Source organism: Hyperoodon ampullatus, assembly GCF_949752795.1.
Source record: "Hyperoodon ampullatus genome assembly, chromosome: 3".
Classification (NCBI taxonomy): domain Eukaryota; kingdom Metazoa; phylum Chordata; class Mammalia; order Artiodactyla; family Ziphiidae; genus Hyperoodon; species Hyperoodon ampullatus.
The window spans coordinates 152761668-152833756 of NC_136916.1; the positions used below are offsets into that span (position 1 = coordinate 152761668).

Consider the following 72089-nt stretch of genomic DNA (forward strand, 5'->3'; position numbering starts at 1 on the left):
CTGATTCTGGGTGGCTAGGGTCCACCTTAGGGTCAGGTCCAAGACTCTGCATCTCTAACAAGCTCCCGGGTCAAACCCATGTTGGTCCCAGGGCCACTCTGAGCAGCAAGGCTTTCAGTCTACAGCCTCTTTCTGTTTAACACACCACCGATTCCCACGCCTAAGTTTGAGTCGCTGCGCCCTCTGCCGGCCACTGAGGGGCATGGCAATCATTGACCAAGTATTAGATAAAGACTGCACGCATGAATTTTAAAACTCATGCAAAATTCTTGGGGAACAAGATCCTCTCCTAAAAGCAGATGGGCACACAGATTCCAATAGCATTAGGAAAATGTACTCTTTTTTTTTTTAACATCTTTATTGGGGTATAATTGCTTTACAGTGTTGTGTTAGTTTCTGCCATGTAACAAAGTGAATCAGCTATACGTATACATATATCCCCATATCCCCTCCCTCTCGCATCTCCCTCCCACCCTCCCTATCCCACCCCTCTAGGTGGTCACAAAGCACCGAGCTGATCTCCCTGTGCTATGCGGCTGCTTCCCACTAGCTATCTATTTTACATTTGGTAGTGTATATATGTCCATGCCACTCTCTCACTTTGTCCCAGTTTACCCTTCCCCCTCCCCGTGTCCTCAAGTGCATTCTCTACGTCTGCCGTCTTTGGAAAATGTACTCTTAAGAATACACTCTGGGGCTTCCCTGGTGGCGCAGTGGTTGAGAGTCCGCCTGCCAATGCAGGGGACACGGGTTCGTGCCCCGGTCCGGGAAGATCCCACATGCCGCGGAGCAGCTGGGCCCGTGAGCCATGGCCGCTGAGCCTGCGCGTCCGGAGCCTGTGCTCCGCAACGGGAGAGGCCACAATAGTGAGAGACCCGCGTACCGCAAAAAAAAAAAAAAAAAAAAAAAGAATACACTCTGTAGGGACTTCCCTGGCGGTCCAGTGGTTAAGACTCTGTGCTTCCACTTCAGGGGGCCTGGGTTCGATGCATGTCACATGGCCAAAAAAAAAAAAAAAAACCCACTCTGTAAAGGATCCCAGCCATGCTGAGGCAAAGAAACTCCCAGAACTGAAGGATGTTAAGACTGGGGGAGCCCATCTCTGCAGCGATTTTCTTCTTTTGCCACTGTTGGCTTTTCCCACTCTTGTTTTTTTTTTTCTTCATCAGGGCTGCATTATGACTTTCGTGGGCCCTGGGCACTTTGAAGTCCCCTTTCTCTATAAAAATTAATTAAAAATTTCATTTTATGACTGTATTGTTATAAAGATGAATAGTCGGAGGAAGATGAATATATAATATATTGTCCTTTTGGAAATAAAAGTTAATTTTTTTCTTCCGATTTTTAGACGAAATTAAAACATTTTCGTGGATTTCTAAAAGTATCATGGGTCCCTAGGCCAGTCCTCTTGTATCCGCCCTGTTCTCCACGAGGTGGCAGAGAGCGCATTCTTAATGCTATCTGAATCTGTGTACCCACCTGCTTTTAGTGGAAGATCTTGTTCCCCAAGAATTTTGTGTGTTTTAAAATTCTTGTATGCTGTCTCTCTACTTACGCCCAAGACTGTACTAGATGCTTTGAGGGCCATTGTGCTGTTCAAGTAGGTGACCAGATTGAACATGTTAAATGACTTAGACATATAATATGTGGAGTGTGTACAATGTGCTAAGCGCCTTAAGCATATCTCTCAAGTTTCAGAACAGCTACTATCCACGTTGTACCCAGGAGAGCACCAGAGGTGAGAAGGAGACATCATTTTCTCACGTCCCAGGTGAGTAGTTGGCAGATCTGGGATTTGAACCCCAGGTCTGTCTGATCCTCTCCACAGGCTGTGACAGGATATCCAGTGAGGTACCTGCTTGGATATATATTCCCAAATGTATGTTACACTATCAGGGCCACCAGGGGGCAAGATGTCAGGGAGGGCTGGAGAGTCTTAGGGAGGAGGGAGACTGAAGGCCGGCTTTGGAGCAACAGTCATTGCAGAGATGAAATGGCAGGGAAAGGCATGTGAGGTCACAGAGGTGTGGAGGTGGGCCCCTGGTTCAGGGAGGGCCATGAGGAGACTTCCCAAGTGGGAGGGAACTCAAGGTTAGGAAGCAGAGGGCGACGAGGCAGGGTGTGGCTATAGGGGGTGAGGAATTTGGGCCCAGTCTAACATTCAGTGGGAGGTTCTTTGTTCCCTTGAGTCCTAAAATTTAGTCTTGAATTATCAATAACCTAGCAAAGTTTTATCTATCCTCCCTGTCTCAGTTCCTCATCTGTCAAATGGGAGTTATGAAGCTTGCCCTACCCTCTGAGATGTCAGGAAGTTCAAATGACTGTCAACCCCACAAGGATGGGGAGCCTGTGTCTGATTCAGGCTGTATCCCCCGGAGGCTGGGTGCTCAGCAAACATCTGGTGAAGGAATGGGCATGGTATCCCACAAATCCCTTGAAAAGCAGCGGCAGGAGACAGTGTGGCTGGAGAAAGCACCCGGAGCCAGAAGAGGGCGCGCTTCTGTGAGACAAAGTTTGATATAAGAAATCACCAGAATCTTTTTGCAGGATTGCGGATTGAGAATTTGCAACCCTAGGCTTTACTTTTAGCTTTAGGATGTAGGAGGTCAAGTCATTCCATTCTAAATTCTTATATCTAAACCTACCTTAACTCTAGTATCCTAACTAGGAAAAAAGGCTAAAATGTAGTTTATCTTCTCTATTTCATGTTCTCTTAACACTTTAGGCACTTAGTACAGATGTAATATTATTTTGGGGGGGGAGCTTAAAACAGCAACCAATCTATTATATCTCATGACTTTGTGGGTCAGGAATTAAGACAGGAATTGGCTGGGAAATTCTTCTGCTCAATATGGCAAAGACTGATGTCCTCCGTGGTATTTAGCTGGGGGAGGGGCTGGTCTGGAGGGTCTGAGATGGCTTCACTCACATGACCAGATGCCATTTAACATTTTGTGTGATTATTTGATTAATAACTGTCTCCCTCACTAGTCCAGAAGCTACCAAAGGACCGGAACTGTGTTTGTTTTTGTCTATCATTTTATCCCTAGTGGCTAGCGCAGCGCCTGGCCCACTGAGGCTTAGTAAATAGTATTTGTTAAATGAATCAATGATGCAATTCTTTTTTTTTTTTTTTTGGCGTGCTGCACGTCTTGCGGTCCCCGACCAGGGATCCAACCTGGGGCCCTGGCAGTGAGAGCGCCAAGTCCTAACCACTGGACTGTCAGGGAATTCCCAATGATGTAATTCTTATATAACAAGTGTCAGGATCCTCAGAAAAAAGGCATAGATAGGAGTTAATGACGATGATGATAGTAGCTCAGTAAGTGCCAGGACTGAGCTAAATACTGTGCAACCTGGCTGATCGGCATTATTTATTTACCCCCATTTTACAGATGAGGAGCTGAGGCAGCCCTGATACGACTTCAAAGGGCAATGCAAGAGAAGCACCTTTTACGTCCCAAATCAGAGGATCTGGGGTAAACTCAGGAGCCCTGGAGGCCAAGCAAGTTATTAAAATGAGTCATTTGAGAGATAAAAACCTGATGAAATGGCAAAAGCCTGGAAGGTATGTTTTCAAATTAGTCACAAACAATGTTCCGGAGTCCTGCCTCTACATTATCCAAATAAACCATCCGCAATGATGAGGTGAAGATTCACTTGGATGTCTGTCACCACATTCACTTACACTGTTCCTCAAAATCCACATAATTGTTTCTTCTTCATCCTGGGTTTATTTATTTTTGATGCTTCTGCACAGCTGGACTGTTCTGCCAACATGTTGTAATGCTTCCTTCGTTTCATCAAAAAACAGGCTGGCCTGTCGTCATGAGAGTAGCATCCCAAAGCCAACGTGGGTTAGTAATAGTGCCCTTGATTGAAGTTGCCTGCGGGGTCAGAGTATTAGCATATTATCTGATACCCAGGCTTCTTGTGGGCTCTGCCTTGCATGAAGGGCTCTTCTAGATCGTGTTACTGTGATAGGGGAATACCCAGGGTGCCAGGAAATTCCTGCCTGGGCAGGGAGCTGACTTCCCAGCACCCCAGGGATTCCAAGCCCAGCCCCCTGCAGCCAATCAACAACGGAGCTGCCTCAAAATGACAAGCAAAACGAAGCCCAACAAAAGCAGCTGGAACCCAAACAAACAGACTTGGGTGAGGTTGGGAGGGGGGACAGGCCTGGCGTCATCCAGGCTCTGGGCCAGGCCGTTGTCTTGGCGACGGCCAGTCGGTTTACCAGCGGGCAGCAGAGCCAGTTCTCTGAGGGGGAAGCCCGAAGAGGGGGCTGTGGTGCCTGGGCGGGGTGCGGTTGGGGGATGGGGAGCTTCTCCAAGTAATAGAAACCCCCAGAGAAGGCACGGGCATTTCCAGAGACTGGTTTCTTCTCTCAGGAGCCAGGCAGGCTGCCTGGGGGTCAGTGGGCTCAGAGAGGCTGGCCAGCCTGAGAGGGAGGGAAGTGGCCACTGAACTAGCAAAGACGTCTCTGGAAAGGCTGGAAGGTGGATTTGCAGCTGTGTTAGCTTTCTGGGCAAAACATGAATTGAAGTGGATCACAGAGTTCTATAAAACAAAAACCAAAAACAATACATACACACAGCAGCCAGTGGAGGAGAGGCCTTTGGGAACCTCAGAGGTGGCACATGAAAATGTTTTATGTCCTTCTCCAGGAGCTTTTTTTCTTTTCATTTTCTTTCTTTCTTTCTTTTTTTTTTTTTTTTTTTTTTCCTGATGACCACAATTCAAGTCATTATCTGGAGAATTGAACAGCATTCAATGAAAACAAAATGTTAGAAAACCTCTGTTTTGCAGGGTAGGGCCTAAAAGGTGTTCATGTCCATGACAGCAGGTTACTTTAGGGTAAATAAGAGACTCCCTTTCTGGCTAAAGTGAGACATTAGTCAAAATAAATGCAATGGAGGAAAGAATCTTGGTACCTTCCTCCAGAAATCTTGCTGCAAAAGTGCTTGTCATACAAAAGGACAAATACTGTATGCTTCCTTCCACATGAGGTTTCTAGAACAGTCACTTCATAGAGACAGAGAGTAGAATGGTGGTAGCCAGGGGCTGTGGGAGGGGAGGATGGGGAGTTATTGTTTAATGAGGATAGAGTTGCAGTTTGGGAAGAAGAAAAGAGCTCTGGAGATGGGTGGTGGTTGGCGTTTGCCCAATGATGTGCATATACTTAATGCCATTGAACTGTACGCTTAAAAATGGTTAAAATGGTAAATTCTATGTTATGCACATTTGCCTATATATATATACATATATATATATTAAAGTGTCTGTCACTTAAAGACTGTCTTCTAGTTGTACCAGGAGACAGTGGTGTTTGCTTGGAGGCTGACCCCCAAGGCGTGTTGGCTCAGCTGTCTAAGCCTCTGCTGTGTCATCCATTAAGGAAGGATGCCGGTAAGGAAGAATGGACATGAAGGCATTTAGTGAACAGAAATACACCACAAGAACTTGCAATGTGATTAAGATATTATTTCAAAATTCATTTTTAATGTATCTAAATGCCAAGGGGCAAGTTGAAAGGGGAAGGGGGGAGCTTTGAGGAAACTAAGGAAAGGATTATATTTGGCAGTTATAGGAACTGGAAAAAGCCCAAATATTTTATGAGAGTAGAAGAGAATTTTGGGCTCATTCTCAGAGGCCAGAAGGTATGACCAACTTGGGCTGTCACAGCAATTTAAAATACTTCTCTCTTTTGCTCTGCCTAAATTGAGAAACCATTTAAGCCCACCCATCAGGAGGAAATGAAATGAAATGAAACAATGTCAAAACATCACCTCTCAAATTTCATGAAGGGAAATGGTACAGTTACAACACAATGCTGGGTCAAAGTTTATGGGATCTCGAACACAAATGCATAGTGGAACTCAGGTTACCATCAGAGTCCCATTAACTGTCAACAATCTATTCAAAGCAACTTTTTTTCCCCCGTTTTAAAGATATACACCAGTCAGGGACTTCCCTGATGGCGTAGTGGTTAAGACTCCATGCTCCCAATGCAGGGGGCCCAGGTTCGATCCCTGGTCAGGGAACTAGATCTTACGTGCATGCCGCAACTAAGAGTTTGCATGCCTCAACTAAGGAGCCGGCGATGTGCAACTAAGGAACCCGTCTGCTGCAACTAAGACCCAGTGCAACCAAATAAATAAATATTTTAAAGAAAAAGATATACTCCATTCACCACCACCACCACTTATGCAACATATGTTCCATTAGCATAAGTTAGCACGTGCCAAAGCACTAATCTAAATGTGGTACATTCCTTATCTTTTCACTCCTTAGAAGAACCATGCAAGGTGAATCTTTTTTATAGATAACAAACTGAAGCTTGTGTTTGAAACTTGTTCTTTCTGGTTCTTTATTTCCTCATCCATAAAATGAGAATAATGTTACAGCTAGAGAAGTGTAGCATCTTGCCCCAAACCACACAGCTGGGAAGTAGTGATGTCAGGATTTGAACTTATGTCCATCTGACTTCAAAGCTCTGCTCTAGAACACAACACTACACTGGAGAAGACATGATTGCTGAGAAGCTTATGAAACAAAATTGGTAATGAGTATTCTGCTCCGAGAGCAACTAGAATGAGCAATCAGTAAACTGCGTTATCGTGATGTATGATGTCACAATGACACAATGAGGAAAAGCCATGAGCATCATGTGTTAGCAGGGATCTGGCTCTGACATTGGATGAAACCACCAAGTACAGAGTATGAAATCATGTTTGGCTGTGTTATATATGTGTGTATGTTGTGTGTCTTGTATGTTTTGTTCTGTGTGTATTATATGTTGCATGTGTTGTAGATGTGTCGTGTTTAGTTGTTTGTGTTTTTATTGTGTGTGTGTGGTACGTGGGCCTCTCACTGTTGTGGCCTCTCCCGTTGCGGAGCACAGGCTCCGGACGAGCAGGCTCAGTGGCCGTGGCTCACGGGCCCAGCCGCTCCGCGGCATGTGGGATCTTCCCGGACTGGGGCACGAACCCGTGTCCCCTGCATCGGCAGGCGGACTCTCAACCATTGCGTCACCAGGGAAGCCCTAGTTGTTTGTGTTTTTTTTTGTGTGTGTGTGTTATGTGTATTAAGTGTACGTGGGTGGTTTGTGTAAGTGAGGGAAACTTGCCTGAAGACTGATTTCTTCAACAATAAAGACCAGACATTCCAACAGCCAGTACTTACTTGGTGCCCACTGTGAACCAAGCACTCCTCTCGCAGTGCTGTGCATATAGTAACTCATTCAGCTTCACAACAGTCCTGTGCAGTTGCTGGTAACAGTATCCTCATTTTATGCAGGAGGATAGGAGGCACAGAAAGATCCATCAACTTGCCCCAGACCACCCAGATAGTAAGAGGTGGAGCTGGGATTTGAACCCAGGGAGATTGGCTTCAAATTCTGTGATCCTTTATTCTTTTCTTAATTGGTGTCCCCAGATCACCATGTGAGAATTGATGGAATTAGTCTCTTCATTCTGTGGAGAGTCTGTGGACAATGTGAACACATGTGGCTAAGACAATCAGTACTCCTTAATTAAACATTAGCTGAGGTAAGCCAGCCATTGATGGCCTTGTGGTGTATGTGCGATTTCTATCAATTTAATAATTATGAAGAATTGAAAAGATTGCTGAAAAAAGCTTATGTTTCACGTTTGTGAAATGTGTATGGACAAAATGGTTTCATTGATATTTTTTCTTCTAAAACTGTGGACTGCCTACAGATGACCAGTATCTATGGATCAGATGTTCTCTAGGGCATGAGGATGGTCTTATTTCTTTGAGATAGCATAGAATTTCCCCTCTTTTCTTTCTCCGACTGCCTTCCTGGGGTCTGTCATTTTGAAGTCGAGGATAGCAGAAGGAGGTCTTTGGTAATGCCACTCAAGGTGGAGGAGGACTCTGAACCTGTTACTATAGCAACACAAAGGAGATAGTTATCCATCTACCCCTCTAACAAATGTTTATTGAGCACCTGTTATGTGGCAGGCACTGTTTTAGGCATCAAAAACTCAATGATGGGGCTTCCCTGGTGGCGCAGTGGTTGAGAGTCTGCCTGCCGTTGCAGGGGACACAGTTTCGTGCCCCGGTCCGGGAAGATCCCACATGCCGCGGAGCGGCTGGGCCCGTGGGCCATGGCCGCTGAGCCTGCGTGTCCGGAACCTGTGCTCCGCAACGGGAGAGGCCACAACAGTGAGAGGCCCGCGTACCGCAAAAAACAAAAACAAAGACAAAAAAACAAAAAACTCAGTGATGAGTGAGATAAAGTAGTTCCTCTTGTGGAGCATCTATTCCAGTGGAGAAAAGAGACATCAAACAAATAAACATAAAAACAATACAAGTCCAGATAGAGATAAGGCTATGAAGAAAGTAAAGCAGGAAAAGAGGAGAGAGAGTGACTGGAGTGGAAGTGGAGGCGTATTTTAGACAGTGTGGCCATAGAGAGGGTCATCTGAGGCTCTGCAAAGAGGTTAATCTAATTGCACAAAGAATCTGATTATCTTATACATACTCCATCCCAAGCCCAGACCCCACTCTCAGTAGGACTGCTTTCTTCTTGTTCACCTTCTCCCACAGGATCTGAGGGGGACCCATTTTCCTAAACCCTCAGCAGCAGAATGGAGGTGGATCATGGACATTTTAGGAAGGGGGTAAGGAGAAGGTGAAGCCAGACCATGGGGAGGGAAGAAAAAGGTTCAAGGGCTTGGAGACCCAAGGGATGAAAAGTGTAGTGAATGTTCATTGATTACCTACTCAATATCCATTCCTCTTCTCCCCACTTCCAAACAGCACCCAGAATCTCCTCCTGGGTTTGGATGAGATGTCAAGGGGGAGTCCTGACTGTTTTAAGCCAATCAGGAGAATATCAATCCGTTTTCCTCCGTGATTGGCTCAGATGGAAGTATGAAGTGTGATGCTTGAGTCTTCTGATGCATATGGAAGTGAAATTCTCTCCTCTCTTGGGGTAGACATGGATACAGGTGTAGGTCCACCTTGTGACCTTGATGGAAGCCATCCTGAGGACAAAGCCACCACATGGAAGAGGGCAGAGAGCAGAGAAGTGGTGCCAGACTCCCAGTTGCTTTTGAAATCCCTAACATTGGATTTTTCCGTTTGTGAACCAATTCATTCATTCAAAACATTCTATATGCTTGTTATTTGCTAGACACTTTTCCACATGCTTGAGAAAAATCCCCGTCCAGTTTTCTTTGGCTTTCCTTTTACTAGCATGGGAGGAGTGATGGGCAGATGATCATCAGAGTCAGACTGCTTGGGTTTAAATCCTGGCTCCACCACTCCCTGGCTGTGTGACATCAGGCAAGTTATTTAACCTCTCTGTGCATCAGTTAACACATGCAAAAGGAGATAATTCTAGTGTCTACCTCATAAGATTGTTGTGAGGATTAAATGAGATAAGGTAAAGGGTGTAGGACAATACCTAGGCTGTGACATGCCACCCTGATCACACCTTGGGAATAGAGGACTTATTTCTCCAGCTGCTGGGGGTCCTCAGCTGCCAGGCCTTTACAATGATTGCCGCAGTTGAAGGTGATCACAATACTCAAGGCCATGGCCTCTTTAGGAGAACAGTTTACATCCAGTGATTAATCTATGGGGAGCTATAAAGGCCTGGACCCCCTGCCTCCCCTCAGGACCACTCTGAAAGGCCACCCCAGTTCTAGAGCTCTCAAGGGTTGACGGAGGCTCTTGTTGGGCTTCCATCTCAGCTCTCTTTCTCTCTCTGCCCAGTCCTGCTTCTTTTCCCTCCCTTTCTGCAGGTGTTGATCCAAACAGCACATCCTGCATGCTGGCCTCAGAGCCTGCTTCCTGGTACTCAGCCTATGACTCAATAAATGTTAGCTGCCATCGTCATCATCCAAAAGCATCCCAGGTGAGAGAGAAAATAAGAGAAAGGGTGCAAAGGGGAGAGGTTTCCCTACTAACTGGGAGAGGTTGGCCACGTATACGGTTTTAAAGTTTCTTGGGGGCAGGATTTTGTTTTCTCGAATCTGGAGAGGTATCAGGACCCTGGTGTTCACAGTCTGAATCTGGCAAATAAAAGCTGGGATTTAGCTCTAAATCCTTGTCCAAGCTTTGCTGGAGGAGGAAGCCTGCTTCTGTCCTCTGGCTTTTTAAGTTAAGTGATGGTGATGCAGGAAAGCAGGCTGGCTGTGCTCTTTTTTAAATGTCAATAGATTCAGTTGAGCCCCACAAGCATCATTCGAGGGCCTGCCATGGGCAAGCACTGTGTTTGTGCTTGTGCGTGTGCATGTGAGGGTGGGGGTGGGGGGAGAGAGAGAGAGAGCACGAGCGTGAAATATAGAGATAAGAAAGATAAGCTCCCTACCATTTGCAGGGGAGATAAGCCATGTTCCCAAATAACATATTGCATAGCACGATGGTGTGTGCATCAAATTTAGAACCAGACGGACCAGTGCTCAAATCCTGAGTTGAATCCTAGTTCTGTTACTGAAGAATGTAGTTTTTTCTTTTCTTTTTTTTGCGGTACGCGGGCCTCTCACTGTTGTGGCCTCTCCCGTTGCGGAGCACAGGCTCTGGGCGCGCAGGCTCAGCGACCATGGCTCACAGGCCCAGCTGCTCCGCGGCATGTGGGATCTTCCCGGACCGGGGCACGAACCCGTGTCCCCTGCATCGGCAGGCAGACTCTCAACCACTGCGCCACCAGGGAAGCCCATGAAGAATGTAGTTTTATATCAGGGGTGGCTCAAAGAGTGATGGGGACCAATGCATAGGAGACAGTAATTCTGGAAAAGGGAACTGTCTTGTGTTTGCTGTGTAATTTAAGAATATTCAGCTCTACTATAGGAAACAAGAGAAGTTATGTACAGAAGGAAGTCGCTTATCAGCTATTTTAGACACAGATAGATTAAACAGAATGTGTGTGTGTTGAATATAGATAAAATGATGAAAGAAATGAGAATTTAACTTATTGACAGGGGACTACAAAGACCAAGTAAACTGCAAATATTTACAAGGCTTGGATTATGTCTTCTCCAGGTGGAAGCAATGTCACTCCCAAGATGGCCACCCAATGGTGACACTCATTATGTCCAAGAAACATAGATGAAATCCATAACTGCTCAGCAGATTAACTGGGGTGCTGCAGTACGACCTGGGCACCTGCTCCTGAATCTTCCTGACAGGGACAGTTTGTGCCTTGGCTCCAGGCGCCACCTTCCAGCTGATCCCCTTAGCTTGGCTTCACCTCTGAGCCCTGCTGCCACACCATTAGGAGGGAAGGCTGCTATGGCAGAGAGAGAATGAGATATGTGAATGTGTGTAATCCAGGATTCAGGTAGGTGACCCTTCTACCTGCTTGCACTTATCTTAAGTGCGTTTACCTGTTCCTTGCTTCTCACTGTGTTTTAAATTGATTAAATAAATTGTGTGATTCAAGTATTGGAATTTGGCCTGCAAGCCTTTCTGCTCTGTGATCTCTGGGATAGCCTGCCTGGAGGTATAGTGGGATGATACCGTTGCTTCAAGGTAGCTTCCCAGATGCCAGGGGAACGTTAGGTGAGGCTTCCTGGAAGCCAAGCCCGAGCAAGGGATTCTTGTGGGACTGATTTTCGAGGGAGTTCTCTCCAGAGAAAAAGTGTGTGACAAAGTGAGGAAAACAGGATAGGAGATGGGAAGAGGCCACACAGATATGAGGTTCTGCTGAAGTATAACCTCAGCCCGGTCCCATGCAGAGCTCTGGAGTGTAGATGGAACCACAGATTTGGCCTCCCTGAAGGCAAGAGGGCCAGTCTTTTGTACCTTGTACTTGGCGATGGTGTGCCAGCTTAGAAAAGGGGGTCTGGGTGGGCTACCAGCAGCATCTGCTACAAGTGATTAGCCCAGGTAAGTCACAGGGTCAAGGGAGGGAAGACAGAACTTAGTAGGTTGGGAAAGTAGTGGGAACAGGGATTAGAAAGACAAGGTACAGTATGACTTGGTGGGGTCTGGAAGCCAGAGAGAGAAGTTAAGACCTGATTCCACAGGTAGGGAGCCACAGGGAGCCACATGTATGCTCTTGGGCACGTGTGTGTTTTGGAGAAGAGCTTCGGAAGAGCCATATGGCCGTGGCATGTGTTAGGCAAAGAGAGAAGCTGGGCCTGGCTGGGCAGTAGTACAGGTAGCTTAGAGCATCTTCCTCCTCTGTGGCGTTTGGGTAGCTCTATACACTCAGGGTCTAGTATGCAGTCATCTCCCTGGCCTCCAGCTTACAGAGTCTCTGTTCTCTTAAGAATCAGCCTTGTCTGGAAGGAAAAGGGACTGGTACAAAATCCCAAAGAGGTAAGCCTCCCTAAGCCAGGTGTGGGGTGGGCAAGGATGGGGAGAGCTACATTGCTAAAGGCTCTCCCTCAGAGAAGGATACCTCATAAAAAACTCAGCAGCACGTCCAGGCTGGCTGCAGAGGGCTGACTAAGGCCAGAGTTGTTATGCGAGTTGCCGGCTTGCTCCAAGTGGGGTTACCTGATCTCTAAGTAATATAGAGTTGTTAAGCCTTTGGCTTTTATCCGAAGCACGGTGGCCACCTGGTCAGTGGCAGGCTGAAGATTCTTGGCCTGAGACCAAGCCACCCTCCATGAAATGATCCTTCCTCTGTGCAGAGGTTTTGACTGTCCATCAAAGCCTTAAGGACAGTGGTTCTTAAACTCCAGCATGAGAAACACTCCCTGGAGTGCTTTCTAAAAGCACAGATGTCTGGGCCCCACTTGCAGAGATTTGGACTCTGTAGGTCTGGGATGGGGGTGAGGGATTTGCATTTTAAATAATTACCCTGGGGCTTCCCTGGTTGCGCAGTGGTTGAGAACCTGCCTGCCAATGCATGGGACACGGGTTCGAGCCCTGGTCTGGGAGGATCCCACATGCCACGGAGCAACTAGGCCCGTGAGCCACAACTACTGAGCCTGCGCGTCTGGAGCCTGTGCTCCCAACAAGAGAGGCCGCGATAGTGAGAGGCCCGCGCACCGCGATGAAGGGTGGCCCCCGCTTGCCACAACTAGAGAAAGCCCTTGCACAGAAATGAAGACCCAACACAGCAAAAATAAACAAATTAATTAAATAATTACCCTGGTGACCGGGAACAGGTGGTCCAAGCAACGTAATTGGGGATAGGGAAGAAGACCCAGCATTTATTTACTTAGGAAACCCAACAGCCCTGTGAAGTAGGTAATATTATTTTCATTATTCTCAATTTACAGATGGATAAACTTAGGTTCAAAGGGTTTCACTAAACTGCTCAAGGACTCAAATAGTAAATGACAAATCTAGGATTCTGACCCACTGAACTGTGCTGCTATGTGAGATCAAGAAAAAGAACAATAGATCTAGCTGACTGCACACATATGTAGGCTTGTGTCCTAACACCCTCCAATATAAGCCCACTATAGTCAGGCCAATGGTATCAGCTAGGAACAAGCTGGGTTATGCTGCAATAACAAGTGAGCCACCAAGTTCATTTCTTGCTCACATTACATGGCCATTCAGACCAACAGGGGGGTCTGTTCATTACAGTAACTCAGGAATCCAGGCTGATGGAAGCTCTGGCTTGACATGTGCTTCCGCTAATACAGAGGTAAGGAGAGAGGACACTGGCTCTTGAGCCATGCATTTCTGTCTGGAAATGACATGGGTGTCACATCTACTCAAATTTCGTTGGCCAAGTAAGTCCCTGAGCCACGCCTGAGTTCATCAGGGTGTAAAAATGTAAACAAGAGTGTAGTTCACCAGGCCAACCTGCTCATCAGATCCTGACATGCCTTCTTTCTCATGTCTATGCTGTTGCATCTGTCTGAACCGGCCTGGCCCTGAATGTCGGCCAGCCTAACTGGACCCAGGTATCTAATTTTAGACTCACCTGCCACCAGCTCTGGGCAGCCTTTCCCAACCTACCCAGGCTGGTTTATGTGCTCCAGTGTCCAGGCCCTCAGAGGGCCCTGGGCTGATCCCCATTAGGGCATATGTCATGTTGCCTTGCAGCTGTTACTCATCTGTCCCCCATCCCACGGGCTGAGGGCTCCAGGGAGATGTGGGTGTGTAGTAGTGACAGGCCTTGCCGCTCTAGCCCCTGGAAGGCAGGAGGTCAGAGTGATGAAGAGCTGGGTTCTGGCCTTGCGGGAGCTATCCTCCTTTCCCCACAGGAACAGGATTTCAAGGGGCTTTAGGAAATGGGGAAGAGGAAGGCAAGAAATCGATGACTTCAGGATGAGCCAACTGCAGATGAGGAAGAAAACCCCCTGCAGAGGGAGTGGGCTTTTTCCAAGGCTTCACTGCCCATCATGGAAAGACTCGTCTCAAACCCAGGTTAGTCACTGCCTGGAGCTGGCTGTGTCACCACAGGGTGAACTTCAAGTCTAAGGGGAGGGTATGCTGCAGCTGGGGGAAAATCCTTGCTGTCCTCGCTCTGGGGTCCCTGATGCCCATTAAAGGCCATTGTTAGCAAAGGGCCAGATGTTAGTGGTTTCCTCGGAGAGAGCTGCCTGAGTCCTGTCACGTCACAGCCTCTGGGGCCTGGGGAAGGCTATTTGGGGTCAAGAACAGGAATCAAGGCCCCTCTAGCAGGGGCATTGACATGACTCTGATGCGGGACTCTGCAAGGCCTGGGTCACCTCTTGGGTGCTCACACCTGGAGTAACCACAGAAGAGAGGCAAAGTGCCCGGGACTGTGCATGGGAGTAAAGCACGTGGCCTTGAGCTGTACAAGGCAGGGTCCATCGCTGCCATCCTGACCTCAGACACCCTCTTCCTCCCACTTCCCACCTCACACTTTGGGCTCTGGGGGATGAACCATTTTTCAGTTCTCAGGGTACCTCATGCTCTCTCACTTCTGGGCCTATGTGTGCTTTAACCCCGACACAAATCTCGGCCTCTTCACCTCTTTTTCCATAAGAAATTAAACTCTTCAAGTGTTTTGTCTCTTTGTGGTGTGGCTTTCCCTGAAGTTTGAGGGAGGGGACTCTTCTAGGGTGTGTCCCATTGCACAGTGTCCAGCTCACCCCTTCCTTCCCACCAGTGTAGTCCCTACATATATTCTTTTTAAGATTCTTTGCCATTATAGGTTATTACAAGGTATTGAGTATGATTCCCTGTGCTATACAGTAGGACCTTGTTGTTTATCTGTTTTTATATACAGTAGTGTGTACACGTTCATCTCAAATTCCTTGGACTTCCCTGGTGACGCAGTGGTTAAGAATCCGCCTGCCAATGTAGGGGACACGGGTTTGAGCCCTGGTCTGGGAAGATCCCACATGCCGTGGAGCAACTAAGCCCATGCGCCACAACTACTGAGCCTGGGCTCTAGAGCCAGCAAGCCACAACTACTGAGCCCGTGCACCTAGAGCCCATGCTCCGCAACAAAGAGAAGCCACGGCAATGAGAAGCCCGAGCACCACAACGAAGAGTAGCCCCTCTTACTGCAACTAGAGAAAGCCCGCAACTAGAGAAAGCCTGCACACAGCAATGAAGACCCAATGCAGACAAAAATAAATAAAATTAATTAATTAATTAAAAAGTAAATTAATTAATTAATTTTTAAAAACTCAAATACCTAATTTATTCCCCACCCCTGCTATCCCCCTTGATAACCATAAGTTTGCTTTCTATGTCTGTGAATCTATTTCTGTTTTGTAAATAAGTTCATTTGTATCCTTTTTTTAGACTCCACATATAAGTGATATCATATGATATTTGTCCTTGTCTGGCTTACTTCACTTAATATGATAATCTTTAGGTCCATCCATGTTGCTGCAAATGGCATGATTTCATTCTTTTTTATGGCTGAGTAATATTCCATCACATATATGTATATCACATCTTCTTTATCCATTTATCTGTCTTGGCTTTTGTAAATAGTGCTGCTATGAACATTGGGGTGCATGTATCTTTTCAAATAAGAGTTTTCTCCAGATATATGCCCAGGAGTGAGATGGCAGGATAATATGGTATGTATATATTTTCTTATTCATGGGATTAGCTTCCCAGCCAAATGGGAAGGGTCACCTCTTCTCCAGAGGAGTAGGAAACTCCGTAACCATTGCCAGGCCACAAACACAAGTGTACCACTGGGCAAGTGGCAATGGGGAAGCTCTGATCCAGGCTGCCTCCAAGGCCAAGGGCACAGGTTCGTCTGTCACACTCAGCCTGCAGGGGTTCTATCTGGCCTGCAGATGCCTTTCTTTTATTTAAAAAATACAGCCAACATTCAGAAACTGACACATTTCACAAAACAGCTCAGCAGATCTGGCCACAGTGGGACTGTGTTCCAGCACAGCACAGTCCCCGAGCTGAGAAGCTGCCCTGTGTTAGCTCAGCTCTCCGATGTGCCATGGTCCTCACCACTCCTGCAATATTTGCTTTGGTGTCATCTGAAATAGAGCACACACATGGTAGCTCTTCCTCCTCACTGTAGCTGTGGGATTAGAGCAAAGCTCTCAACTTCCCTGAGACCCCTGTATCTGCAAGATGGAGTTCCCCATTGCTCCCCTGAGTCTGGGGTGAGGATTGGATGAGAAAGTCCTTGGGAAGCAGAAGGTACTCCGCTCCCTCCCCCAGGTACTGCTCTTCTACTTCCTCTCCCCTTCCCCCGGCTTCCCAGGCCCCACTGCTTCAGCTTCCCAGACCCAACTGCTTCCCTCTATGGAAGCTCCTCACTGCTCTCTAAAGGGCTCAGGTGGCTCCTTGCTTGACAGCTGGATCTGCCTTCCTAGGAAGGGAGGGCTGGAGGAAACTACTCGCTGCTGTTGTACCTGCATCAGTATGAGGTCTCTAGCCAGGAAGGACGCGTATGTCACAGGGAAGGGGTGACTGGGGTGGAGGAGGGCTCTGATTCTAGCTGGGCTTGGCCTCAGAACAACTGAAAATAAGGTTTGGAAAGTAGTCAACCACCTCCCTCAGGTGACCACCAGATGGGTGATTACCACTGAAAAGTCTTTCCTTTATAATCCTGAGGTCCTTGTTCGAGAACCAGGTGTGACAGCCACTGCAGGTGAAGTCAGCAAGATTTGCTCAGCTTTGCTGGGAAATAGCTTCTTCTTCCCTCCTGACGCTACTAAGCTAGTGGACCTTTTAAAAGGTTTTAAACTTTTATTATTTCTTGAAATAAAGTATCCTCCCATTCCAAAATGAATTGGGCTTCAAATGCATTTCCCCAAATTTTCTTTGTTTTGATTACAAAAGTAATCCGTTCATGTTCATTTACAGAAAACTTTGGGAAATGTATAAAGACACAGAAGGAAATTAAAACCTCTCATAATCACTTGTTAATATTTTGGTTTATGGCATTCCAGATTTTGTTCTTTGTACTCCCAATCATATATATGTATATCCATATATGTATTTTCCACATGTACATGTTGGGTCTTATTTAACATACTATTTTATAATGCACAGCATACGTCCTGGCAAAGAGTAGGCAATAAATATCACCAAGGCTAATAAATATCACTTATGGAGTGCTTACAATACGCCAGGCGTGATGTTAGGTGTTTTATATGCATTATCTCATTTAGTCCTAAAAACGATGCTATGATACAGGAACTTATTCATGTTTTACAGATGGGAAACTCAGAGAGGCTCAGAGAGGCCCAGAGAGGTTACGTCACTTGCTACAAATGTAGTCAATGAGATGGACAAATACTGCTTCTGGTATTTTGGTATGAACAAAATGCACACTTGCTGGTTTAAAGCTTTTCAAAAAATGATTTAAGCAGTGCCTTACCGCCTACTCAGGTGAGAAGTTTTACTGAGAAAGATGTGAAAACATGTTCTGGTCTTGGAGGCAGGAAGTCTGGCTCTGCAACTGACTAGTTGTATGATCTGGAGTAAGTAACTTAACCTCCCCGTCCCTCAGTTTCCTGGTCTACAAAATGGGATTTGTGTGGGGAGAAGGGTTAGTACTGTGCCTGGCATAACAGAGTGTTTGATATGATTGACAAATGTTGGTGGCAGTTGGAAAAACATCAAGAAATCAAAGGTACATAACATGAAGCTTGCTTTAAAAGGCTCACCCATGACATTTCGGGGAGATGTCAGCCAGTGTGGGGCTGATGAGGATTATGATCTTGGCTGGTGGTGAGTGTCTCCCCACCCCCCACCCCGAGGCCATGTTCACCTTCTAGGAAGGACTTCTGAGCTGCAGCAGTAAGACTACTTATCAATTTGTCTTTCAGAAACAGGTAATATCTCAATATGCCCAATTCCTAAAATAGCACATTTGCATCTCTAAACTTTTTGTGGTTTAAATAAAAGTCAATGGCTGGGGAAAATGAAAAAGCACAGGATACCTGAATTTGAATAAATTTGAATCGTATTGAAATTAAGGGTCTCCCAATTTCCCTCCTTCCTTGTGGCTATTTAACTTCTCTGAGCCTCAGTTTTTCCAAGTGTCAGTACCTCCCTCTTTAAGATAGTGTGGGGCAAAAAGCAATATGTGTGAAGGTTTTAGCTCAGGGTCTTTGTCATAATAAATAATACCCTTTATGAGGCTGTATATATAAGGTGGTTTAGAACACAGGCTTTGAGGTTAGATCTGGGTTAGAATCCTAGTTCTGCCTTTCACAAGCTCTGTCACCTTGGACAAGTTATTTTGCCTCTCTGAGCCTACCTCACGGGCTTTGTATGGCCTGAGCTCTAATGTATGTAATACCCAACCCGGAGTAGGCATCCAACATCAGATACTATGATGAGGTCCTCCTTGCTGTCTCCTGGTCACTCTTTGCCTTTTTGATCCGTGTAAAGCCTGAACTGCATAACATAGCACTTGATTATACACTGCCTTGTACTGTCCTCTTGTTTGTTTCTCATGTGCTTTAACTCTGGCTCTTTTCACGAGGCTCAGACCCTTGAAGGTGCCATTTGGGACCTAGACTTCTTTAGTATTCCTTCCAGGGACTCACATATGTGCGGGCTCAATAAATCTTTGCTGCCTTGAATTGCATCTGATTGATGGCTCTTCCCCTGTTGATTTCTCAAGGTTTCTCCCAGACTGAGCTAAAACCCTTGGGGAAAATTGCAGCAGCCTGCCAGAGTCCCCAGTGCCCTGAGCTCTTGGCTCTGCTGAAAATGACAAATGGAGAAGCTGAAGGGCCTGAGTGCCACCGCAGGCATCTGACAGCGAAGGAGAGGGTCTGCTTCGCCTCCCTCCCTGACCCTCCCAGCCACCTGACTCAGCAGCAGTGCCTGTGGCACAACTGTGGCCTTAAATGGCACTAGAGCTTAAGACGCTTCCCTTATTTACATAGCTGCTGTTTTAATGACTAGAGTAGGTCCTTCTGTGGTCCCAGCAGGTAATGGGAAGGAAAAGTTAAACAAACATGAAAAAAGTGAGGGAGGAGTAGAGTGAGGACCTGGCTGTAGATTGTCAACAGTTGTATTTCGTTTCCCCAACTGAGTATAAGTCATTAAAGAGGGGAACATCCCATCCTCACAATTCCTCGATTATTTCTAACAGTTTACCACTAGAAGAGGGACCAAAGACTCACTAAAGTAAAATAGTTGACATTTGGTGCCAGGGCAGATCTGAGGGGTGAGTATGCTAATTTGCGTATCTAAAACTGTTTGTGAGTGTAGTTTCATCATTCAAGTCTGTTTATGAGTATTGGGCTACTTTGTAGAACAAATAACTTGTCAGATTTTAGGGATTGTAAAGTCATCCGTTCATTCATTTAACAAATATTTATTGAGCTAGGGGCTAGGTTCTGTAAATACAGAGATTATTCATTGGGCAAATATTTGCTAAATCCCCTGCACAAAAGACCTCTCTCAGGTGCTGGGGATGGAGCCGTGAAGGAGACAGGCATGGGCCCTAGCTTTGCAGACCCAGTGGGGAATGAGACAAATGAGTGGCCAGTATAATATACAGTGCAAAGGGCTAAGAGGGATTTCACAGGGTGCTAAGGAAGTTCTCAGTAAGAATCCCAGACCTAGACTTGGGGGTTCAGGAGAAAGTGACAGCTAAGCTAAGCCTGATGGAAAACAGGAGTCAGCCAGGTGTGGAGGTGGGTGTAGAGAGGCAGGAGGGAAAATTGTTACAGGCAGAGGAGAGACCAAGTGCCAAGGAACTGGAGGAGATAGGCTAGGGTATGCTGCAGTTAAAAAAAACAAAAACAAAAGCCTCAGCCTCTAAGTAGCTTAACACAAGGAAAGTTTCTTTCTCACTCAATAGAAGCCTGATGTGAGATCGGGGCAACTGTCTTCCATGGGGTGACTCAGTGATCCAGGATGCTTCCATCTCAAGACTCCACCATTTCAACATATGGCTGAGGAAGAAGAGAGAGAGGGAAAGAGAGAGAAAGAGAAAGAGAGAGAGAGAGAGAGAGAGAGAGAGATGAGCTGGATATTCAATGCTTTAGTCTGGGAGTAACCACGTGACTTCTGCTCACAACCCATTGGCCAGAACTAGTCACATGGCTCCATCTAATTGCTACAGGATAAGAAATGTAGGTGAGCATATTTAACATTTGGTGAGTGACACTGTCTGTGCCGTACAGAGAGTGTAAATCGCACATTGGGAAACAGCTAGTCATTCCAAATGGCTGGAGCTTATCATGTTTGTGTGTATTGGGGGTTGGTGGGCAGGACTGGGGAGAGAAATCGTAAATAGTGAGATAAGCTAAGGCCAGTCACCAAGGGCCTTACCATCCATTTTAATGTTGAGGAATTTGGACTTTAGGGAGATATGGTAGAATTTTATTAGGATAATACTGGCATCCAGAAAGTTCATCTTAGAAAGATTAGGCTTTCTTATAGAGACTGAGAAGGAGGGGGCAAGATTGGGGAACGGTTAAGAAGTTTTTGCAGTTGATCGGGTGAGAGATGACGGTGCTTGAACAAGGAAGGATGAGATGTGAGGATGAGAGAGGTTGGTGCATCCTCAAGGGAGCGTCTGGCTGGTGGTGTTAATTGGGGAGTCATGAAGGTATAGAGGGGATTTGAAGTCAAGACTATGGAAAGTTGAATTAAAACAAAATCCCTGCTCTTGAGCAGCTCAAAGTCTAGTGTGGGGTGGGGGCCAGGCATGAAAACAAATATTAGAATTCAAGGTGAATGGTATAACACTGAGGAATGTACAAAGCTTAGTGATGGCACAAAGCCTGGAGGATCAGAGAAAGCTTGACAGCAGAGGGCAAGACTGAGTGAGAGTTAGGTAGGTGGGTCAGGGTAGGGCAATCCCTGTGGAAGGAACAGCATGTGCAAAGGCATGGGGATGTAAACGCAGCCTTGCCCAGCAAAGGCAAGGCTTGGTTTTGGAGCATTTCAGTGTGCTCATCTAAGAGGAGAGGCAGCAGCTGCCTTGAGGAAACACCTGTCCATCAACATCTCAGCGGCGCACCCTAAGTAGGAGAGCAGTTTTACATGATTGAAGAATCCAGGATAAGGTGGCATCTTTAAAATTTTTTAAACATTTAATTTTATCATGGAAGTCTTCAAACATATAAAAAAGTAGAGAAAATAATCCAGTGAATCCACATGTATTCATCACCCAGTTTCAGTAATTATTAACATTCTGCCAGTCTTTGTTCATTTACTTATTTCTCTCTCTCTTGATTACTAGAGTATTACCTTAAGCTTTCTACTATGAAGAAAGATAGTGGAGGAGAGTATAATGAACCCTCATGTACCCATTACCTAACCCCAGGAAACATCAACCCAAGGCCATGCCCCCATCCGATTTACTCCCCTATCATCATGTCATTTCACCTGTAAATACTTAAAAGAATATATCTCTAATAAGGACTTAAAAATATAACTGCAGTATCATTATCACTCCTAACAAAATGAAAACTACTTCATAAGGTAGCATTTAAAAAACTTTGGGGAGGTGTTTGGTAAAGCCAGAAAATCCTATGACTGTGCGTAAATGTGGATGCTCAGGTTGGTATAAATCTGATTCCTTCAACCAGGTCACACCGGCCGAGCCAAGATCAGATTGGGGGTGGGTGTGGGGGAGAAGGAGTTGGAGTGAATTTAGGGGAAGGTAGGGTTGTGGGTAGGAGGCTAGTTCAGAGGTCAGCAGGCTGTGGGGCAGGAGAAGCTCTGAGCACACCCAGGGAGCCCCCTCAACCCTACTGGGGGGCCTTGGCAGGCAGGAGGCATCCATCCAAAGGAGAGAAATTTGGAGAAGAAGGGATGGAGCAGGAAACAGAGAGAAGGGGGTGGGAAGAGAGAGAGGGGCTGATACAGAGAAAGAAAAAGAGGAAGGGGAGAGCAAAACTAAACAATGACGGAACGCCCACAGCATGCCAGGGGTCGGGGTCCTACCTCTGCCCCCCTCCCGGCTTCCAGGAGAGAGGCTCCCCCAAACCTGCCTGGTCTCTTGCTCATCCCTTTAGTGAGTTACTGTATCGGCGGTGGGAGGTTCGGAGCAGGTATGTATGTATCTATTAGCAAAGAGGGTTCTGTGTCTTTGGCAGAAGAGGGGAAGGGCTCCACGAGCACCAGCGGGTCAACCTGCATCAGGGCCTTGGCAGAGCCGAAGAGGTGCTGTCTGCAGGATGGCATCCGCCAAAGCAGGGAGAAGGAAGGCAGCAAAAACGAAGGGGGTGAGCCTCCCATCAGAGAGGGACCGTGAGGGTGCTGTTGAAGTCCCTCCCCTGGGCCCTGCTGAGTGTGGAGAGCGGCACACTTGGTTTTGACCTTGAGTGCCCCTACTAGGCAAAAGCAGCGCAGGGTGTGGGGAGGGTGACCTGGGTAAATAGGAGGGTCTTGGGTTTGGGTAAATCTGCTGGGAGAGTCTCCAGACCTCCTCCCTCAACGCCCACCCGCGGTGCGGGCACGGGGCAGGGGGTGGCCCCGGCTGCCGCTGTGGCTGGTGTGGTCTGGTCTGCTATCTCCCAGCTGGCATCGCTGAGGGTGATGCCACCGGGAGAGAGATGAACTTCGAGGCCAGAGTGTGCCCTCCTTGAGAACTTTGGGGGAAAGGGCAATAGGGGCTGTGCCAGTCGGTAACCTGGCTGCCCCAGGGCTCCAAGCACCCCACTGCCCCCAGTTCCTGATGAAGTCCTGGGCCTGTGCCTCCCGGAGCTTTCTAGTTCCACCTCAGTCAGGTGCCCATTTTCCAAACCTGGCGGAAGTGCCCCCAGGAGCGCAGAGACAGCAGTTCCGTAATGGCCAGTCGGCCGGTTGGCGCCACCCTGAGCGCACTTTTGCAGAGCGCTTCCTTCTGGGACGTCTGGGATGGATTGCGAGAGGCCCCTGGTCCGGTGAGGAGCCTGGCCCAGGGAAATCTCTCTCTGCCCTTTCTTACTAGGCAAGTTACAGGCTGGAGGCGAGTCGCGTTGATTAGAAACTGCACAATGGGCTGGTGGCCACATGAGGCCCAGCGGATGAAGTCACCTGTGGTGTGGCTTCCCAGATAACAATGTTGGGGAACACATAGCAAAAGGAAGTAGACCAAATCAATCCGATCTGGGGACTTGTTTTCATCTGTAAATAGTAATAATTAGCACATTGAATTCTTATTATGTGCTGGGCACTGTTCTACTAAGCATTGTTCTAATGCATCTTGTGCATGTTTTAAACACGCATTATCTAATTGCATAACATTATTCCTGATTTTACAGATAAAGAATCTGAGCCACTAAGAGATGACATCACTTGGCCAAGGTCACACAGCTTCTGGGGTCAGTGCTCTGTCTTGCCTTTGTGAAGAAGTGGGAACATGTATTGCACTTTTCTGAAGGAAAAACAAGCTGATGTCAGGAATTCTTTCAAGAAAGCAAATTTCAGGGCCGTTGCTGAGATCACCACCCATTCAGCAAATATCCCAAATGCTGAATGGTCCTCTGTGTCAAAGCACTTGGCATAACTGCTGTTCACCATGATGACCTGCAACCACCCAAGAAAGGTTAATTTATGTTCTCCAGCTCTGTTTATATGGTGGGGGAGCAAGTAACAAGCTTTGAAAAGGTCTCCATCAAAACCAACTTAACAAAGTTAAACACTTAAAGGAATAAACTCCGCTCTTTGAAAATCTTGGCTATTCTGGTAACTCATTCTAGAGGATGCTTAGTTTTAAACATTGTTCCCTCTGGAGGGGCTCTGCTCTGATGTCACCAGTGCTGCTGTTGCATCTGCATAGCAGGAACAAACAGTGTCTCTCCACTCTTTCCCCGACAAAGACTTCCGGAAGATGGCAGGACCACGTGGTGAAGTTCTTTTTCTTCCACCCATCTCAGTCTGAAATTCCCCAAAAGCTCGGAGCCCTCTGATGCAGCCGGCTGTTTCCCCAGCAGTTGCTCTGGCATCTTGCCCCCTTTACACAAAGCAATCACTGTTGCAGAAAATGAGGGTCCTGTGACCATTTGGCACCATCCACTGCCTGGCATTTGTGTGGGAGAAGGAACTTTTTCTCCCTGACAATAGATTCTGATCACAAACCAGGCCCCTTTCAGAGAAACAGCTTCTACAGAATGACTTTGCCTAGAGGTAAAGCACTAAGTGGTAGAACAGAAATGATTTCCTGCGGGAGCCTGTTCATGTCACTGAGACATGAGTGAGGGCTGGGAAGGCCCCATACAGCTTTCCACCTCCCACCCTGATGGCTAGCAACTCTCACCGAAGGTGTTCTCCCTTAACTCTGGTCCTCTCCTAGAATTTGTTTCAAACCATGGCATATCTGGTCCCTGGCCACTGTGATGGGCATCTGTAGTTAGTGGTCTAGGATTCCAGCCTTACCTCTGAATGCAGGTGTAATGATCCTTTCTTACAGGTAGCATTTCCTTGGGTTACTTTACTAAGAAATTAACATTAGTATAATACCATTAACTAAACTACAGATTTTCTTTGGATTTCCCCAGTTTTCCCACTAATGTCTTTTTTCTGTTCCAGGATACCATATTGCATGTAGTTGTCAAGTCTCTTCTGATTTGTGACAGTTTCTCAGTTGTTCCTTATTTTTCATGACCTTGACACTTTCAGGTGTTTTACTGAATTTCCCTCAATTTGGATTTATCTGAGTTTTTCTCAGGATTAGACCAGGATTATGGATTTTCTGGAAAAATACCACAGAGGTGAACTGCCCTTGCTTTTCACACCATATCAGATGGTACATGACACCAACATGACTAATCAGTGGTGAGGTTAACCTTGATCACATGGGTAAGGTGGCTTTGCCAGTTTTCTCCACTGTAAAGTTACTGTTTTTCCCTTTCTAGACTCTACTTATTGGAAGTGAATCACCATGTCCAGCCCACTTTCAAAGGGAGGGATATGAAGCTCCACTCCTTTGAGGAGGAAGAATCCACATATAAAGAAGATTTGTCTCTTCTCCATGACTTAGTTATTCAATTATTTATTTATATCAGCATGGACTCATGGATATTTACTTTATTCTTTGAGTTATAACCAATACTTTCTCAAATTGTTGCAGCTTTGGTCATTGGGAATTTTCAGGTTAGCTCCTGTGTCCTTTTGATGTATCCCCCATTTTTTTCCATTTCTTTACTTTCTGGTACTATAAGATGCTCCAGGCTCACCATGTATTTTCCCTGCTCCAGCCCTAGAATCAGTTCTTTCTCTGAGGAGCCCTTTACTGGAGAATGGTATTTAGAAAGCAAGTTCTGAGCTCCTGGTGTGCTTTTTGCTACTGGGGTGTCATTGCTTCTACACCATCTCTGTGGACAGAGTTAGGAAATATATATATGTATACTTACCCATGTATATGCACATATCTGTATTTATTTCAGTATCTGTCTATCTGCATATATATGTAAATAGAAATGACTTCATACTGATATCTCCAACTCTGATCCAGCATTGCAGGATTCATTCTAGCATTCCCTCTCTCTTCACTGTCACTTCTTTCTCTGACAGTAAGAAACCTGGCTCCCTTTTTCTGTATATTATATAGTTATTTGTTCAACACTATTATACACGTAGTTTCAGAATTACTAACCCATATCTCTTTGAAAAACAAAATTTTGACTAGAATACTGTGTTTTTGTAGAGTTCTTTTTGTCTTTAGCCTTGTGGATTCCAGTCAAAGCATCATATTCCAAAGTTACTGAGGTCAGTTCTTTTTTTCCCTTCTTGATCCCATCTTAATATTCTCAAAGCATTTCCACATCTGGCTTCGCCTTTGATCGTATCATTACTGTTGTGTGAGAGAGGACGAAACCATGACATGTGGAGGCTGGATTGGTTGCCTATGGTCACGTGATCAGTTGGGTCCATGATTAGAACTTGGTACTTTGGGCTATGCTGGACCACACTACTTTCCCTGGAGCTGCTGTTTGCAGGATGGGCCTGGGCTGCAAAGACAGCTGTTACATGGGATTTCTGGTCAAATGAGAAGGTCAAGTATGGCTGAGCCACTTGTCCTTTTGTTGATCAGGCAGAGTTGTCAGGTGTCAGGGGAAAGGAAGCTTAGAGATCTCATGGCTCAAACTACTTCCCTGACAGATGGGGAAACTGAGACCTAGAGGGGTGATGTGACTTGTCCGAGATGAACCTTCTGGTGAGAGACATAAGCGGTAACAGGAGCCAAGACTCTGCATTGCCATATCTGTGCTTTTCTCATCACTCTGTGAGAAGAGGTCTTCAGAAAAAAGCCCTTTGAAATTGTTTAAACAGCATTGGGAGAATTCACCACTGTTTCCTGAATAGAGAGGTAGATCCAGGAAGATTCCTTCATACCTTGTGCCTCCAGAGATAGGGGGAGGATTGGTTAACAAATGACTGGAGGGTCTGGAAATTTGATCCTTACATGTCACAGAGTAGTGACTACATCTAAACTTGGCAATTTGAGGGACCTTGTAAATTCCAGAGCTACCATTTTTTATTAGAGTCATATCCTCTCTTAATTGTCATCTGCCTAGTACCTCAAATGCTGAGGAGAGTAGTGTCTGTCCTGCCCAGGTCATGAGTTAGTTTAAGGTTCCCTACCTAACTGGAAGGAAGGAATCAAACGTTTTTCTTTTCTTTACTGACTGCTGATTTCCTAGTCTCCAGCACAGTACATGGAACACAGTAGGAATTCAATAAATATTTATTAAATGAGAGAATGATCATACGCAGTGCTTCAGGTAAAATACCTTGTTATCTCTAAAGCACTATACATACGTGAGGGAATGTTAATGGCATTAACTAACACTCTGATCTTGGGGAAGTTGCTCAACCTCTCTGGACATCAGGGTCCCCAGTTGCAATACAAGATGCTCCAGGCTCATCTTGTATTTTGAATTAAACTAGATGATCTCTAAGGTCCCTTTCAGATCTGTAATTCTGTAATTTCTGTGTTCACTGTTATTATAAAGAGTATTGTGAGATCTCCAGATTGCTTTGGGATACCAAAGTATCACATACTGTCATGGGCTACAGCAAGGATGACAAGTTGATTTCTTTTCTTGTGTGAATCCCATTCGATTGGTAGTGGCTGCCTGGAATGCAATGTTGAGAAAGACTCTGAAGGTCCATGATATAGCATTATAATGATTGATTAGTGACGTCTGTCAGGGGCACAGAATATAAAGCAGTAGCAAGCATGTCAAATATCTGCCATCTCCAATCTGATGTTCAAAACAACTGCCCTGGAGTTTCTGGGAGAAATGTTATTTTTCTTTGATTTTGCATGATAATGGAGAGACCACTTGGGTGAGGCCAGGGTTTCCTAGAGGTAAACCCAGAGCTCTACAGACTTATAGTAAATCACCCTTCTGCCTTTCATTGCCTTTCCTTTTTATTTATTAGGCAAATAAAGAAAATTGTCATGGTTGACTAATTCATTGTTGAGAAGTGAAATACAGACTCAAGAGTCCCTACCACCCTGAGACCCAGACAGCTGTATGGTCTCTGTTCTTAAGGAAAATGAGAATGTAGAATGACATAAAAATTCTACACATAAACATAAACCCGTTCACCCAGTAAGTATGTGTTGAACACCTACAATGTGCCAGGCAGGCCCAGGTAATGCATTATGCTGAAAACACAGATGATTTCTCCAGGAATAAGGCATTTCCCCCTTCTCTTATTTCCTTAAGAGTGGTGGCCCAACCATTGACTGGTCACTATGTGTGGGTCCATGAGTTTTCTGAATGTAACTCTTATTTCCCCCAGTCTACCCTAGTGATGAGGAAATAAGTTTTGAGTCTGACTCCCAGAATTCCTGAAGGAAATATACAAATAAAGCCCCTTAACTCTCCCATTGCACACGGGGGACCCTAGCCAGCCAAGGAGGGACCTTCACAGCTCTCAGGTACCATTCTGTTGCTCAATGTGCTTTTGAAATGCAAGGATGCTGTGAACTTGAGGCTGTTCCCATTCTTCCTTACCTACATGGAAGTGTGGAGAGGCCTCTGCATCTTGGCTTGAGGGTCATGTGTATTGATCTCCACCTGTCATCATTTCATGGCTGTGCAAAAATGCATCACATGGAGGAGTGACACGGCAATCCCTTGCCTATCTTCTCCCTCCAGGGTTGTCCAGGTTTGTTGTGGCAACAGCGGCTTCTAGTTACCCTCCCTCAAGTTTGGTCTTCCTCTACTTTCTGGGCAGTTCCTGAAAAGGCTGCATTAACTGAGTGAGTGTTACTTCAAGACTTGAAATAGCTTTTTTCCTGTCCCAGATATGACACAGTCACTTCCCCAGTAGAGCCATCACTCCAAGAGGAACAGGATGTCCTTGTAACGGAGCCAAGAGGGTCACATGATCAGACAGTCGGGGGCCTCCTGGGACCTTGTTTCCCCTTAAGCTGCTGGACAGGACTTGTCCACAAAAGCCTCTCTGCAACAGACCCTGGCAAGCCATCCTGAACCTATCCTCTTATAGGGTTTCAGTCCAGAGCATTTCTCTAGGGAATAAGTGTTTGATGAACGAACACTAGAAGGGTGATAGGGAAGAATTCTTGTGGAGCGTCTTTGGTGGCCACATGGAAATAAAACCCGAATGCATGTGTTTCTGCACTAGAAGAATTGGGAAATCCCAATTACCTGGTATCCTTGTCCCCCATGGCACCCTTCAAGGAGACCATAAAGTTTGGACAGGAGGGAATTCTTGGCTTAGTCTGGAGCCGGCTGGAGTAGAGAGTGGGAAGCAGAGGGAGGAAAGGGTTACATTAGAGTTCAGGATCAGGCAGAAGAGAAAAGGCATTTATGAAGGTTGACCTCCAACCCTAAACCCAGCTCCAGACCCCAGACCTCACAGACACATGGTCAAGTTTTATTGGGAAGTCACCAGCCACTCCAGGGGAAAATATGATTTAGGCAGCTGTGCAGGAGCAGGGGTGGGGGAGCTGAGAAAGGTCTTCAAGCGGCCCAAAAAGGGGAAAATTAGCTGAGTCAGAAGCCAACAAGAGGAACCTGAACTAGAGGAACTTGGTCTGTAGGGTCAGAGGCAGCCTCACGCTGGGAGAGAGACTTGGGTTTTTGCTTTTATTTTTTTTAAATCTTGAATTTCTGGTGCCATAAAAATCTTTATGAGACACAAAGTGATTTCATATTTATTAGTGAAACCTTCTAATCAACTAAAAGTCACCTTTGGGGTGAATGGGAAAATCCCCAGTCAGACCAGGAAGAAGTTCCAGAATGCCAGGAATCTGAGCAGATTTTCCAGGGCCACCTGGTCTTGCTGCTAAATCCCATCTCTTCTCTCCTAGAGTGAAATAGTAGATAAATCCAAAAGCTCCAGAGCTTTTGATCTCTAGAAGAATTGAGGCTGGCCGTCAGCCAGGAGAGGCCACATAACTTTGACTATTGCCTGGGATATGGGGAAAGCCACCGGGTCACACAACAGACATCAGTATTGCACTTATCAGAGCACACAGTTGCAGACAACTGAGTTCACTCTAGCTGGTTTAAACAGGAAGGAGTTTATTTGGGGACACTGGGAAGCTCGTAGAATTGTCAGAAGGGCTGGAGGAGCAGGATTTAAGCTGAACCTCTAGGAACCATTCCTGGAACCACCCTGCAGGATTGGGTTGGTAGAGAGCGGCTGCCACTGCCAACCATGGACCCATGCTTGCCTCTGCTGCAGGCAGGGCACAGCCACTGCACCTCCACTCCCAGAAACCTCCCAGAAGTATGCCCACACCCCTCCTGTTTCCTCAGCTGACTTCCAAATCAAAGTCTCTTGTGCGTGCATCTAAGTGACAAAATCTAAGCCACATGTCTGTACCCAGGAAGGTGAGAAATGTCTACACACACACACACACACACACTCAACGTAAATATCCTTAAAATGTGGAGAGATTACGCAAAGACTTGAGAAGTTGGGAATGGCAGATATCTGCTACCAGGGGTCTGTGAGCTGCAGCCTGGGATCCTCAGGAAAAGGTCGTGCCCCGCTGTGTGGGTGAAGTGATGGATTCCTTGGTCGGTCTCCCTCAGCAGCATTCCACTCAGTTGGTCTTAGGCAAAACAGAGAAGTAGTGCTTGCCTTCTAAGCTCTTCACGTGACCAACCCAAACTGTCATCCATTTATTTAGCTTTAAGACACTTTCAAAAAGATATTTGAGTCAACCTGGGTGTTGTTTTGCATAAGCAATACTAGTCCATTATGGGCATTGTGCAAGACACAGTTACACACTTGGCTTCTAGTCTTGATGGGGAGCCAGGAAAACATACTCGCACCAACAGTACAGAAATAACCACGTTATGAAAAGCATCACGTGAATGGTGCAGAGCTGTGGTTTGGGCCGGTCAGTATGGCTTTTTGGAGGAGACAGGATTGGAGCTGCTCCTTGAACAATGAGTCGGATTTAGATAGGCAGTCCTGGAGGATGGGAATGAGGTGAATGATGCTCGGAGTGGGTGGGGCTTGTATATACAAAGGAGATCCAGTCAGTTACAAGTCTGGAAGCAGTGCAGGGTATGAGTAGAAGAATTGTAAAAGATAACAATAGATACTTGAATTGGGACCATGTTTTGGAGAATCTTGATTGCCCTATGTATTAGTCAGAACTATTTTAGTTTTAATCGATAGAAATACAACTCAAGTTACAACTTAAGACAAAAGGGAATTTATTGTTCCATCTAATTAAAAAGTCCAAGGGCATGAGTTTGAGACCCGGCTAGATCCAGGTATTCAGATGATCTCATCAGGACTCAGTATCTCTCAGCTCTGGGTTAGTCTGTGTTGGTTTCATTTTCCAGCAGGCTTTCTCCTTGTGGTGGTCCCTGGCAACCCCAGGCTTACATCATCTCGGTTTAGAAATCTCTTGCCCAATATTTCTAACAGAATTCTCAGAATTCTCAGGTCTGAGGTTTGTTGACCGGCTCAGCCTGGGTCATGAGCAATCACTCCCTATCCCTACCAGAACTATAACCTTGACCAAGGGAAGGTGGGATCTCTCATTGACCAGATCTGGGACATGGCCCAAGAGGGCAAGTTCACCTTCACCCCAGCCACATGGAGGGATGGTCACTTTAGCAGATGCTATAGGGCTCCTCATCCTTTTCCCCTTGGTCCTTTCCCATTTCAGTGAATGCTGGCTCAATTTCCAGTTGTTAACATCTGACTCTCTTTACCTGAAGCTATTCTCTGACCACCAGAGACCACTTGCACACATTCAAGACGGGCCAGAGAGCCAGGAAATTAACATCTCCTAGGAGCAGTCCTCAACGAATGGCTGATGGGATTGGTGTATAAATGCCACATTAGTATTTAAATTATATTTAATAGTAAAATAATAATTCAGGGACTTCCTTGGTGGTGCAGTGGTTAAGAATCTGCCTGCCAATGCAGGGGACACGGGTTCGGGCCCTGGTCCGGGAAGATTCCACATGGCACGGAACAACTAAGCCCATGTGCCACAACTACTGAGCCTGCACTCTAGAATCCGCGAGCCACAGCTACTGAGCCAGTGCACTCCAACTACTGAAGGCTGCATGCCTAGAGCCCGTGCTCCGCAACAAAAGAAGCCATGGCAATGAGAAGCCCGCGCACCGCAACAAAGAGTAACCCCTGCTCGCCATGACTAGAGAAAGCCCACGTGCAACAATGAAGACCCAACGCAGCCAAAAATAAATAAATAATTTTAAAAATAATAAATAAAATAAAATAATAATTCACACAGTAATAGAGACATGCTAATTTTAAGGAGGAAGAAACCTGTAGGGCCTCTAATTCACATTTTCTGAGACCCAATTCAGCAGGAGAGCACATCTTTCTCCACCCCCCACAAGTCCAGGGCTGATGTGCATTGGTTTATATGGGGCCCCATCTGTCTTTAGACCAATTGCTGTGGTGCGGAGAATAGAGTGTGCCGACTGGGTGAGAAGCCAGATCCCATCCTCCACTCTGGAGCCAGGAGAGGCCTCCATCTGAGGCTCTGGCACTGAGAGTGGGGGAGCAGTTTCTCCAGGGGAAATCAGGGAACCATTCCTGAAACTAGCACGAATAGAAGCTAGGTGGCAAAAACAGTAGATTCCTGAGACTCAGTGCTCTTCCAGAAGTACGAGTGTCTCCGTCAGGTTCTCCAATATGTTTTCCTGTTCCTCTGGTACAAGAACGTACTATCAGTGGCCTTCGGTTCTCAGCTCCTTGGGTAGGGGTACAGCCACCTTGGCACCAGAGAGGTGAAGACGTCAAGAGTCTGGTATACAGTGAGATAAAGGATGAGTCCTGGGGTCTGTGAGAAACATTTTTGAGACAATTATGTGTGCCAGGCCCTGTGCTAAGTGCTTTCCTGGATTATCACATTTTATCATCCTCATGGCCACCCCAAGGTAGGTGCCATTACTAATCTCCCCATGGCAGAAGAGGAAACAGAGGCTCACAGAGGTTATGTAACTTTCCCACACAAGGACACATGGCAGTAAGTGCCAGATCAAGAGCTTGATCTGAATGGTTTGGTTTTTAGACTTCCAAAGGCTGATCATCCTGGGGAAACTGAAGCAGCACCTGGGCGACTCTGGCTGTTGGGGGCAGGAGCCACCCCTCCCCCACAACTCATAAGGGATGGTGATGCTGTTTTTTTAATTAATTTATTTATTTATTTGTGGCTGCATTGGGTCTTCGTTGCTGGGTGTGGGCCTTCTCTAGTTGCAGCGAGCGGGGGCTACTCTTTGTTGCGGTGCGTGGGCTTCTCATTGTGGTGGCTTCTCTTGTTGCCGAGCACCAGCTCTAGGAGCACGGACTCAGTAGTTGTGGCTCACGGGCTCTACGGAGCGCAGGCTCCGTAGTTGTGATGCACGGGCTTAGTTGTTCCGCGGCGTGTGGGATCTTCCCGGACCAGGGCTTGAACCCGTGTCCCCTGCATCGGCAGGTGGATTCTTAATCACTGAGCCACCAGGGAAGTCCCGGTGATGCTGGTTTGAAGTGCTGGAGACAATGTTTAATAGGCAGCGCTTCCGGACAATGGCTCCTTTGCAACAGGTGAGGGAAGGGCTTCTGGAAAGTTCATTCAAACTATACCAAGCTCTCTTTAAGGAAGAAGGATGGATAATGACAGCCCACCTCCTCTTCCCCTCCCCATCACACCCCACTTTGCATTAAGGCACAGCCACACGTCGTAGTGAATGTCCTACTCTAGACTCAGCTCGCTCACCTCTGGGAGTGCTGGTGGCTCTTGTTCTGTGGCCTCCTTCAGGGAGGCCTTACCTGACACTCCAGTTTGGATGGACGCCTCCCACCCCCTCACCTTACTTTATTTGTTTCATGGCACGTGATATATTGTTTAAGTATCGTCTGCCTCCCTCAGTGGAATGGAAGCTCCAGAGGAAGAGGATTTTATTTTGTTCAGAGTTGTCTCCCTGGTGCCTAGAACAGTACTTGGCACAGAGTAACTGTTAATAAATATTTGTTGAATGCATGCCCGTTTCCCCGGCACTGTGCTAAGCGCTGCCCATGCATTATCTCACTGAATCCTCAAAAGCCTATGAAGTTGCCCACGCTGGGCTCTAGAACCAATTTCAGCAGATAGAGAAGTAGATATGTCCCCCCACGCCCCTGCCTGCATTCTCCTGCCAGGACCTGGTGTCAGGAGCCCTCAGGATAGACCAACCAGACATAACAGGCCGTGAAATTCATAAGGCCAGCTGTCTGGGGGTTTCCACTCTGGCTGCTATTAATGGCACCATCTGATCCCAGCACCTTCACACCTCCCTTGGTGTGAAAGTCTTCGGGGGTATAGGAAAATCTCAGGTCCCAGAACCTTCTTTTCAGAAATTAGCAACAAACCAAAGAGGAGAGAGCTATCCATGGAAGAGCTGGGGGGATTGGCTGCCTGTTGACCCTGGGGAGGAAAGATCTCAAGACAATGGGGGTGGGGAGCGGGCTTGGAGTGGGAACACAAGAGGCTTTCTTGGCCTCCTCTCTCCTCCACTCTTGCTGCTACCCCACCACCACCTCAGGAGCAGCGGGAACGAGGGCTTTGGCCTGGTCAGAGTTGCCCCACGGAGGGCACAGCTCTCAGCTAACCAGGGGCTCCTTTCCAAGCCTGGGCCTTTTGAGACAAACAGCAACTTTCACCATGCCACACCCCAAGAGCTAATAGCCTCCCCCTATATGTAATGTATTTAAAGCTGGGGAGGGGGCTTCCCTGGTGGCGCAGTGGTTGAGAGTCCGCCTGCTGATGCAGGGGACACGGGTTCATGTCCCGGTCTGGGAGGATCCCACATGCCGCGGAGCGGCTGGGCCCGTGAGCCATGGCCACTGAGCCTGCGCGTCTGGAGCCTGTGCTCCGCAACGGGAGAGGCCACAGCAGTGAGAGGTCTGCGTACCGAAAAAAAAAAAAAAAAAAAAAAAAGCTGGGGAGGCAAACAGCTGCCTAGGGTGGCTCACAAGATTTCTGGGGTGCATGCTTGTGGTTCTGGAAAGGCTACAACACTGACCTGCCCTGCAAAGTGGCCCCTTTCCACGCCCTTCATTTTGACTGTAGTCGTCTCTTCTCTGGCCAGACCCTCCATTCACTATTTTTTTAAAAAAATAAACTTCCTCTCACTCAGAGGCTACCTGCTTTTTCGTTAATTGACAAGTATACAACAAATATTTATGGAAGACTTCCTGGATGCCAAGCCACGCCCACAACAGTAGGCAAGACAGACAAAAGCCTGGCCTTCCTGGGCCTTCCAATCCAGTGGCAGGATAATTAATTCAGCCCACAATGCAGGCCTAGTTCTGGGTTCTTAGCGTACCCTGGTTTAGCCTCTAGATGCGTGTGGCAGAAACACATCCATAACTTGTTAGAATTATAGAAGTGTAACTCAACCCTCCAGAGGAACCCTGCCACACAGCATTTCACCCTGCTCTCCTCTCTTCCCCTTTAGTCTTGGAGGTTGCATTTCTGTGCTAGGAATATCAGGACTTAGGAGGGGCTTTTTCTGACTGTTGTGTGGCCAAGACTGCAGCCGGTGAGCATTCTCAGGGGCCGCCCAACACTAGAGGCTCCAGGGGATTGGAAGCCAAAGGAAGAATCCATCCTCATCCTCGATCCAGACTTGCTGCCTGGGCCTCCAGGGGTCTGAGCTGGCAGGTGAGAAAAGGGAAAATCATCAGCCTCGGGATACAGCCCCACTCCTCCTACAGTGGGTGAGCAGCACGCTGTGAATGTGCTGTGTGGTTTGGACCAGCTTGCCAAGTTTTCTGCCTTTTGTTACGATACCATCAGCTGTTCCCTCGTGGTTTCAGGGTATGAACATCGCTCTGTTTATACACGGCAGCACAAAGGTCTGTGAGTTTTTGTACACAGGAGGCCACCAAATGTCTGGAGGAAGAGAAGGGAGGCGAGAGTGTACAGACATTTGCCAAAGTGACAACGAGATTCAGTTCTTACCTAGGAGGTTGGTCAGAGGTTCCCAGCTTTGGCACTGGTGCCAAAGGGCCTGTGTGGACACGACGACAGCCTGAAGTGACTTGGGGCTGGTCAAAGGGAAAAGTCCTGGACATTCAGCTTGGAAGGTTTCTTTGATGTGACTCTGGCCTAACCCTGTTCTTTCACAGCATAGCAGACCGAGATTCAGACATGTGAGATAACTTACCCAGGGTCACACAGTCAGTAGAAGAGTTGGTTTGGAATTGAGGATGCCTGTCTTTTAATTCACTGCTCTTTCACCCCCATTTTATACTAAAACCATCAATAGTAATTTAATTTCATACAGACACATGTCTATGTTTTCATGAGCAAAAGTATGAGCAATATATTTTTTTGGTAAGAGGCTTAAATATTCTCAATAGCCAGCAAGGAAAAGAATACAGCTCTTCCCAATGTCTGTATCACTTTCTTGGAGAGAAAGTGCAAAGCCTATGCTCCCAAATACAAGTCTTAATATAATAAACCTGAACATGTGGTAATTGTCAGTGTTTTAATGCCTGATGCAACTCTCACACCTCAGAAATCTTTGTGTGGTATGTGTGTATATCTGCATGGGTACGTTGTGTGGACATGTGCACACACTATCAAAGGATTTTTGTTGTAATTGTTTTTGTTGCACTGATATCTCAAATGAATTTCTGGAAGAATTCATTGCTTCCAGAAGTGACCGCTTCTGGAAGAGTCTGTCCTTCTTTAGATACTCAGGCATGATTCATTCCTAGTGCTGGTCAGTGTTCCTAATTTGTGCTTTTCATGTGTGTAGGTGACATTGGATAGGAAGTACCCAGCTTGCTATACCAGAAGTTCAATTATAAAGTGGTGATGGGAATTGGGAATACATTTTCCCATAAAACCTACGTCATATATGGCTATGTGGTTTAGTTAATCCTTGAAACTTGTTTAACTACATATATATTTGAAATATTGCCCGTTTGGAATTAGTGCAAGTATGAAACACTACTTTTTCACCAACTGTGCTTAAATAGAAGAACTATAAAACCAAATAAGAATTCATTTTTAATTATCATGAATGTTGGTGGTAAGGGTGAGCAGTATTTTTTTTTTTTTTGCTTTGCAGTACACGGGCCTCTCACGGTTGTGGCCTCTCCCATTGCGGAGCACAGGCTCCGGACGCACAGGCTCAGCGGCCATGGCTCACAGGCCTAGCCGCTCCGTGGCATGTGGGATCTTCCCGGACCGGGGCACGAACCCGTGTCCCCTGCATCGGCAGGTGGACTCTCAACCACTGTGCCACCAGGGAAGCCCTTGAGCAGTTTTATTAAAAGTGCAGGTAGATGAAGACTTTGTGAGAACTGTGGGTAGGACCTTTAGATATTCTAAGGGGTTGGTGTGTTGATGGCTCTGGTATTTGAGTATGGTTAATTCGACTTTTACACTTGTGGCTTTCTCTTTCTTCTGTAAGGCATTATTATTAGCCACATTGTTTAAGTTGATCAGATGTGATTAGGGCTTGGGCTTTTGTTGACAAATGGAATAAAGTGAAGGAAGAGAGAAAGAGGGAAACATTGTTCCTCCTGAGATCACTAGGTAAGAGTTGGAAGAAAGTGGACAAATAAACTGCCTGTGTACATCAGCAGCAACACCCACTGTGTGTGGGTCCCCTGGCACTGATTTTTTTTTTTCCGTGGGGGTAAGGGGAAGGAGCAGAAGAGAACTGATGCACAGCCCACCCACACGGCTCAACCCTAATGGTCAGTGGCGATGCCTGATAGCCCAGAGCCCTGTACTCTCCCTGTGTCTGATGTGAGTGAGTCACTCCAAATCAGAATGTCAGCACCATTCCAGAAGCCCAGTCCCATGCAATCCCGTGAAAGGAATATCTTGTTAGCCAGTAGGAGTTATCTGCTTTCACTGATGTCCTCCTGAAACCTGGACCCAACCAGAACCCCGGGACAACTCCATAGACATGAATTCTGGAACCCCTCAGGATATCTGGTCAACCCCATATATTTGGGGAGTGGGAAGAGGATAGGGTGGGCAGAGGGACTGGAGAGCACCCCAAAGAGAAGATATGGGGTCTGGGGCAAAAGAGGGGGGCATGAGCTCTACTTGTCTAAAAGCAGTACTGCATGAGAAAGCTATCCTGAGATGAGCCCCATTAGACCTTGAATGGTAAAGGGGGCAAAAGAGAGAACGTGACATTGTAACTTTCCCCTGTAAGAGGAGAAAGGGGTTGGTGGGGTTGAGGTGTGGTCACTTCCCTGCACTATCCAGCAGGGACATTGACCCTACCCCTGACTTGGCTCAAGTTAAAGCAAATAGAGTGATGTTTAACTAGCATCACAAGTGCTGGTTAGGGCGAAAGCATCCATAAACTCGTGCATACAATGCTTACAAATGCTTGGTTTAGAGAAATAAAATTTGATGAGGATGGTCTGAAGGTTATACAGTTTATGTATTCTTTCAGTTCTTAAAATCTCTCTTTGAATCACACCAGCTGTGGATCTGAACCATGTGCTTTAGGTCTCCAGTGGAAATGCTTTTTAACAAACTCAGATTTCTGAAGAAGTCATCAGCCTACATTGAGAGGTTGTAAGAGAAGGAGTTATGGAACTCCTTGTCATATCTCTGGGAAGAATGTTTTCTTTATGAGGAGCCATCCATGGAAGAAATTTCTCTTAGTTCTTCATTCCAGGAATAGTTGTTTTTCCCCCAAACACCTGGCTTTTATTTTATGGACACTATAGATCATATAACTGACCATGTCTCCCCCTTTTTCTGCTTATATTCAATTTTTTTTTTTTTTTTTTTGGCTGCCTTGAGTCATCCTTGCCGCGCACGGGCTTTCTTTGTTGTGACGAGCAGGGGCTACTCTTCGTTGCAGTGCACGGGCTTCTCACTGCGGTGGCTTCTCTTGCTGCGGAGCAGGGGCTCTGGGCATGTGGGCTTCAGTAGTTGCAACATGCGGGCTTCAGTAGTTGCAGCATGTGGGCTCAGTAGTTGCAGCTCACGGGCTTAGTCGCTCCACGGCATGGGGGATGTTCCTGGACCAGGGATCGAACCCATATCCCCTGCATTGGCAGGTGGATTCTTAACCGCTGCGCCACCGGAGAAGTCTCTGCTTATATTCAAATTTGAAGCAATCTTGAGCCAGTGTACAGATCCTCATAACCTGCAGAACTGAATTTCACCCTTAGCATGTTCATCTTCTGGTTTTTTTCTTGTTTTCCCCTTTAAAATCTTTCTTGTATATCTATTGTTTTGCTTTATTATATTGCATGTAATTTTAGAAAGTCATCTTAAATTATTCTGAGAGCAAATTGGTTAAATAAATACAAAGGTGGTGAAGGGGTGCTAGCTCACGCGAGTCCATTTGCTGACTGTGGTTGGGTGGCTTGAACAACAGGCTATTCATAAGTACAGGAAATTTGCAAGACTGATGTTAGAAACTGGAAGTACCTGCACTATTTATAGTTGCATTTTTAAACAAATTCTTGAATCTGAGCAGTGAATATGTGCTATTCTAACTGAAAAGGTAATTATCAAATTCCTTAGTAGTCACTTGGCCATGGGGTAGAAGTAACTCGACTCTCCGCCCAGGGGAGATTTCTGGTAATTTCTTTCATCTAAGCAGCACTATTTTCTTTTTAAGGTTAATTCCATTCAAAGATCAAAGTCCAAATACTTAATCAAAACCACTGATTTTGCAAATCCACAGCCAATCTTGGACTAGATTTGCAACCACCAAATATTGAAGAAAGCAAAGCAAAATGGAACCAGGCCCTTACAAAATACATAGTGTGTTGAACTTTTTTTTTTTTTTTTTTTGCTAATTATCACTAAACACTGAACCCTGCTGCTCTTCAAACTCTCTCTTTCCCTTTTTTTTAGGAATAGAAAAAGACCTTGATACCCCATCCTTTGAGTTACAGCTATTAGGACAATGGAGAGAGGGACAAGAGTAAGAGCGGGATGTAGTATTAGGAGGTGTTTGATGGCTGTAAGTCTAGTTCACTTAGTTTTTGTACTGGATGGGCCCATTGCCAGTTTCATTGAGAAGACATGTGCAGATGAGGGCTTCTGTCACCGAAAAGGGGTCATATCTGGCAGAGGAGTGATGGTATTCACAGTAACCCTTCTTCTGGCTGACGGTCCTGGGAATGCGGATGCTAGCTCCAGGGTTGGCCTCGCCGGCAGAAAAGTCATTGAAGTTGGAGGTTTCGTGGAGTCGAGTTAGGTGCCGGGCATTGTCCAGGTCCCCCTTGGGATCATAGGCTCAGATGCAGGTACTGCTTGCTCAGTGTCTCAATGGCCTCCTCAAGGTGTTTCAGACCATTGTCCTCTCTCATGGCCTTGGTGATGAAGTTAGTGTGGCAGCCTGCACCATTCCAGGTCCCAGGAATGGGCTTAGGATCAAAGATTGCTGTCATTCCAAAGTCTTCAAATACATGCCACAAGATGAAACGGGCCGCCCAGAAATGATGTCCCATATCCATTTCTTCACAGGGTCCTATCTGGAATTCCCACCAGGCAGGAATGACCTCGGCATTCCGTCCCTGAAATCTTGACACAAGTGTACAAGCAGGCCTGGTGGTGAGCCTGCACAATATCCCTGCCACAGGCTTTGTCTGCTCCCACACCACAGTCATATGGACCTTGGGGCCCAGGGAAGTGGCTGGAAGGCCAACCAAAGGGGTGTTCGTCTGTGCGCATGAGAATATATTCCTGCTCCATTCCAAACCGGAGGTGCTGGTTGCTCACCATGTCTGTGATCCATTTACAGGTGTGCCTTCAATTGGTCTCTGTGGGCTTTCGGTTGTATTTGAAGACTTCACAGAACACCGGCTTGGGGTCCTTGCAGAAAAGGTCCTGAAACACGGCAGCAAGGATGAGATACTTGTCACTGGTGGAGCTTCAGACTGAAAAGCACTAGGAACCATCAAAATGCCACTCAGGCAACTCATCTAACACCGTCAATCCAGATACACATAGCTTGGGCTTCCTCACCCTGAGACGAGGACATGCCCACCTGCTGGATGCCTTTTTTCAAGTGGGAACTCGCTGAAGTGGCCGTGGTAGGAGGCGTCCTGGGTGGCAGGGCAGGCAGGTGGTGAGAATGAGGTGCAGGAGGAGAGGCGAGGAGGCCGGGGATGCTGTGCAGACGCTCTGCTCTTCTCCCATCCTCAGCTCTGCCACAATCATTGCTTCCTTCTCATCTAGGAAAAGAAACAAGCTGAGCCTAGAAATGATTTGAATGGGACAATGGGAGGGTGTCTATTTTCTAAACCTCCCTCGCAGTCTAAGTGTTCCTTCTGTTTCTCCCTGTGTCACCTATAGTCTCAAGAGGAAATGGTGATGAGCTTACCTGTTTCCAGATGGCACGAGCATTGGGTACCATCTGGACCCAATGGTACATGGTATCCTTTGTACCACAGTGATGATGGCTCAGCGTCAGGGGGAGGGGGAGACAGAGCATAGGCATGATTTATGGATGTGACTCAGTCTTCCTGGGCCTGCTTCCCTACAGGACTAACCAGAGGCCAAATTGGGAAGAAGGAAAAGATTCATCCTGGTTCCTTTGGCCCCTTTTCCATTGGGAGTGATTCTGACTCTCACCTGCTTAGAATTGAGGATGCCAAGGAGCTTTCTGGTACAAATATTAACAGTGTGGAAAACTGGCCCAGAGTATAAAGAGGAGTTTGAAAAGGGAAGAATCAAGCCCATTGTATTCTTAAAGAAAAGACTTTGAAAAAAATAAATCACAACTTGTAGATTTCAAAAGACTATCTTCTTTCCAGTTTTCCATTTAGAAAATATGGGTATAATAAATACACATTTGTACACACTTGACTTGAGAAAAGCGCCTCAGAAACGCATAGCGGTTATCCTGAATGGTAAGATTCCAGGGGATTGTTTTGTTGTTGTTTTTTTTTCTGCTACGCGGGCCTCTCACTGTTGTGGCGTCTCCCGTTGCGGAGCACAGGCTCCGGACGCGCAGGCTCAGCGGCCGTGGCTCACGGCCCCAGCCGCTCCGCGGCATGTGGGATCTTCCCGGACTGGGGCACGAACCTGTGTCCCCTGCATCGGCAGGCAGACTCTCAACCACTGCGCCACCAGGGAAGCCCCAGGGGATTGTTTTCTTCTTGTTTGGATCTATGGTCTGATTTCCCCACAGTGAATGTGAATGGCAATATTGTTGGATGCTAAGTGAAGGTCAGCTTCTAAAGTCATATGTAAAGAAGAAAATCATGTCCCATAAAATTACCCTTTGAAGACGACTTCCCTACTAAAATGGGATATATGTGGCTTTGTGTGTCACAAAGTAGTTGCCTTGAATTTAGGGGCCAAGATATATGAAAAGATACACATCTTCATACATCAGAATCCACGCAAGGTGCTGAAAAGGTGCTAAGCTTGGTGGGAATTGAAACCAGCTGCTGAGGGAATATCTGCCATCTTGCTCTTCATTCCGTGGAGCCTCTGCTCACTGAGTGGAATGGCCTGAGGAAACATCTTTACTCTTCAGATGGCTTTCTCTCTGTTTCTCTCACTGTTTCTTTCTCTCTCCTCCCAGGATGTGGTGAGGGGTCTTGTCTTAGAGCTGGGTTTGCAAGGCAAGCCATTATATTCACTTAGATTGCATATTCTAGATCAATAAAATTAGCATTTTATTCTAAGGTGGATTAATTAATTAATTTAATTTAATTTATTGAATGCTAAGGTGAATTTATTTCCACTTCACGAAAAGTTAAGAAAGCTTTGTGTACGGTATGGGGTGGTTGGAATGGAGTAGGTCTGGGTATAAAAGCAGAAACCTTGAGGAGACCAGGAAGGGCCTGCCCACTTTTGCTTGGCAATCCAGCCTGGAAGCTCTTAGCTGCCGCAGCAAGTTGTTGGTAAAGGTGGCTCTTAACTCTGGGTCATTTTCCTATTTGGCGTCCTGCTCTGGTTAGTTTGGGGTGGTGGGCAGGAGGAGAGATCAGTTGGAGGGATGGAATAGAATTTTTTTTTTTTTTTTTTTTTTTTGCGGTACGCGGACCTCTCACTGTTGCGGCCTCTCCCGTTGCGGAGCACAGTCTCCGGACGCGCAGGCTCAGCGGCCATGGCTCACGGGTCCAGCCGCTCCGCAGCATGTGGGATCTTCCTGGACCGGGGCACGAACCCGTGTCTCCTGCATCGGCAGGTGGACTCTCAACCACTGCGCCACCAGGGAAGCCCTAGAATCATTTTTATATGTCCCTCCCCCTCACTTTTTCATCCCCAAATAGAAACAGGTCCCCACAAGACTGGTATGCCCCTGGGAGATGTCTGGAGTCTCTGGCAAAGGGAACATTCGCCCAACACTTACTTATTGAGCACCTATTATATGTGAAGCACTGGGATAAGTATTGAGTCTTCTTGGGGGCAGCCTGTATACTCTCCTTTCTCCCTGCCATGGGGGCAGGAAGAAAGTGAAAGAGAAGACACAACTATGGCTGCTCCATGCCCTCTCATTTGGTGACTTGTCCAGCCCTGTGGATCCGGTGGAGCAGGACAGTGGGGTTAAGACCTGGGTTTTAGAGTCAGGCAGGCCTGGGTTCAAATCCCACTTCTGGCACTTGTGAGCTACATGACCTTGGACAAGTTATTTGGCTTTTCTAAGTCTCAAGCAAGTTATTAAGTCGTTCTGTAAATGGAAAAGATACTTACTGAGCACCTACTATGTGCAAGGTACTGGGGATAAGTACTAAGCAACGTTCTCTGCCCAAGAGCCTTACAGCCTGTGGGGAAGACTGATGTTCATATTTGTAAGTACAAACTGTGGTAAGTTCTCCAAAGGGAGAAGGAAGAACCTTTTGAGCCTGGATAGCTGAAGCCCTCATTTGGGTCGTTTCAGGGGAGGGCTTTAAGAGAAAGGCTCTCTGAAGAGCTGCTTTAAGTCGAGAACTGTGGGATGAGAAGTTGCCAGAATACGAGTGCGGGAGAGAGAATTCCAGCAGAGAGCAAAGCATTTGTTCCACCTCCAGCCAGTGAGATCCACCCGCCAAGCCCCTTAGAGTAGAGGAAGCCCTTCTTAGCTAAAAATAAACTTGCTGAGCCTCAGAAAATCCTGTCACTGCCCAGATCCCCCCAGAGAGCCGATTCTGTGGCTCTAACCCTCCCAGCTGCACCCCACAGGATGTGTGGGGCTGGTGGTCTTCAAACTGCAGCCCCCGACTTTCCCGGCTAATTTTGCCTGGCTGAGAGTGTGTCTCCAGCAAGGCTGGGCTCCCAAGCTGGGCGCCCGCCAGTCAGTCTGGCCAGGGAAGGAACTATTTTGGGAATTTTTATGATGGAGCAATATTTTTTTGGTAAACAAATGGAAAGCTGTTAAACAGGGATGGTCACCCTCTAGCTTGAGGTTCACCTTTCTCCATGTGGAGCTGTCACAGAGGCAGCACTGTCCAGTGGGGAGAATGTCCCCAGGGCTACCCACCTTCAATGCACACCTCATCATTTCTCTTAGATTAAACAGCTATGGAAATTGAGGAGGCTGTTCCCTCCCCCTGCCCTATCTTGGATTCTTTGAAAACAAAATCTCTGGTGTGGTCTCAGGTAGTGGGGCCCGGCCAGCCTGATTGACCCCTTAGGGCTTGGAGATGGCCTGTTAGCTTTGGAAGGGACCTTAGAGAACATCTGCCATCCCCCTCAACTGGTGAAGGAACCAAGGCCCAGAGAGGGGAAACTGCTTTCCCAAGGTCACAGAGCTCATCAACTGCAAATGAGGTTGGAGTCCCAGACGCCAAACTCCTAGTCCTGTTCTCTCCCTTCAGGAACAATCAGCCAGACCAGAGGTCAATAAAAGGAAAGGGTAGACCCCAAGTTTGGTATTTTGCAGAGAGCCTACAAACTATACACACATCACAAGTCATGAATGTACTAAGTTCCTAAGCACTGACCCCACCCTCAATGTCTCCTGGGAGAGGATTCTCCCTATATCTGAGGACCAGTCCTTTATCCCAGTTCTGACCTCATCTGGCCTGGCCTGGCCTCTTCAGGCACACGCCTCTGATTGGCTGCTTGGTGGCTGGGACTTCTTTACCCAGGGCCCCTCTCCTTGATGCTGGGAGACTACCCCTGCCCAAGCGTCATTCATCCAGCAGCTCCATCAACTCTTGTTCTGCCCCAGTGGCTCCCAAGCATCCCAGCTGCCTGGGCCCCATTTTCTCAGTCTGAGCTATGGCCGCTTTTTTTTCTTTCTTTCTTTCTTTTTTTTTTTTGCTGTACATGGGCCTCTCACTGTTGTGGCCTCTCCCGTTGCGGAGCACAGGCTCCGGACGCGCAGGCTCAGCAGGCATGGCTCACGGACCCAGCCGCTCTGCGGCATGTGGGATCTTCCCGGACCGGGGCACGAACCCGTGTCCCCTGCATCGGCAGGCGGACTCTCAACCATTGTGCCACCAGGGAAGCCCTATGGCCATTTTTTAATGTCTGAGCTCAGAGAAAGATAATCAGGGCCCCCAAATGAAAACAGGATCAATGCATTGCCTTCCCCCTACTGACAGAGCTAGGAGGCCACTATATTGTTATGGCAATAATAGCTGCCTCTTACTGAGCCTCCGCCAGGACCTAATAGATATCTTTTCATTTCATACTCACAACAGCCATGCATGGTATGGATTATTTGTCCCACTTTACAGAGGAAAATGCTGAGGGCCAGAGAAGCCCAAGATCACACGAATGATGAGTAAGTAATGGAGCCGAGATTCACTCCAGGTCTGTCTGGCTCTAATCCCTCAGCTCTCCCCACCAGGCAGCCTCCAGGTATGAGACAAAGAGAGTCTGGCCAGGATGGTGGCAGAACTATGTAGTGGAAAGGACTCTGTTTCCAAGCTCCAATAGATCAAAGGTTGGAGTTGAAAGAAATTGACAAATAGAACATATCACCTAAGTTTTGAGTCTTTTTTTTTTTTTTTGCGGTACACGGGCCTCTCACTGTTGTGGCCTCTCCCGTTGCAGAGCACAGGTTCCGGACGCGCAGGCTCAGCAGCCATGGCTCACGGGCCCAGCTGCTCCACGGCATATGGGATCCTCCCGGACTGGGGCACGAACCCGTGTCCCCCGCATCGACAGGCGGACTCTCAACCACTGCGCCACCAGGGAAGCCCTTGAGTCTTGAATTGGTCAGAAGTCTTCCATTTTTGAGTGATAGAAACCCAACCCAATCAGCTTATATACAAGACAGCTTACCTTCATTTGAGTGCCTGGGAAACCTGGGATTACATCTGGCTTTATGAACAGCTTGATCCATGATAGTCTTCCTCTGCTTGGCTTATTCTTCAGACAAGCTTTCTCCACACGATGGTATCAGTCGTTGCTGGAACCCCAGAATCAGATCCTCTCAGCAGAAAGGGACCATTTCTTTGACAGCTTTGGTGGGAAAATCCCAGAAGGACTCCTACTGATTGGCTTGGGTCATATGCCCATTCTCTGAGCCAATCACTGTAGCCAGGGGGATGGAGGAAGAATGTGCTCCTCAGGGAAACCAGCTGAGCTTCGGTGTCTGACGAAGGAGAGAAAAGGTTTGGGGAGACAGAAACAACAGATAACCTTAGGCCAGGGGACTGGGAGAATGTTGGCACCCCTGCCAATCAGAGGGAAAAATCAGGAGGAAGGGTTACTTGGGAATAATAATATGAATTACAACAACAGTAATAAGTAACATTTATTACAGCTTACGAAGCCCTTTCACATACCTTGTTTAGTCCTGATCTAACCCAGAAAGGAAGGCAGAACAGGTGTTGTTACTGACCTCATTTTACAGATGAGGGGACAGGTTTGGAGCGGATAAAGGATGTGCTCGTGGCTGGCAGGTGGCAGGTCTGGAACTCTGATGGTGGACTCTCACTCAGGTTCTCTGAATCCCAGTTCAGGAGGGAAGACAGGCTGAGTGTGAAGTGCCTGGTGTCCTGAAGGCATATGCTACTCTCAAGGTGACAGGCACTCCTGACCATGTCACTTTGGGGTCATTTACTTAGTGTGAGCCCTTGCTAGGTGTTACATGCCATGCGGGCAGGGATCATATCTGTCTAGTTCACTGCTCTACCTTAGTGCCGAGCTCTGTGCTTGGCCCCCAAGAGGCACTGAATATAAAGTGATCCAGTAGAGCCCTGTTGATGACCAGAGGCTCCCTGGGAATGGAGGATGGGGACCAGAGATCCAGGCTAAGGACTGAGCCTTGGGAGTGAGCATGGGGAAAGAAAAGTAATGGGATCCTAAAGTGCAGCATGGTTGGCCCCAGCCCCAGACAACCTTCACCAAATGCACCACAAGCCTCACATCTGCTGGGCAGACCAAACTGGACATATGGGACCTACAGACTCTGAAAATCCCATTGGTACAACTGGACTGGGTTGGCAACCATGTGAGTTGTGTCTTTTGGGACTTGTCTTTGCTGTGCCTGATTGCACTTCTCTTTAAGTTCCAGTTAAGTCAATCAAACTCCATTTACTGAGCACCAACTAAAGCCAGGCATTGTGCATATATTGGGCACCAGGTGTATGGTGATAAATATGACACAATTTTAAGGGTCATTTTAAGGGCCACTCATTTGTTTAACCCTCATTATTTCCCAGATACTGTGTTAAGCACTGGGTGTACAAGATTTGCTGAAAGTCTTATTCTAGACAGGGGGGAGTGACACATTTATGCCCAACTGATCACAATACAAAGAAGTGATGTGATCTGCATATAAAAAAGTGCTTTGAGGGCTTCCCTGGTGGCGCAGTGGTTGGGAGTCCGCCTGCCGATGCAGGGGACACGGGTTCGTGCCCCGGTCCGGGAAGATCCCACATGCCGCGGAGCGGCTGGGCCCGTGAGTCATGGCCGCTGAGTCTGCGTGTCCAGAGCCTGTGCTCCGCAGCGGGAGAGGCCACAACAGTGAGAGGCCCGCGTACCGCAAAAAAAAAAAAAAAGTGCTTTGGGATTATAGAGATAAAAGTGACTAATTTTTGTTTGAGAGATTCAGGAACTCTTGCTGAGGAGATGCTTTCTGAGCTAGACTAGCAGAGCAAAGGAAAAAGGTAAGTGCAGGGTGTACTTAGAGAAGGAATGGTGAGCTGCTTAGAGTGGGGAGACTCAGTGCTCGGGGGAGGTGGCGGGAAATGGAAAGTGGGAAGGAGGCGAAGCTTGAGGACTGGTTCAGGGATTTCCACTTTATCCTTAGATGCCCTGGTCCCTTGGCAGGGAAACCCTTGCCTGGTATCTGTCTATGTTTTGCCATTCAGTCATCTATTGGTTTCATACTTTGTTCTCTGGTCAGCATGTCCTGTTTATGTTTGTTGCCTCTTAAAATGTGAGCTACTAGTGGGCAAAGCCAGTTTCCATGCATTTTTTTTTTTAGATTTTTTTAAAAAAATTATTTATTTTATTTATTTATTTTAATGCATTGGGTGCATTGGGTCTTCTTTGCTGTGCGCGGGCTTTCTCTAGTTGTGGCGAGCAGGGGCTACTCTTCATTGCGGTGCACGGGCTTCTCATTGCTGTGGCTTCTCTTGCTGCGGAGAACGGGCTCCAGGCGCACAAGCTTCAGTAGTTGTGGCTCACGGGCTTTAGAGCGCAGGCTCAGTAGTTGTGGCGCACGGGCTTAGTTGCTCCGTGGCATGTGGGATCTTCCCAGACCAGGGCTCGAACTCGTGTCCCCTGTATTGGCAGGCAGATTCTTAACAACTGCGCCACCAGGGAAGCCCCATGCATTTTTTTTGCGTGTGTGCTGAGCCCAGTATAGTATGGATCATAACCAGATCCCCTGGCCAGGACAGGCTGGCCATGAGCTCTACTGAGTGACTAGGGAGCAAACTCCAGGATAATCAGAGCTGCTGAGACTGAGCCCTCCCCGAGCTTCCCTCATCTACCACCTTTGGGGCCACCCATAGTGTACATGCTGGAGTGGACTGATTGTCCACTGATATCCGATCCCCTTTGTTCAATAATAGAACTGAGTTTGAACCAGACACGCCACCCAGCCTCCCTTGCTACTTGGTATGTCCATACACCTGTGTTGCAGCCACTGGGATGTGAGTAAGAGTGAGTTGGCCGTAAAAGGAATGCATGATCCTAAAAGGAATGCATTAGCACAGTGAGATCAGCTGGGTGCTTTGTGACCACCCAGAGGGGTGGGATAGGGAGGGTGGGAGGGAGATGCAAGAGGGAGGGGATATGGGGATATATGTATACATACAGCTGATTCACTTTGTTATACAGCAGAAACTAACACAACATTGTAAAGCAATTATACTCCAATAAAGATGTTTTAAAAAATGTTTAACATTTTCAAATGTCACAAGAGAACCTGGAACTGTAATAGCAAGCATTGCACATTTGGGATTTAATTTTGTAGTTCTTTGTAACATTAACTTTGTTAATCTTTGATATTAATCTCCTTTTTATTGGTTTGATTTGCTTTGGGTAAAACTTTAAAAAATCCTTTATTTTGTATAAAATCTATAGCTTATATCTGAAACACAGAATTTCTACTTTGGTTTCCCAGTTGTATATGTATATCAGATCACTGAGGTTTTCAAGCCTGTATTGTACATAGAATAAATTTATCTAAAATAAATTTATTGGATAAAGCCAAAATATATATATATATATACAATAGAAAACTAGAATTAACTAATTGGAATTTATTTTGCTGTGAATGACTAATGAATGTATAATAAAATTAACTGTAAAATAATAAGCTTACACTATTTACTTATTTATTTATTTTTAATAAATTTATTTATTTTATTATTTATTTATATATTTTTGGCTGTGTTAGGTCTTCGCTGCTGTGCGTGGGCTTTCTCTAGTTGAGGCGAGTGCGGGCTACTCTTCTTTGTGATGCGTGGGCTTCTGATTGCGATGGCTTCTCTTGTTGCAGAGCATGGGCTCTAGGCGCCTGGGCTTCAGTAGTTGTAGCATGAGGGCTCAGTAGTTGTGGCTCATGGGCTCTAGAGCACAGGCCCAGTAGTTGTGGTGCATGGGCTTAGTTACTCCACGGCATGTGGGATTTTCCCGGACCATGGCTCGAAGCCGTGGCCCTTGCATTGGCAGGCGGATTCTTAACCACTGTGCCACCAGGGAAGCCCCAAGCTTACACTATTTAAAAACATGTTCTTTATATTAAAAAATCAGAAATAAGGAATAAATTAATTAGTGCAAACTTTAAACATTTACCTCTAAAAATAAGAGCAATCATTTCATCGACTAAAAGTAAAAAGTAGGGTCACCACATTACGTTACTGGAAACAAAGTTGGCTATCAGACATCATTATTCTTTAATTACATGATTCTTTAAAAAATTATTTGAGTTATTTGAATTATTTCAGATTGTATGCATAAAGTAAGACTTTATTAATATCTAATATAATACTATTTAAAAGTTACATAATCACATTTCTTTGGCAAATAATTTGCAAGGAAAAATAGAGAATAGAGAAACTATACATTTAAAAAAACGGAAGAAACATATCAACTAAATGCTAGGCTTTATTGGATTCATATTCAAACAAAACAACTGTTAAAAATTTTTTGTGAGGGGCTTCCCTGGTGGCACAGTGGTTGAGAGTCCGACTGCCGATACAGGGGACACGGGTTCGTGTCCCGGTCCGGGAAGATCCCACAGGCCACGGAGCGGCTGGGCCCATGAGCCATGGCCGCTGAGCCTGCACGTCCGGAGCCTGTGTTCCGCAACGGGAGAGGCCACAACAGTGAGAGGACGCGTACCGCAAAAAAAAAAAAAAAAAAAAAAAAATTTGTGGGACAATCAGAAAAAATGAACAGTGACTATATTAAGCTATTATTTACCTAATTTTAGGTGTGGTAATTGCATTACTGTTATATTTCTAAAAAGTTGTTACATTTTAGATTTTCATAATAAAATATTTATCAATGAAATTTAAAAAAACAAAATAAAAGGAATGCGTGACCACTCCCCTGCCCTTTCCCCCTTTCTACATCGGGGATGAGGACACCTGGAGAAGCCATCTTGGACGCAGCAATGGGAGCTGTGTGTTGAGGAGGGCAGCGTCACCTAATGGCCTGGACCACCTGTCTATGTACTGGGTATTTTTAAGTGTCTTCGTTATCGCAGCTTAGTCTATACCTAGATATGTTTAGTAGAGGGAACCTTGGACAACCAGTTCTTTGTTTTGTGGTCTTACACAAGTCACCTTATCTTTCTAGGGCTCAGTTGCCACATCTGTCAGATGGGAATATTAAGAACTCTTTCCTTGTTCCATGGCAAGCATCTAAGAGCTGCAGATGTGGCTATGATTTGAAAACTGCAGGAGCAAGGGTGCGTGGGGAGCAATGTCAGGGTGAGTGAGTGATGGTCTCTGATCATGGTTTATCAGTCAGTCATTTCCTCTTAAGGAGTTTTTGAGAAACTCAGTTAAACCGTTGGTCTAGCTAAGCAGAGCTGAGGAGGACCCTGTGGGAGCTCACCATCTGCCCAGAATAATTCTCCCCCAAATTTAAAGTGCTCAGAAAACACAAAGTTTGTCTTGGCCATAGTGGGCCAGACCTAAGGAAGTGATCTGGGGAGAAAAGCTTTTACACAATTGGAAGTAATGGGACGTGTTGAACCCAGTTGAACCTCATTAAAATGCCATGGCGGGTTGAGTGTTTATGTTTCATGCTCATGATGTTTGAATGTTTAAATTCACATGAAAACTGTAAGCACTGAGATGAAATAACTGGCAGGGCCTGGGCCACTATTTCAGGACGAAGGGTACTTGATGGCGACAGCAGTGTTGACAGAACACGCTGCCTCTGAAGTACATGGAGGGCCCAGGGCTCCCCACTCTGCTAACCTACCCATTAACATGATTTGCTTTTCCTCATGTAACCCACTGCCAGGTACTGGTGCTTGTTCCACACACCCAGGTTGACTTATGATAAATGAAGGACAGAGTCTGTGTGATTTGGGAGAGGCCAGCAAAGAGCAGAGTGTAAGGGTTTGTTGGGGAAATTGATTGGAAAAAAAGAAGGCTGTCCAGGAGAGAGAAATAAGACAATGTGTTTGAAAAACTGGAAACAAATTCCTTAAATACCTCACAGTAAGAGAATAATAAGACAGATTATGGCCTGATCATGCATTCTGTTCATTAAAAAAATGTATGAATTGTCTACTGTGCACCAGGGACCTGTGTTATTAGATTCTGGGACAAAATCCCTGGCCTCATTTTATACAGTTATTTAAGATGATAGTTATGAAGCTTAGGTAACACCATGGATAATGCTTATGATATAAATTTAGCAAGAGATACAAGCATCCAAATTTATGCACAGTGTGATGACCACTAGATTAAAAAAAAAAAGATGGATGTAGAGGAGAATGAAGTGAGAGAAAATATGGCAAGGAAGTAATGACTGAGTTGGGGGGGCGTATGGAGTTATGGCTAACCTGCCTTTATTTTCCTAACTTCCTGTACAGTCGTTTTATTCCATTAGTAAAATTTTTTAAAAGTTTTTAAAAAAATAAGGGACATCATCTGACCAAGCGATCGTCCCACATTAACCACTGGTCCAGCCATCCTTCAAGGAGTACTTCACACTGGCCCAGCCGGTCTTCCCATGCCAACCGACTGCTGACCTTCTCCAGGTGTCAGGTTCTGCTCCTCGGATTTTGAATCATAGATGTGAAAGTTTGGGAGGGGCCCGGATATGCAAAAGGGCACCCCTCTTCTCGGTGATGGCAAATTCAGCAGTTCTCCAGTGGAAATGGAGAGGGCCCCAATCCAGCACAACGCGGGGGCTGGTATTTCCCGCACTCTCAGGGCCCGGGCACCCGTCCACTTAGGGCATGAGATGAAGGACTTGGCCACCTTCCCACCTTGGGAATGGATGGGCCAGGTACCGCCTGCCAAGCCACAGCCAGACACTCACAGCTGTGCCTGTGCCCCCAGAGAAAGCGAAGGTTCTGTGTGCTCACTCCGAATAGGCCTGCCTGGGGCATGACTCTGGGATGTAGTGTGGAATCAGACAACCCCAAATTTTTTTTTTTAATTTGCAAATATTTAATTGAAGAACTACATGCACATGGTTAGGAAAATAAAATAGTACAGAAGGCTTATATTTAAAGCAGACCTCCGTTGCACTGCTCCTTGGATTCAGTCTTGTCTCCCAGAGGCAACGGCTTCTAACTGTTGCCGTTCTTGGTTCTGCCAGTTTCTTTCTAAGTAATATAATATACTAATCCTGCTGTGTCCTGGTGGTTCCTTAGGGAACTTCATCTATTGTCTCCCTGCTTGAATAAAGCAGGATTTAGTTCATCTGTATACGCTTGGGTAGACGCGGAAAAAAGCCATCCAGGTGCTCCCTTCAAAAACCAACGTGCGTGGGCTTCCCTGGTGGCGCAGTGGTTGAGAATCTACCTGCCAATGCAGGGGACACGGGTTTGAGCCCTGGTCTGGGAGGATCCCACATGCCATGGAGCAACTAGGCCCATGAGCCACAACTACTGAGCCTGCGAGTCTGGAGCCTGTGCTCCGCAACAAGAGAGGCCACGATAGTGAGAGGCCCGCGCACTGCGACGAAGAGTGGCCCCCGCTTGCCACAGCTAGAGATAGCCCTCACACAGAAACGAAGACCCAACACAGCAAAAATTAATTAATTAATTAATTAATAAACTCCTACCCCCAACATCTTCTTAAAAAAAAAAACAAAAAACCCAACGTGTGGACCAGCCGTGTGAATAGTTGTTAGCAGACAGCCACCAGCTGCCAGCTCCTTTAGGGTCAGCCTCAGAGGTACACAGCGCCCTCGTCCAGGCCATGCCCTTGCTGGGGCAGCCTGCATCTGGTGCATCACATGAGGGAATAAAGTCAGGCCATTCCCACTCAATGCAGGACTCAAATGGTGAATGCTCACTTCAGGGTTCCTGGCTGGTGGGAGGAGGCTTTGTAGAGCCTGCATCGTAGTTTGACTTGTCCCTCTGTCCAACCTGCTTCCTTCCCATTTGGTTAGCAGACATTCGGTCCACACCAAAATGTCCTTCATATTTGATCCTGTCTAAAACATCCACGGAGACATTTGGTCTATGCCAAAAAGTCCTTGAAATTTGGTCCTGTCAAAAGCCCTGTGACATGGACCAAATATGTTCATGGATTATTTTGGCTAGGACCAAATTTCAAGGACCTTTTGTCATGGACCAAATGTCTGTGGACCAAATATCCAATGGACGTTTTGGAGAAGACCAAAGTCCTGCAAGGTCCCACTCTTCACAGGTGCCAATCCTAACAAACATCATGTGTCCCTAACTAGCTCAATGTCTGCTTTCAGGGACCCAATCCTGTAGCCATTGTCCTTGTCCCTCTCCCAATTTTTCAGAGTATATCAACTTGTATATACATTGTCAACTTAACAGGAACTATATTTCCCAAAATCCCCTCCCCATCATGGTTCCAAGTTAGGGTTAGTCATGAAGGATGTTTGTGCAAAATTTGGAAGGTGGAAGTGAGGCAACAGCTTTTTTTACTCTCTAAAGGTTGGCACAGGGCCAGGTGCCATTGCAGCTCACATCTGTCCCTGACAAGTGGCTCACCTTGTCGGCCTGCTGCCCGAGGCTCCTCCACTCCTTCCAGCTTTCCTTCAGCTCTTCTGTGTCCTGGGCTGGACACATGTGCAGCTCCATGATGAAAGTCATTCACATCATGGCGATTGGAGATGGAGACAGATACAGGTTTCAGGTTTTCCTTGTGGGTTCCAGGTTGTCCTTCCTCTTCCTTGCTCGCATCTTTTCTTCTCCACTGCTGGTCCCGCTGACCACAGGTCCGACACCAGACACAGAGGCAATAGGCTTACATAGACTATTTAATCAGGTCCCATGACTGTGTACTCCCCATAACAGTTCCTTTTTTCTTGAATTCTAACTGATACAGTCACTATTTCTAGTTCCTCTATTGGTAACTTTGTTTCATTAGCTCTCAATTGTATTTGACACCTTACCCTGTAAGGTAGGATATTAGCATCACCATCCTAGTCTTCCCCTCTCACCTCTTCTATCAGCTATTTTAAAATTTCTACATTGTTAAGTGTGGTAACATTATATCCTGTCCTAAAATCATAGTGATCCTTTCCCTTTTTTGTTCACGGTCTGTTCTAAAAGTGGAAGACCAATAAACAGCAACTGGAATAGTGTATTTTGTGTGGGTAAATGGGCGCAGGGCCTGGTGACGGTCAATGATCACATTTCTTTTCCTGCATATCCAAAGGCAGACACCAGTGCCACTCCAAGGACAATATTCTTAGCCCCAAGATCCAATAGATTTTCTTACTTTATGTGCCACCATTTGCTCAAATGCATCTTACCTCTTATGTTAGCTCATTTTTGGACCATAACTTTCTTGTTCAGTGGTTTGTTTTTCCCTGAGTTTTTGATTGCTTCCTTTTTTCTCTTTGGGCAAAGAAAGCTAGGTCTTTGCCATCATGTCCCAATTTTATCATCTAGATTTTTACTTATTTTATGTGTGTCTTGGATCCATTATGTTCTTCTAGAAGTCTTTCTCCTTGGGACTCACTGACGTTTTATTGGACACCATTTTCTTTTGAGGCTTGCTAAACAGCTGACTTCTGGGTTAATTCCACCATTTCTTGTATCCTCACATTACCCTTTTATTGCCTTGATGTTCACTCCACTTTTCTTGGAGTACATTCTCATTTAGTTTATTCATAAAGCATGTACAAGAAGGAAATATCAAGTATAGTTGACCCTTGAACAACATGGGGAATAGGGGCGCCAACTTTCCCTGTGGTTATAAAGCTAACTTTATAGCCAGCCCCCCGCATCCAGATTCAACCAACAATTGTGTAGTACTGTAGTACGCATTCAGTGAAAGAAATCTGCATTTAAGTGGACCTGCACAGTTAGAATCTGTGTTGCTCAAGGGTCAACTGTACCTATGTGAGGATTTAACTGTGTGACTTGGACAAGTTTCTAACCTCTTTGTACTTCAATTTCCTCAACTACAACATGAGGATTATGTCACGTACCTCATGGGATCACTGTGGGATTATATATGATAACATTTGTAGAGTGCCTGATCCTTGGTGCTGAGCAACTTTTGGTTTATTTCCTTAATTAAGCCACTTGTTGGCTAAGATCTTAAAATGCCCCCACTGCCTATGGAATACAGTCCAAATATTTTAGCATGGCCCAAGGCCCTCCTTCCATAACTGGATCCTAACTGACCTTTTCAAACTTATTTCTTATTACTCCCTTCATGTACCTTGTGCCCTGCCAGACTCTTCTCCCAGCACCTGTGTCTTCCAGCCATCGAACCTTGACCCTCTGTGTTCCCTCTGCCTGAAAAGCCTTTCCTATAATGTCTGTTTGTCCAAACCCATTTCCCTTCTCAAGTGCCCTCTCCACCATACATCCTCCCCTGATCTCCAGCTATAAGCAATCCAGCACTCTCTGGCTTTTATCCCTTTCTACTGGATATTAGAGTTGTTTTGGCCACACACTTGGCTGGCTGCCTGTGGACAGACCAAACCCTTTTAATACTTCTATGCAGCTGGGGCAACCACAGCAGTGAATGACCCTCTTTTTGCAGGCTGGGCAGGATCCAGGATGCCTTAGGCAACATTTTCAGAGAACCAAAAAACTGCTGCTTCCTTCCTCTCTCCTGCCAGTGCAGCTTTCCTCCCCCATAAACAGCCCTTCCCCACCTATACCCCATGGAAAGGCCAACTTTTTCTTTGGGAAACCACCTATTTGGTGAGGTCTTATGGCCCCTGGGAAAGTACTCTGCCACCAAATATCTCTTCCATTGGGATTTAACTCCACCAAATAGGTGGTTTCCCTAAAAGTAAAGGGCTTGGGTGAAAGAGGATCCACAGAGTAGTGGGGTACCGGAGACGGACTTTTCTCGATTTCACAGTTTAGGTCTTAGGTGTGATGGAGCCCAACTGGTCACCAGGTGAGGCAGGAGGTTGGGGAGAGGGTAGAAGGGAAGGTGATGCAGCCTATGAATATAGGGTTTTCCCCATCCCATTCATGCGCCATACTCTCTCCTGACCTAGGTGAGACCCTGGACAGCTCCTTGTAATATTACCTTTGAGGGAACCACAGAGAAAGGGAAATCCCTTAACTCACCCAGCCATTTCTTCTGGGTGCAATCCCCAGCCATTTTTGTTCATTTTCAGGATAGACATGGGAAAAGAAGGGTGGTCCAAGCTGGTGCTCATCCCAGGCCCTTCTCTTCAGAGCCAGGCCCGACCCACTCCCTATGACCTGGATCAATGTAGAGGGCATCCAGCACTGGAGGTGCAGAAGCTTGGAGTTTTGTGTTTCTGAGCGGACTTTGCAGCCTATTAAGTTTTGAATTCCGTCTGGTGGTCACATCCTGGACTGGCTACCCCATGGCAGACAAAGCTCCTTTTGTAACCAGTGGGACCAAGGGAAGGGGGAAGCTGAGTTCTTAATGTGGCCAACCAACTTCCAGCTTATACCAATAAATTTCTCCTTGGACCTTTCCAGTACAAAGCCTTGCTAATATGGAGCTGTGGGGCTGTGGGAACTGGCTGAGGCCTGGCAGTGTCCACAGACCCAGTTCTCCTTGCCCTTGGCCAGATCCAGCTCTGTGGCAATCTAGGGCTCAGGCAACAGAGTCTTGGGATCCCAGGCATCTAATTAGGTTTTTGTGCTATGTGCCCTATCCAGGAGGAAGGCTGTCCAGGGAGGCCACCCACACCTGAGTCAAAGAACACAGTTTCTTGTTGCTGGAAGGGTCCTCAGAGATAGCAAGTCTAACCCTGTTTCTTTTTCACAGGGAATGGGGTGTGTGTATATTGGATCTCTGTTATCTACAGAGACAGTAACTAGGCTGGGGCTAGACTGTGGGTCTCCCTACTCCACATCAAGAGATCCTTTTGCGTACACCATACATGACTTTTCTTCTGGAAATGTGTATGATTCAACAAAAAGACAAAGGGAACAGGCCAATGAGGTCTATAGAACCAACTGATGATGGTCGGGGTTAAAGCAAAGTGATTGGCCTATAGGCCAGGGCTGTCCTGGTTCTCCCCTACATCACACTGTAGACCACAATCTGCTGTAAGACCCAAGGGAGCTGTAATTCCAGTAGGAGTCCAAAGGCCTGAGAACCAGGGCAGCCAATGTTGTAAATCCCAGTCCAAGGGCAGGAGGAGACCACATCAAGAGGTGTGTACCAGCTCAAACAGGCAGGTGGGAAGGGACAGGGGCAAATTCATCTTTCTTCCACCTTCTGTCCTATGCAAGCCTTCAGTGGATTGGGTGAGGTCTACCCACACCAGGGACGGCAATCTACTTTAGGGAGTTCACTGATTCAAATGCTAATCTCATATGGAAATGCCTTCACAGACACACCCAGAAATAATGGTTAACCAGCTCTCTGGCTAGTCAAGTTGACACATAAAATCAACTATCACAATGTTCTTGCTTTTCACCAGTGTCATAAGTTTGCTTTTGTTTTTTGTTTATAAAACCTGGCTCTCAAATTTGAAAAGGAGTCAACTACAGCTCCTTATTTCCTTTGTACCTTCCATACATACCTAGGGCTTCCCAGTGATGCAAAGACTACTTGGGTGGGAGCAAAACCGTGGAGCTCATTTATGATGCAATTACAGACAATTACCCACTGGAAAGTTAAACCCCAGCTAGTTGTTCTGTTACTATGACAGCAAAGGGGGGCTAAATTGATAAATAATTTCAGGGACTTATGCACATTGGGGGAGCCAATATAGTCAAGTCATTTAGAAGATCGTCTGTGGAGCCAGATATAGACCTTAGTTCAAATCTCAGCTCTGCCATGATTTACTGACTTGTGGACAGTTACTTAACCAACTTTTGCACCAGTTTCCCCATATGTCAAATGGGGATAATATTAGGGTTGTTTAGAAGGATTATGTGAATTCATCCATGTGAAGTACTTAGAACAGTGTCTGTTACATAGTAAGTGCTCAATATGTGTTAGCTGTTATTATTATTGGAGGAGTGAGTGAAAATAATAAACATTTGTTGAGTGTTTGGGTGAGGTATTGTGGATGTCAGGAGCTTTGGGAGATAGGAGGGTTAATAAGAAGAATAAGAGGTGGGCCCAGCTCTTGAGGTACTTTCAGTCAACAAGAAAAAGAAGATACTAACATGTCAAACAGAAGGAATGCCATGCAAGTGAGACCAATAGTAACAACTGATTTTTGAGAAAGGGGATTGGATTTCAGAAAGGGAAGAACAGAAATCAGGCCAGAACCTGAACATTCTGAGATCTCAGAGATGGGAAAATTACCTTGAGTAATTGGGGGCGGTTGGAAAGTGAAAGTGTTTTCCAGTCAGAGGCCTGGGGGGTGTGTGTGTGTGTGTATACACCCACTTACAAAAAGAAAGGCTTTTTTTTTTTTAAAGAAAAGAGAGAAAGGAACATTTCCAACACCTCCCTGTAACCTCATTCTACTAGGCTGCTTCAAGAATTCATTAGCACATTGGCTATGGCACTTTTGTTTCAGCTACCCCAGCTCCCAGGATACCTGTGGGAATTCTGAGAGGCTAGCTTTGCCTCTCAGAGAGAGAAGGAACCAAGCAGAGATTTCCAGGTCAGAGCAGATTTGGACACCTATCCCTAAGGGAGTGGACCGGGCACCCAACCTCCTGATACCAGAAGGAATACGGTCCAGGGGCCATTCACATGGAGCCTGATTTATGTATAGATTTCTATACTATGGTTGTTTTCTTAAGTAATAACTAGGGAAAGGAAGGGAGGACTTCAACCTGATTTAGAATCTCTTTATTCAGTTAATTTTCAGCCTTTGTTACCTCAGCTATTTGGAACCCCAGAGGGATAAGTTGTTCTAAAGGGTTAAAACTTGGGTGCCCAAACTTAAGTCATTTTGATGGGCTTTAAAAATGTATGCATCCTTCTTTGCTTTGTTTAGTAAAGTATTTGGAACATGATTTAGCCTTTTCTACCAGAGTACTCTGTCACCCTTATGATCTTGTGTATGGGATAACTCAACCCACACTAAGTAGGCCCAGATTACTATGTATTTTGAACTTCATATAATTTTATTGGAAAAAAAAGCTCCAATAGACTTCTGGAATTAGCATGTAAAAAGCTTAGAAGTTGTCATACCTGTCTTTACAACAAGAAAAAGTGATTCAAATTGAAAATCAATGACTTTTCTTGAATTCTTCACAGAATTAGGGTTGCAGGGCAAATCATCACCCTGAAATCTGTAGAGACATGTGAATACAGAGGAACACAGCTGTGATCAGCTTACCTGGAGCAGATGTTGCTAGAGCCATAAACTGGTGGGAACACTTAAGTGATAATTTGACAAATTGCTAGAGATTGAATGTGGACTATCATGAGAGTGAGAAATTCTTGGGGGCCACAGACTTAGGAACCAGCACACTCTTGTGGGTTTTACCTCCAGGAACGGCCAGATTCTCACAGTGAAGAGCCAAGAAAGAGCCCCTTGTGGCTCTGACAGGGAGAGGGGAAAAGTAATCATTCAGAGGATTCTCCATAACAAAGGACTACTCTCCTGTGGAAAATACTTTGCCAGAGCCTTAGCCTACCTGGAGGAAGTGTGTTTACCCAGCTCCAGCCCCCTTTAGCCTTCCTGTCTCACCTAAAGGGAAGGAGAAAGCTAAGAAACAGTTGTGAAGGTCACAGCCCAGAGACACAGATCCACTAAAAGACTGAATTTAAATCATAGGATTATATAACACTTCTTCTCCTCACACTTTGCCAGCACATCAACAGGGCTCCTGTGTGATGACAATGAATTACAGCTGAAAGAACTGTAAGGTGAAGACTCCATTTAAGGAGGAGTTCTTAGGGAAGCCCAAAGACAATGGAAGAGACAAAAACAAGTACACTAGAGAAATCTGAAGCCTCTGGCACCTACAGTTACAGCCCAACATTAAACACAGCCCAACTCTTAGCCAGATTAACATAAAGATTTTTCACTCAGTTCCTATTACTGTGTATATCATGTGTAGCTTTCAACAAAAAATTACAAGGCATGCTAAAAGATGGTAAAAAACAGACTTAAAAAAACAAAGAGGGCTTCCCTGGTGGCGCAGTGGTTGAGAGTCTGCCTGCCGATTCAGGGGACACGGGTTCATGCCCCGGTCTGGGAGGATCCCACATGCCGCGGAGCAGCTGGGCCCATGAGCCATGACCGCTGAGCCTGTGCATCCAGAGCCTGTGCTCCGCAATGGGAGAGGCCACAGCAGTGAGAGGCCCACGTACTGCAAAAAAACCCAAAACACAAAAAACCAAAAACCAAAGAAAGCACCAGAGCTAGACTTAGATATGACACAGATTCTGAAATTATCAGACAGGGAATTTAAGATAACTAACATGTTAGGGGCTCTAATGGAAAAATTAGACAACATGCAATAACTGATGGATAATATAAGCAGAAATTTGGAAACTCTTAGAAAGAATCAAAAGGAAATTCTAGAAATTAAAAAAAAAAAAACAACATTGCAACAGAATGAAGAATGCTTCTGATGGACTCCTCAGCAGACTGATGATGACTGATTGAGGAAATAATCAGTGAGCTTGAAGATATGTCAATAGAAATTTCCCAGACTGAAATAGTCAAATACTTAGAGTCAAGAATAGAATGGTGGTTGCTACTGCCTGGAAGGAGGGAGAAATGAGGAGTTACTGATCAAAGAGCAAAAAGTTTCAGTCAAGCAAGATGAACTAGCTCTGGAGATCTGTTGCACAACATTGTACTTTTAGTCAACAATAATATTTTGTACACTTAAAACAAAACAAAATAAAGAAATTTCCCAAACTGAAATGCAAAGAGAGAGAAAAAAAAAAAAAAAAGGAAAAAACAAACAGAACATCCAAGAATTCGTGGAACAATTTCAAAAGGTATAACATACATATAACTGGCATGCCAGAAGGAAAAGAAAGAGAGAACAGGGCAGAAGAAATATTTTAAGTAATAGTGGCCAAGACTTTTCCAAAATTAATGACAGTCTTCAAACGGCAGATCAAGGGAGCTCAGAGAACACCAAGCAGGATAAACACTAAACATATCTACACTTAGGCAAATCAGTATTCAAACTGGGGAAAACCAAAGACACAGAGAAAATCTTGAAAGAAGCTGGAAGAGATACACACTTTACCTACAGAGGAACAAGGATAATAATTATAGAGTATTTCTTGTCAGAAACAATGCAAGCAAGAAGAGAGTGGAATGAAATATTTAGAGTATCAGAAATCACCCCCCCCTACCAATTTAGAATTCTATATCCAGTGAAATTATCCTTCAAAAGTGAAAAAGAAAGACTTTTTTTTGACAAACAAAAAGGGAAAATACTTCCAGCAGATCAATCCTGCAAGAAATCTTAAAAGTTTTTCAGGGGAGAAGGGAAATGATGTATGATCAGATGTACATAAGGAAAGGAAGAGCACCAGAGAAGGAATCAATGGATGTAAAATAAAATTTTATTTTTCTTATTATTCATTGATATAAAATATAACTGGGTGGCTCTGGCACATGGATAAGTGAAATGAATTACAACAATGTTATAAGGGATGGGAGGAGATATTGGAAATACTCTGTTGTAAGGATCCTGTACTATATGTGAAGTACTATAGTGTTATTTAAAGGTGGAGTTAAATTAGTTGTAATTGTATATTGTAAATTCTAGGGCAACCACTAAAAAATTTTAAAAGAAGTGTGATTGATATACTAAGAGAAGAGATAAAATGGAATCATATAAAATGTTCAGCTAAACATTCAGTGAAGGCAGAAAAAAAGGGGAAAGAAAAAGAAAGATCAAGTGTAACAAGTAGAAAACAGTTACAAGCATGGTAGATTTAATCCAACTATATCAATGATCACTTTAAATGTAAATGCTATAAATATATAAATTAAAAGATAGAGGTTGTCAGAGTGGATAAAAAAACACAAAAATAAAACAAGACCCACTATCTGTTGTTTATAAACAACTGATCTTAAGTATCATGACTCAGATAAGTTAAAAGTAAAGGGATGGGGCTTCCCTGGTGGCACAGTGGTTGAGAGTCTGCCTGCCAATGCAGGGGACACGGGTTCGAGCCCTGGTCTGGCATGATCCCGCATGCCGTGGAGCGGCTAGGTCCGTGAGCCAAAATTACTGAGCCTGCGCGTCTGGAGCCTGTGCTCCGCGACATGAGAGGCCTCGATAGTGAGAGGCCCGTACACCGTGATGAAGAGTGGCCCCCGCTTGCTGCAACTAGAGAAAGCTCTCGCGCAGAAACGAAGACCCAACGCAGCCATAAATAAAAATAAATAAATAAATAGAATTAAAAAAAAAAAGTAAAGGGATGGAGAAAGATATACCATGTTAACATGAATCAAAGAAAGCTGGAATAGCTACATTAATTTCAGGCAAAGCTGATCAGAACAAAAAAAAATATCAGGAATAAAGAGATGAACTGATTAAGAAGTCAATTGTCTGAGAAGACATAACAATCCTTTGTGTGCACCTAAAAACAGAGCATCAAAATACATATTGCAAAACTGGTAGACCTTCAAGGAGAAACAGATGTATCCACTATTATAGTTGGAGACTTTAGCACTTTTCTTTCAGTAACTGATAGATCAAGCAGGGAGAATACCAGTAAGGATATAGCTTACCTGAATAGCACTACCAACCAACTTGATTTAGTCAACATTTATGAAATACTCAATCCACAACAACAGAATACACGTTCTTCTCAAGATGACATGGAACATTCACCAAGACAGACCACATTCTGACCTATAAAACACACCTAATACATTTAACAGAATAAAAATCATACAAAATATGCTCTCAGATCACAGTGGAATTAAAGTAGAAATCAACAGAATGATAGCTGGAAAATCCACATTTGGAGATTACACAACACACTTCTAAATAGCACATAGGCCAAAGAAGTCTCAAGAGAAACTTGAAAATATTTGAAAATGGAAATACTACTTATTAAAATGTGTGTGGTCAGTGAAAGTAGTGCTTAGAGGGAAATTTATAGCATAAATGCATATATTAGACAAGAAGAAATATCTAAAATCATTGATCTAAGTTTTCATTTTAGGAAACTAGAGTAAGAAGAGCAAACTAAGCATAAAGCAAGTAGCAGAAAAAATAATAAAAATAATAGAAGAAATCAAGGAAATTGAAAAACAGGAAAACAATAGAGAAAAATCAATGAAACCAAAAACTAGTTCCTTGAGATCATAAAATTGATAAAACTCTAGCCAGGTTAAACAAGAAAAAAATAGAGAAAACACAAATGATTTAGAAACGAAAGAAGTGTCATCTCTACTGATCCCATGGACATTAGAGGGATGATAATGAACACTGTGAACAACTCTATGCTCACAAATCTGATAACTTTGATAAAATGGATCAACTCCTTGAAAGACACAAACTATCAAAACCCACACAAGGAAAAATAGTTTGAATAGGTATATCTATTAAAGAAGGAAGCACTAGGTTCAGATGATTTCACTGGTGAACTCTACCAAACATTCAAGGAAGAAATGATACTGCTCTCTACAATCTCTTCCAGAAAATGCAGGCAGAGAGAACATTTCCTAACTCATTCTATGAGGCCAGCATTACCCTAATGCCAAAACGAGAAAAGACATTACAAGAAAGGACAATGCAAGACTATTATCTTTCATGTACATAAATGTAAAAATAAAAATACTCAACAAAATATTAGTAAATCAAATCCAACAATGTATAAAAAGAATTATATAGCAGGAGCAAGTAGGACTTATTCCAGGTTTGTAAGGCTGATTCAACATTCCAAAATCAATCCATTTAATCCATCACATCAATAGGCTAAAGAAGAAAAATTATACCATTATATCTACTGATACAGAAAAAGCAGTTGACAAAATCCAACATCCATACATGATAAAAACTCTCAGCAAACTAGGAATAGAGGGAAACTTCCTCAACTTAATAAAGAACATCTACAAAAAGCCTACAACTAACATACTTAATGGTGAGAAATTGGATGCTTTTCTCTTAAAAGCAGGAACAAGGCAAGGATACCCCCTATCACCACTCTTATTAACATTGTACTGGGAGTCCTAGCTAGCACAATAAAATAAGAAAAGAAAAGAAAATTTATACAGACTAGGAAGGAAAAAATAAAAGTTTATTCACAGATGACAAGATTGCCTATGTAGAAAAACTCAAAAAATTGATAAAAAATCCCACAAGAACTCCTGGAACTACTTAACAAGTACTGCAAGATTGTGGGCTACAAGGTTGATATACAAAAGTCAATTGCTTTCTTACATACCAGCAAAGAACAGTGGAAATTTAAAAAATGTATCACTTACAATAGCATGGAAAAAATGAAATACTTAGGTATAAATTTAACAAAATATGTTCAGGATCTCTATGTGGAAACTACAAAACTTTGATGAAAGAAATCAAAGATCTAAATAAATGGAGAAATATTCTATGTTCATGAATTGGAAGACTCAGTATTGTTAAGATGTCAATTATTCCTAACTTGATCTATAGATTTGATATAATCCCAATCAAAATCCCAGAATGATTTTGTAGATATCAATAAGTTCTAAAGTTTATGTGTAAAGACAAAAGACCTAGAATGGTCAACACAAAACTGAAGAAGAACAAAATTGGAGGGCTCACACCACCTGATTTCAAGACTTCCTATAAAGCTACAGTAATCAAGACTGTGTCATATTGGTCAAAGAATAGACACATAGCTCAATGGAACAAAATAGAGATCCCAGAAATAGAATCAGATAAATATAGTCACATTATCTTTGGCAAAGGAGCAAAGGCAGTTCAGTGGAGAAAAGGTAGTCTTTCAACAGATGGTGCTGGAACAATTGGATGTCTACATGCAAGAAAAGAATCTAGACACAGACTATACACCTTTCACAAAAATTAGTTCAAAATGGATCATAGATATAAATACGAAATGTAAAACCATAAAACTTCTAGAAGAAAACAGGAGAAAATCTAGGTGACATTGAATTTGATGATAAGAAAACAACCAACAACCAGATTCTCAGGATTTTGGAGACAGAGAGACGGCCAATTGGTTTGACTTGGTCCCTTGAATGGAGAAGACAGGAAGGGCTGTGTGTGTGTGTGTGTGTGTGTGTGTGTGTTTGTGTTTGTGTGTGTCTTTCTGTCTGTCTGTTGGGGCTGGGAGGGCAGAGAAACAAAGTAGGTTGGTTTGCAGAGAGAGGAGATGAAACAAAATCTCAGAGAGAAGTGCAGGTGAAACATGCAAGGAGAGACACTGCCTGTGGTTCCTGGTGACTTTCTAGTCCTTTGGTTTCTATCCCCTGAGAAGACTTCCAATGGCTTCCATGGATACTCCAGGATTCTTCTAGGAAGATTTATTCCTATCACCTATGCAAGTTCAAGGTGTTTTCTACTGACTAAGACTCCTGTTAATAGGGTAATAGGGCCCTACATGAAAATCTTCATGTAGACTTGTACCTCAACCTCCTCTGTCTCTGTCAGATCAATAGGCATTTAGATATATACATTGTATTTCCCCTCAGGTCCAAATACAAAATCCCTTTCTGAAGCTTTCCAAGAAGGCTTAGTATGGTTGAAATTTCGTTCTCTGCCGCTGATAAAAGTGGTCCATATATGTGTGACTGGCCTGGTACCACAGCCTGGATTCCAGAGTTGTACCTTTTAAACTTCCTGATCACCTCCTGTTTTCTCTTCTCATTTTTTCTAAGTTTAGCTCTGCTCTGTGCCAAGCTTTGCAGCTATTCTTGCTACAGATAAGGTAGTTTAGTAAATAGGGTGAGGGGTTTCAGTGAGCAAAAGATAGACAGACAGAAAGAGCCAGAGGCAAAGTTAGAGTTTGGGCCTTGGTGAGTAAGCCTGAGCCCACTTTCTGATCATCTCTCAGCTTTACATGGTTCAGTAGTTTGATATTATCAGTTCCAACAAAGATGACAAGGCCCAGTGAAGCACTGTCCAGTAGAAATATGGTATGAGCCATAATGTAATTAAAAATTTCTAGTGGTAATCTTTTATTTATTTAAATTTTATTGTAGTATAGTTGATTTACAATGTTGTGTTAATTTCTGCTGTACAGCAAAGTGATTCAGTTATACATATATATATATATATATATATATATATATATATATATATGTTCTTTTTCATATTCTTTTCCATTATGATTTATCACAGGATATTGAATATAGTTCCCTGTGCTATATAGTAGGACCTTATTGTTTATCTATCCTATGTATAATAGTTTGCATCTGCTAATCCCAAACTCCCAATCCTTCCCTCCCCCATCCCACCACCCCCTGGCAACCTCTAGTGGTAATATTTTTAAAAGCAAAAAGAATAATAGGTTAACCCAATATATCTAAAATGTTATCATTTCAATATGTACTCAATATAAAAATTATTCATGAGATACTTTACGTTCATCTTTTGGAGTACTAAATCAAAATTCGGTATGGATTTCTCAGTTTGTACCAGTCACATTTCAAGTGCCCAGTAGTCACATGTATGGAACAGTACAGTTGTTAGGCTAGAATTAGGTTTGGCTGCTAGTGTCAAAAGTGGCTTAAACAAGAAAGAAGTACATTTTCTCTTATATAAATGTTCAGGTAGGCATTGAGGGCTATCTTAGATGGCACTGTGATAATATTCAACCCAGGCTCCTTCTATCTTGTTGCTTCTATCCTCTACATTGTTGCTCCACCTGCATTGACTTCCTTTCCAAATTCCTCAACAGTCCAATATGACTGCTTCAGCTCCAGCCAGTGCATCCACATTCCAGCCAGCAGAAAGGGGAAAAGGAAGGAGAAGGAAACACTACCCTCTTATACTGGTACCTCCAAGAAGTTACACATTACTTTGACTTACATGCCATTGTCCAGAATTTAGTCACATGACCCTACCTAGCTGCAAGGGAAGCTGAGAAATGTAGTCTATGTTTTAGGTGACCATGTGACTATCTAAAATTTGGGGAGTTCTGTGACTAAGGAAGAAAAAGAGAAGAGATATCAGGAATCAACTGGTAGTGTTGGTCTCAGACCGATCCACACTAAAGCAATGTAGATCAGAATGATAAACCAGAAAGCCAGTTTATGAGGATATTATGAAATTGTAATTGCCAACAGGGTGGGTGTGCGTGGGTCTGCTGTTGCAGTCTCTTCCCAGTAGGATAATCTAAATGGTTGGAAGATTTATGGATCAGGCTATGATGACCTGATAGACCCCTTTCCATTTAAGGGTATACTGACCTGCCAAGTGAACTAAATCATTCCTGCCAACCTGTGAGGAAGCTCCCTCTCTGGGATGATGCTAGAGACACTTGGACAAACTCCTGCCCTTCATTGTTCTTTTATCTGAACTTCCTGGGGACTCCATCCTTCCCTCATGCTAGTTTTGCATATTACAACTCTGCTTACATTAGTTACATTTTAGACTTTGGGAGGAGATTTTGAAGAGACACTGGCTCCATGCTATAGGCTTTGGGAATACTGTTGTCTCATCAGCAACATTCATTCACTGGACAAGCATTTATTGAGCACTTACTGTGTGCCAGGTATTGCATTATGCTGAGAGTGAATAAGAACCTACTTTCTGTCCTTGTGGCGATCACAATATCTAAAGAATAGGGAAGGTGATGTCGGGCAAGGGCTTTAAAAATGAATAGGTGTACACTGAGTACCAGGAATGAAAAGGCATCTGTGATACTGTGATTTATAATGCGAAATCTATATTTGATCTTTGTCCATTTCTGGCACAGAGCTCCTAAAACGCTTGTAATTTCCTAAGTGATGAGAACGACAAAGGTGTTTTTGTTATGTTAATGAGGTGACTTTTGGACAAACCAAAGGATGGGGGCTGGTTGCCAGGAGAATCAACCTTGTGACTGGAGGGTTAGAACTTTCCATCCCACTCCCTGAGCTCCAGGGAAAGGAGAGGGGCTAGAGGTTGAATCAATCACCAATGGTCAATGATTTAATCAACTATGCCTACAAAATGCAGCTTCCGTAAACACCCAAAAGGACAGGGTTTGGAGAGCTTCCAGGTGGGTGAACACATAGAGATATGTGGAGAATGATGCCCCTGGGGAGGGCATGGAAGTTCTGTGCTCCTTCCCACATACCTTGCCCTATGCATTTCTACCATCTGGCTGTTCCTTAGTTACATCCTTTTATAAAAAATCAGTAATCTAGCGAGTAAGTGGTTTCCTGAGTTCTGTCAGCCACTCTAGCAAATTAATGGAACCTGAGGAGCAGGTCATGGGAACCTCCAATCTATAGCCAGTCAATCCGAAGCACATGTAACTATCTGGTCTTGGGATTGGCCTCTGAAGCAGAGGGCAGTCTTGTGGGATTGAGTTCTTAGCCTGTGGAATCTCATGCTATCTCCAGGTAGATAGTGTCAGAATTGAGCTGAATTGTAGGACACCCAGCTGGTTATTGTTTGTGTGGGAGCCCACCCCTGCCCCAGCATGCCCACCTCCCAGACACACACACTGGAATTGGTTGCAGAAAATGCAGCATCCTGGGTGGAAGGGACAGCAGGTGCAAAGGTTTAGAGACATCAAAGCACATGACAGGTTTGGGAATAGGAAGTAGCTGGGTGGGGCTTGAGGGGAGGAGGTGCTGGCAGGGTGCTGCAGTGGACACTGTGGTGGCCTCCTTAACATCCATTCCCTTTTGGTAACTACCCCATTTGCCTTTGGGTATCCACCCTCCCTCCACTTCCCATGTACTCTGGAGGAAGTTGACTCCACCCCAGCCCTAGGGGTGGGGGCAAATAGCCCCAATATAGACTCATCAGCAAAATCCCTTCTTGCCTGAGAACGAACAAGTGACCCAGTTCTGGCCAAAAAGATTGGAGAAGACTTTGCTGGCAGCTTCAGGAAAAGACACTCTCTGTCTTTCTCTTTCTACATGGCATGGAGTGTGGGTGTGAGGCCAGGAAATACTGCAGCCATTTTGTCACCATGAGAGAAGCCTGTCTGAGGTTAAATACAACACCATGGATGGCAGGGAGGACATCCAGAAAGAAGCAGGGGTGTTGACGACATATTGAGATGTTAAGTCAAACCTACCCTGAAGCCCACTCTACCCTTAGGTCTTAGGCAGGTTTGGGCCAGAGTGTGAGGCACCTTGGTGTTTAGCCTTTATTCTGGGGGCAGAGGGAAACAGTGGAAGGTTTTGAAGCAGGGGAGTGAGCTGATTGGACCTGAGCTGTAGGAAGCTGCCTCAGGGAGCTGAGTGCAATGAGAACCTGAGCCAAGACAGGAGAAGGGGACAGTGTGAGGGTCACTCAGGTGTCCGAAGCAGACTGACTGGATAAGAGGGTGTGAGGACAAGGGCGTGTTTGGGGAAGATTCTAAAACTCTTAGCCTGAATACACGAATGGAGAAGCTCTCTTTCTTCCTCCTTCTACCTCCATCACTGTACCCCCATGAAATCATTTCCACTGCCAGACTCTTTATTCTCCTTTTTTATGTAGTCATCCATCTGATTACAGTTCCTCATGGGCATGCCTGGTCCTCTAGAGCAGGGACCATGCCTCCTCATCTTCACCTCCCCAGGAACCAGCCTGACACATGGTTGGCACTTGATCAACCCTGAATTGGACTGAGTTGATAGCGTACCGGTTCTTGCTGTGCTAGGCGTTAGCTGCACCCTCCTCCCACCCCCAGGGCTTAGTCATCTCTTTCGTAAGTAGCCTCCAAAAGCTGCAGCCACGATACCCAGCTTCCTTGTTGTTGGCGGGTGTCGGCAGCCTGAGTGCCAGAACGCTGGGAAGCCAGCCACTGGGAAGAGCTAGGGTGGTGAGAGGGAGAGAATAATCAGGACTTATACACATTCATGCCAGGCGTGTGTGCTCCCCAGGAGATCTGTAACAACACCTCCTCTCCAGGAAGTAGAAACCAGCCCTCCTTCCTTTCTTTTTTCTCACCTGTCATGTCCTGTGGCCAGAAATACATTCATTGGCTTTCCATGCTTCTAAAATAAATCAGTTTCAGAACCACACCCTTCCAAGCTACCCCAGGTTTGCTCTCTGAGTTAACCTTCCCATCCCTCCAAGCATAATATGCTGGGGTTCCACCTCACAAAAATATTAACCCTTTAGCTCCTTTCAGAAGAGGGATCTTGGTTTTCCTGAGTGTCTGCTCCCCACTATTTCCCCCTCTGCTAATAGTTCATCCCATAGGACATTGACTGTATTTTGGGACAGTCACAGGCTGTGGGGCATTGAGGAGAATTACATGAACCTTTTGCCAATTTTGCAAGGCACCCTTCCTTATTCCTTTTTTTTTTTTTGGCTGTATGCGGGCCTCTCACTGTTGTGGCCTCTCCCGTTGCGGAGCACAGGCTCCGGACGCGCAGGCTCAGCGGCCATGGCTCACGGGCCCAGCCACTCCGCAGCATGTGGGATCTTCCTGGACCGGGGCACGAACCCGTGTCCCCTGCATTGGCAGGCGGACTCTTAACCACTGCGCCACCAAGGAAGCCCCCTTATTCCTTTTATGTCAACCTCCGATGGGTTTTTTAGACACCCTTTGTTCTTCCAACCCCAAAGTTTTCCTCATCACCTCTCCAAGATTTCAAGTTTTTCCCCTGGTCTGTTTCGCCATGGAAATTCCCGGCCCCCCGCTAGCCTGTGCTTCTCAAGGGCTCTGAAATTCAGCTCTCATCTGCCCCAGTGTTATGTTGTTTTCCCTGTCACGATGGCAGGGATGAAGACATGCCAGGGAAGGTGGGAGGAGGGAAGAAAGTGAGCAGGGAAAAGCAGGACGACGATGGGAGAGAGCCGGATGGGAGGGTGTCTGAGGAGGAAACAGAGAAATAGGCTGAGTGCATCAAGGACGGAAAAGGGATTCCAGTTTTGTTTTGTTCTATTTTGGTTTTGGTTTTTTAGTTTGGGTTTGTTTCTGGAGGTGAGGAGACATATATTTACTGCTGAATCCTGCCCCCAGTACAGTCACAGCAAAAGAAATCCTCTTCCGTAGTCAGTAATCCAGAGGCAGTTTCCAGACCCCAGATCTAGTAGGAAAAACTCTCAAAAGAGCTTCCAGTTATTCTCAATGCACTGAGACAGGCCTCCTGGGTCAGTGTGACAATGTGACCGAGTGCCACCCCGAGACATAGGTAAGCAGGCCCTGACCTTTGGAGATCCCTGCCCTGGCCTCCCTGCATCCCTGGGGTGAGAAGTCCTCAGGACCAAGGGAGAAGCCCAATCAGAGCCTATACCCATGCCCACGCTTACCCTTGTCTAGATCTTGTTCCTAGTATCCAGGACCCCAGATTCTCTGCCCAAATAGTCCAAGCCTGCTTCCAGGGCCCATGAAGGCCTGTTTTCCTGGCCCAGGGTGCCCAG

General features: G+C 45.5%; 1 pseudogene across 1 annotated transcript; it reads right to left on the reverse strand.

The window, feature by feature from the left end:
* Nucleotides 1-39725: 39725 nt before the first annotated feature.
* On the reverse strand, nt 39726-41098 carry LOC307049662 (glutamine synthetase-like; annotated as a pseudogene). The gene is made up of 2 exons: nt 41076-41098; nt 39726-40797 (listed from the first exon to the last, which is right to left on the reverse strand). The product of its transcript is annotated as a glutamine synthetase-like (transcript).
* Nucleotides 41099-72089: the final 30991 nt, after the last annotated feature.